This window comes from Molothrus aeneus, unplaced genomic scaffold (assembly GCF_037042795.1).
Source record: "Molothrus aeneus isolate 106 unplaced genomic scaffold, BPBGC_Maene_1.0 scaffold_63, whole genome shotgun sequence".
Classification (NCBI taxonomy): domain Eukaryota; kingdom Metazoa; phylum Chordata; class Aves; order Passeriformes; family Icteridae; genus Molothrus; species Molothrus aeneus.
The window spans coordinates 292434-363441 of NW_027099215.1; the positions used below are offsets into that span (position 1 = coordinate 292434).

Below are 71008 nucleotides of genomic sequence, written 5' to 3' on the forward strand. Positions count from 1 at the left end.
CACCCCGAGGTGCCCAGGAGAGGGAGCCCCACTGCGGTGCAGGAGCAGGTATGTTATCACGTACTAGAGAGCAAATTATAAATAGAAATAGGAAAATTATAAATATAAAAATATTTTTTAAACCGTTAAAGAAAGCGTTTTTTTTTACTTGTCAGTAGGCAGGGTTTTGATGATAAAAATGATAAATACAAAGAATATGAAGGTAGAAATCTAAGTCTAGAAATATATCATAAATACGTGCAGATAAAGTTTAAAACTAGAAGAAAAAATCAGTTGCAGCAGTAGATACGATACATAATATAAATAATACTTTAAATACATGTCTAGAATTTTATAGATATTATAGATAATTATTAATAGATTGCATCAAAAGAAACTATATATATAAATGTGAGTATAACTATACAAAGTATAAAAATATTTCGATACCGTTTAAAAGAAGGTGTTTTCGTGTATTTTTTTGGTTAGAGATGGGGTTTTTATTTGGATTAATAGAAGTATTCTAGAAATATAAATCTAACTATAGAAAGATACAATCGATAGAGAAAGATATTTCTAAAAACACAACCGAACGACGCCGCCTTCGGGGGAATCGCACGAGCTCGGCCGAAGCAAGGCGAGAGCGGCCGACCCTGACGGCCTCGAGCGAACCGAGGCGAGGCTTCCGAGGCTGCCTGGAGCGAAGCGAGCCGAGCTCAGGCGAAGCGAGCCTGCTGCTCTCGTGCGCGCTAATTAGCGCCAGTGCGGTCCCAGCCTAATGAGCTCCTGCCCGAGCCCGCGCTCCCGGTCGTGTCCGCGCCATGGCCGGGCCGCCCGCGGGACGCGGCAGCGGGAGAGCCCCAAGCCGGGCGAGCTGAACGTGAGGCGGCGGCGCTTGCCCGCCCGCTGTCAGCGAGCCGAGCCGAGGCGAGCCGAGCCGAGGCGCGCCCAAGGCACAGAGCGGCTGGGAGTTGGGCCGAAGCGAGGCGAGCTCTGCCGAAGAGGCGAATGCAGGCGCCAAGAGCCGAGTTGAGGCGACAAGAGCCGACTCGAGCCGAGCGTCTCCGGAGCGAGCCGAGCTCCGCCGAGCGCAGCATCCCGGGCAGGGCGAGGCGCCGGGCCGGGCTCGGGGTGCAGCCGGGGCTCTGGGAGGCTTCCCCGCCTGTCCCTCTCTCTAGCCCTCCTTCCTTCTCCCCGTATTCGCCTTCTCTCGCTCCCTTTCCCCCATTCCCTCTCCCCCCACAAACCCGGCTCCTTCCTGTCCTGTCCCTAGCCCGCTACTCCCTTCTATTCCCCCTCTCTCCTTCCTCTGCCCAGCCTCCCTGTACCCTCGTCCCGGGCTTTCCCTTCCCGTCCCGCTTTCCTGCGCAGCCCGAGCTCCCTCGCCGCCCTTTCTCATGCCCTGCTCTCGCTCCTCTCTTCCCGTGCCCCCTTACCTTCTTTGCCCCGCAGCCGCGGGGCTCGGGCTGCCGGAGAATAAAGGCCCGAGGGCCGGAGCCCGGCGGCCCTGGGCCCTTGCAGGAGTCCCCGCGCGGGGCCGGAGGCTCTCGGCGGATCCCCCCGTGCCGCTCAAGCAGCCCGGCCGACAGCGCCGGAGCTGCGGCTTTGCCGGCATCGCGCTGAGAGCGGCCCCCGCCCTGTGCCGGGCCGTCCCCGCCGTCTGTGCCGCTCCCTCTCTCGCTGCCCCCGGCCCGTGACAGCGAGGCTGGGCAGGAACCTCAAGCCTTCTGGGGGCTGCCCCCGCTTTCTTGTTGCAGCAGAATCCCTTGCTGGGGCCATGCACGTGTGGGAAGGGCTTGGGGGAAGCGCTGCGCTGCTGTCCAGGGCAGTCGGATTCGTTCTGAGCCTTCTTTGGGGGTCAGGAAAAGGGGGGGTGAAGACTCGGGGCTCTGATGCCGTTGGGGGCACCCCAAGGTGCCCAGGAGAGGGAGCCCCACTGCGGTGCAGGAGCAGGTGGGGGGCGGGCGAGGGGCGGGGGTCACGCTGGGTGCCGTCCCCCAGAGGGACCCAAAGCTGCCACCAAATGCACAGGGAGGGGTGAGTGGGTGTAGGATGCTAAAACCTGGCAAGGCGTTCGGTTTTCTAGGTATTGCTAAAGAATAGGAATTGGTCTCTAAACTCAGCTGGGGAGAAACCCTCTCTACGCACTCATTTGTTTCCAGGAATGTAGAAGGTTCCGACTGGAGATGGGTAGTAGTTCTGAAGATATTGCCGTGAGGTTTTGATCTAGGAACGGACCGAGCTGTGCCCTGGAACCCTCAGAACAGCTGCAGGGGCTGAAGGCGATAGAAGGGGCTCTCTGGCACCTTTTGCCTCCGTTCTCTGCCAGCGCCCAAATCGTGTCGCAGTCCCGGAAGAGGCGCTTGTCATCCCGAGAGCCAAAAGGAAGACGTGTAAAATCCCAGCTCTGCCTTGGGTTTCGTGTGGCTTTTGTACTTCGTATTGATGTCATTCCAGAGAGCAAGGAAAGAAGAAATGTGACCGGGTCCCACTATTGCTGTGTGAAGGCTTTCTTGAAAGGCTGCTGTATTTCTATTGTCTTTTTCCACTCCAAGCTTGACTTTTCCCTTTGTTTTTCGAGCTCTGCTGCATTGGGTGTCCCAAGGAGGGCGGGGTTCCTCAGCAGGGCTCTTAGGCGGTGGCGCTGATTCTGCTTTTTCTGAAGGCGTCTCAAAGCGTGCTACCAGAATGACAGTTTTGTGCACTGGAAAGCTTTCCCTCAGTGCCATCAGCGCACGTCCGTGTCTGAATTGTGGAAGCAGACGGACTAAGAACAGCCAGCACCCGGAGCAGATTTCTGTTGGCTCTGTGTCTGTGAGAAGCGGGCTGTGTGCTGGACGGGGAGAGGCGCTGTTGGAGAGTGGCATCAGCGCCAGGTGTGAGCTGTGAGGATGATGAGGGGCCGGCTCCTGCCGGGGGCGGGGGGGGCGGGGGCGAGGCTGTTTTAGGGGGAGGCTTTGCCTCAGCTCCCTTTTGCATGGAGCTGCTGAGAAGAGGGGTTCATGGGGAGCTCCCGGGGCTGTCTCATGGAAGGACTGCGAGAGCTTCTCGCAGCATCTGGGCGAACACCTGGATGCGCGCTTGGAGACGCGGAGCATCGCTTCAAGGAGGTGCCGAGGGACGAATCTTTGTGCCGGGAAGCAGCAGCCGAACGGGTGAGCGCGTGTGGATTTGGAGCGGGGACTTTGGTCCTTTCCCTTTTCGATTTGATCTTGGCAGTCCCCCCTCCCCGGTTCCCCAGGACCAAAAACGGAGCTTGTGAAGACAAAAGAAGGAGAGGCAAGCAACTACTCTCCTAATATTGTCTGTGTTCGAACTGGGAGGGATCCGCCTTCACCTGCCGTTCGAAGGGTGTTGATTGAAGGAAAACCTGCCTTTTCCCGGCTGTTAGGGGTATCCCAGGGGTGACAGGGAATCCCTGCGTTCCATTTGAACGGGAATGGGCCAAGTATTGTTGTCATCTGATGGGTTTGATTTGAAGGCAGCCAGCCCATTTTCATCATCCTAAGGTTTAAATGGAGGGGACAGCGCTGGTGTCCCTCCTTTGCGAGGGTTTGAATTGAGGTCCAAATCCCCCTTTCCACACGGCTTGAAGGATTTCATTGGAGGAAAGCCCCTTCTTTTCTGCTCTCCCAGGGGATGAACTTGAAGGGGAGAACCCATTTCTTTGCCCTTTTTGAAGCGAGGTGAGCGCCGCCCGCGGCGTCAGTTTCGGGGTTCAGTTGCGGGAAGCCGCAGCTCTGGCAGCGTTTGCAGGGCTGCAGTCGGGGCTGTGCCGCTGCATTTGAGGGCGCTTCTTGTGGCCGCGGCCCGGCCCGGAGCGTTGCCGCTCGGGAGCGCTGCCGGCCCGGGCCGGGCGGTTGCCGAGGCGCATGGGGAATTTGGCGCGGCAGCGGCGGAGCCGCTCTGCCGGTGCGAGCCGCCGTGCGGAGCCGAGGGCGGCTGGCGCCGGGCCGGCCGAGGGCGGCAGAGGCGGCGCGGGCGCTGCTGCGCCGGCCCGGCCGGTGCCGGCCGCTCTGTCCGCTCCGGGCGAGGGGCTCGGGCGCCGCCGGGGTCCCCCGGGCAGGGGGAGCGGGCGGGGGCGGGGGGGTCTCCGGGGCGGCGCCGCCCCTGCGCGCCGGAGGACCCGCTTTGCCGCCGGGAGCCACGCTCCGTCCGGGGCCGGCAGCGCGGGGTTCGGCTGCCGCAAGTTCTTGGGTGTCGTGGTTCAGAGGTGCTCTGTAGGGATCGATCGCACGGTTTTGTGTGGGTCGCAGTGGGTGTGCGCTAAGGGCTATGGCGTTCTTCCTGACCGGTACGGTTCTCGGTTCAGGTGGTGACGATAAAGGTTTGGTTTGAATCGAGTTCTGTAGTCGGATATTTTTTTTGCCGGGCTATTCTGTTTTTAAAGGCGTGCAATGGTTTCTACGGGTCGTTACGCGAAGCAGCGGCTCGGATTTTAATTCTGTCGCGGTGGCTTTTATTAGCGTGGGCGTGTAGCGTTTGTTTCGGTGGGTTCGAGGTGGCGTCGTGTCGTTAATAGCAGCAGGGTTTTTAAAATCTCTCTAATTGCGTTCGTGTTTATCGTCTTCCAGGGCTTTTATTGATTTGGTTTGTTTGATTGTAGTGTATGTTGTATTGTTACGGGATCATTTGGGAGATATTTTAATGGTTACGTTTCTCTTTAGGCTTTGTGTTTATTTCTGGGTGGTATTTTTATTTTGATCGAATGAGGCTCTATGCGTTTATTCTTCAGTTGGGAATATTTTTTTTGTCGTAAATTAAAGTTGATTTGGTTTGGGGAACTTTTGTTTTACAAATGTATTTTCTTTTTTTTCTTTTCGTTTTTTTGTTGTCCTTTGACGTATTTGGTGGTTGTTGATCAGTTTTATTTTTGGGAACGTGGGTATTTATATGGTGGGTCTTTTTAAGTAGTTTTTTTTTATTTGGATAGTTATTTTCTTATTTTTTAGTGGTTGAGGGTTTTTTTTTCTATTTCGTTAGTTAATTCGCTTTCTAAAGTTCTTTTGACAGAGTATTGGTTATTCTTTGAGTTAGTGTAGATGTAGAATTTTGGTTAGTTTTTAAAATGACGTTCAGGGTCAGTGGCACTGATTGGAGTTGAGCGAGTTGGTTTGGTTTTTTTTAGAGGTTTTTGTGATTTGCTGCGTGTGTTTCTCCAGGGTTTTCTTTTCGTTTGGTTCCATTTTTCTGATGTGATGAAAACTGTCAGTGAAAAGAGTGTTGTGTGTTTTTTTCGCTGGCAGTTGTTTGGCTGGTGGAGGTATCTTGATGGTTTTGGAAGACATTGGTGGGAATTCGATGCTGTTTGTTTTGTCCTTGTATTTAGGAATTGGATTTTAAATGTAAAATTCTAAGGATAGCTATCTTTAAACAAAACAAGTAGATGTGTAGAAATGGGAATAAACTTTTATTTTGATCTATTCGGTCTATATTTAAAATTTAACAGGTAACATAAGTCTTGATATATTCCAATAAGATATTGTATTTTTTAATAGAGCATTGTGTATGTTTATAGATATATCAATAGAGATGATAAATATAAACACAACTCAAACGAAATTTTAAATATAGAAATGTATTGGGAATCTATGCAGATATATATATAAAATTATTAAAGGATTGTAAATCTAAAGTGACATAAATCCATACAACACATAATACAAGTGATACTGTATATATCTTCTTTTATATTATAGGAAGTAGCTATAAAATAGTTATAGTACATCACTATGATATAATATCTAAAACATTAGAGATATGGTAAATATAAATACAACAATATTATTAAAAGTAGTTTAAAAGAAAGGATGGTTTTGTTTTTTATTTGGCAAAAGCAGGGGTTTTATTATAAAAACTACAAATACAAATGATAGAAAGGTAGAAATCTAATTGTAAAAATATCTCATGAATACATCAAGCTTGATATAAAAATTGAAAACATTAGAAAAAATAATTTGTAGCAGTAGATATGGTACATAATAAAAATAATAATTTATCTATATGATGTGAATAATATATATGTGATATGTAATTATGAATAGAATGCATCAGTATAAACTGTGACTATAAATGTGAATATAATTATGCAAGCTATAAATATAAAACTATTTCAATATAGTTTAAAAGAAGGGTTTTTTGGTATTTGTTTGGTTAGAGCAGGGATTTTTTTTGGAATAATAAAAGTATGATAGAAACCTAAATCGAAGTATAGAAATATACAATCAATATATAATGATATTGATAAAACCACAAAATATGAATAAATACAGATAATAGGAATAGGCATAATAGATTGTATAAACGACGTAACACATCAATGTCCGGTATAAATATGCGTGTGAATAGAACTAGGAAAACTAGAACTATAAAATTTATTTCAAGAAGGCTTGAAAGAAAGGGGGCTTATTTGGTTCTTGTTTGGTAAGAGGCAGGTTTTTGGCATTTATTTTTAGAGGAGTTTTTTGCGGGGGGGAATCGCCCCTGTTCTTTTTTGCCGCCTTGGCTGCCCGCAGCCCCAAGGCGCGCGGCGCCCCCGGCTGGGGTGGGCGGCAGTGCTGCCGCCTTGTGGGCAGAGCGCGGTACTGCAGCCCGCCGCCGCCAGGCAGCCCTCTTGGGCGTGGCGCGTGGCGGAGTTGGTTTGACCTTCTAAAAATGGCTGCCTAAAGGGCGGGAAACCGGAGGACCCCGGTGTGTCTATGCGGACTGCCTGCACGGAACACCGACGCCGGCGCGGTCCCGAGGGGATTTTCTCTTGCGTTTCAGGTGTAGCCGGCACGGGCTGTGGGGTCAGCGGCGCCGCGGGTGGGCGTATTTTAGCGGGTTTCTGACCGGCATCTGAGTAATCGCCTCTCTCGGCGGAGGGGGGGTGGGGGGGGGGGGGTCCTTTCTCGGCCGCCATCATGGGAGCGGCGCGTCGCCAATGTCGCGGAGCTTCATTGACCTTCTCAAAATGGCGGCCAAAAGCGCGGGAAAATCGCGGACCCGGGAGTCTGCCGCCCTGTGGCCAGAGAGCGGTACTGCAGCCCCCCGAGCCAGCGCCCTGCCCCTCGCCGCTGGCACGGGGCAAGGACGCGGCTGCCGAGCGAGGCAAGGGCGAGGGGCAGGAGCGAGCGGCGGGTGGGGCGGGCTCGGTAAATGGCCGGGAGGGGTGAAAGACGTTCAGGAGTGCAAAAGGGACACGATGGCTGAGAAGAATGGCCGGGCGGGGGGTGGCCCGGCGGGGCCGCTTTCGGCGGGCGGCGGAGGCGCGGTCGCAGCGCTCCGCGGGCCGGGGGCGGGCGAGCGCTGTCGGAACGGGGCTGCACCCCCCGAGCCCGCGCACGCCCCTCTCCAGGTGCTGGAAGCGACGGCGGGCCGGAAAATCCCGGCGTGGCGGCGGCGCTGCCCGCCCTTTGTGCCACCAGCTTTGCAAGGTAAGACCGCCCGCCCCGTCCCGCCCTGTGCCGCCGCCTCCCGGTGTCTGTAAACTTCCCTCTGGCTTCCCACTTCTCCGTGCTGGAGAGTGGGAGAAAGGTCCCTGCTGCTTGCCGTGTCCTCGGTGGGCAGAGAGCTCTGACCTTGGCCGGATGGGCTGCTGAGGATTGGATCCATGGGGATGGGCTTTGATGCATTTAGTGACCTTTACAGATTTCTTTCCCCGCTTTTTTCAGTTCACAGAATTGTGGAATAATTCAGGTTGCAAGGGGCTCTAAAGATCACCTCATTCCAAGGCTGCTGCCGCCGTGGGCAGGGACGTGCTTCCATAGAGCATGCCCTGTGCCAGCCAGGTGCCAGAGGAGGAAGGAAGCCCTTCCCACCTGGAGCAGAGGCTGCTGCAGCTTGGCGTAGCCTTGTGTCACCGAGCGTGTGAGACAGAAAGGCCCTTCCTTTCTGGAGGGGTAACAACACTCAAAGCTCTTTCTCGGGACAAGCAGAGCAATGGAAGGCCAAAGTAGCCTTCAGTTCTTCCAGCAGATTTGGGAACAACTTGAAGGAGGAGCAGAGCTGGCCTGGTGCCTGCCAGCTGTAGTTCCTTTTCAGGCATGACGTGCAAGTTGCCCCTAGAAGTCCAAAGGCAGCTGTTTTTGTAGCAGAAGGAAGTCAGGAGGAGGCAAAGCCACCAGCTAAGTCTGGATAAAAAACTTGGCTAACCTCTTTTCCCCCCCTCCTCCAAACAGGCAATTGTGAAGCACTCAGCAGAGATCTGCCCAGGAGGAAAAGCAGAGCCAATCTCTGAGAAGGGACGTGCGAGCTCTGGCGAGGACGGCTGCTCCCCCTGGCCTTGGTGTGGGACCTCCTGAGCTGCCATTCCTGGTGGTGGGAGTGTTTCTCCTCTCATCCAGCCAAGCCAGAGACCGCCTAGGGAAGGAGCAGGTAAGGTTGAAGTACCAAGATCTCCCAGGTAAGAAGTGACACGGCAAAAGGAAATGGCCTCGACTTGCAGCAGGGAAGGCTTAGATTGGATTGGAGGGACAATTTCTTCACTGAAAGGGTGGTCAGGCATAGGAGCAGGCTGCCCAGAGAAGTCCCCGTGCCTGGAGACATGTCAAGGATGTCAAGATGTGGTGTTTAGGGACCTGATTTGGGGGGGCAGCTTGGCAGTGCTGGGGCAGCAGCTGGGCTCGATGTCCTTAGAAGGCTTTTCCAACCGCAAGGATCCTATGGTTCTGGAAAGCCTTGACCCCTCTGGCTCTAGCACAGCACCTGGTTGCTGACAAAATGAGGCTGGTCATAGAGCCTGGAGGTCCCTGTGCCACAGGGAGAGGACAAGCCAGTGTCACCTGCAGGGAGGGTCTCGTCCCCAGAGAGCAGCCAGTGACTCCGTCCCTGCCCGGGGCTCTGGGTGCACCCTCGGGGGGTGGGGGACGCACCTGCCCTCCTTGCTGCTCTCGTCCTTATCCCATATGGATTTAGCAGCAATCTTCTGTCTTTTCTTTAAAACTGTCCTTGGGAGAGTTCAAAGAGAGGGTCATTAGTTATTTTAAAGCCTACATCTTTTACCTATTGGCACTGAAGAGAAAAGACACAAACCTGCTTTGCACCCTTCTGCCTGGAAGTCATTGTGACACAGGGAAGGGAGGAAGGGGCTGGCCGGGGTCAGCCTCTGCTGAGCCTCAGCTCTGGCTGCTCCTGCTCACAGGGTAAACCCAAAAGCTGTCGTGATCAAAAAACGCAGGCGCCCTTCTGACCTGAGTCACAGGGGCCCTTTCTTCTGAATGACTCAAGATGGGAAATCATTCTTGGAGCTTCAGAAGGAAAAAAACCCCAAAACCGTAGGTACATTTGTAAGAGTGTGTATGTACATACATTTCCTTGCAGGCAGCAGGGTGAGAAAGGGTGTTTATTTGAGGGCCCCCCACACAAGGCTTTTCAGAAGCATAGCAGAGGCATTCCCATGTCTTCCTCACACAAGGTCATCCAGTGCACTCACAGGAATGCCATTTAACTTTGCTTTTCTCTAACCCAGGTGTCACTAATAATAATGCCCACAGCCTTGGAATCAGGATGAAGGTGGAGCCTGAAGGAGCCAGGCACACTCAGGAGAGGGCAAGTAGCTGACTTGCTGGGATTTGGCCCACATAACTCTGAACTCATACGTTGGTTTTGGTTTTCTTTATTGTAGCTGACCGAGAGGCTAACAGGCGATCATGGGGCCCTCCGAGGCAGACTCATTTCAGGTGCAACGTGGATTCACATCACCGATCATCCAAAAGATAAGTCTGGGTCACGGCCTGGAGATGGGAGAGCAGCGGGTTGGGAGTTCCTGGGACAGATTGAAAAATTAACAGAGGGAAAAGCAATCTTCTCCAAGGGGCCTCTTAGGACAGCTCAAGGGAGAGACTCCACATTTGATGGCAGCGTGCAGGCGGGCAGGGCAGAGCAGTTCCAGTCCGCGTCATGTTGTCCGGTGTACCGTGTTACCTACTGTGTCTTTGGGGTCCCTTTTGCCTTTTCCCCTCGAGGCCCTCACCACAAGCATAATGTGTCGTGTTTAACGTCCCCCCGTTTGTCACGTTCTGTGTCACGGGTGTCTGCACATGTTTGTGCCGGAGCTGCTCTGCCCTGCCGCAGAGGCTGCTGCAATAGGACAAGGCTCAGGGACAGGCAGTTTGTGGGGTGTCGCCAGACTCTAGATGATATTCCTAGATAGACAGAAGATGTTTGGAGCTGTGAAGATATCTTGCAGCCCTTTGACGTTTGTCCTCGCTTTCTTTCAGATGCAGAAGGATAAAATCCAGGGCAAAATCCATCCACCCATCCTGAGTGAAGAGGTTTCCCCGAGCAGGTCAGTCACCGTTTGTCTCTGCAAGGGGAGTGTAAAGTGTGACTCTGTTACAGCTCTGTTCTTTTTCTTTTTAGGAAGTAAAGCTGGACATCAGCAGTCAAGGTGAGGTGGGCAAGGTGAGCATTGAGTAGCGTACAGAAGCAGTTGTTATTGCTCAAGTCTCACTTTCCGGTGCAGCTCTAAGCATCCCTTCCTGTTTCTGCGCTTTAGGCAATCCACTCGGAGTACGCCAAGCCCCAGTCACCAACCGGCCGACGCGCCGGGTTTGCCGCTCTCCCGAGCCCTGGGGAAGTATCACGGGACTCGGCGATGAAGCCTCTGCCTTTTCTGTTTAAAGGTGTCACCAGGGCAGCCTTCAGCAATGGCCGAGGAGTTGCGTTGAGTCAGGGAAGTAGGGAGGAGGAGCGAGGCTCCGCTCAGGTTTCAGCAGCGCCACATCACCTCGTCTCCTCTTAGCCCAGGCGTGCCCCACGACGATGGCGTCAGCCTCCGAGTGCGGCTGAAGCGTGCGGCCCCAGGAGCCGGGCATTCTTGGGAAAAGAGTGAGTGGCAGAATTGTTGGGTTTTGGCCAATGTTCTGCTGAGGTTATGCATTGATATTTCGTTTTCTTTATTGGAGCGGACAAAGAAACAACAGGAAGTTGTTTAACAAGAGTGCCAGCAGGACCTTCCCAGCTGTCGAGGCAGCCTTCCCTTGCACCTGACACAGACCGGCATCCCCAGATGCCTGAGAGATAAGTAGAGGGCTACGACCCACAGAGGGGATGAAACCAGGGCGCAGGGCAGGGACCCACCGGGAGGGGTTTCTGAGTCCGCTTTGGAGACGGGGGTGTCCACGAAGCGGCCCCTTAGGCCTGGGGGGGAAATAAAAGCAAAGTCTCACTTTTGATCACAGTGCTGAGGTGCGCAGGGCAGAGCAGTGCCGGTGTGTATCGTGTCCCTTGTCTTTTGTGTATTATGTGATATTTGGGTATCTCATGTCTTTTATCTTAGCCCTGTGAAGGGCCTGTCGGAAACCTTGGCGCCATTCTTAGAATCTGTGATCTCAGTGTTCCTCAGCCTGGTACCCAGGCCATTGAACTTTTGACTCAGGAGCTCCGACAGGCATCAGAATTGCATCTCTCTTTGGAAGCATCCAGTCAGGTGGCTTTTCTGGTCTTGTTCTGAGCTGCACGGACAGCCGTGCTCCTCAATGCTCCATTTCAATGGATTAGGCTTTGTAAGAATGCGAGGTTAGGGAGAGGATTCTGACCGTAGGATTCCTGGGTATCCATCTTTGCAGTTCTTGGAATAAATCCTTCAGCCAGCATCTTCCTCCAGGGTTCTCTGAGCCTCATCAGTTTGCCATCTGTCTCACCTCGGTCATCTCCTTTTGCATTCTCTCAGACCTTGCAGCCACTTTCCTTGCCAGGAGATTTCTGTTCCTGTTGTGTCCCCCCGTCTGTCACGTCCTGTCCCGTGTCACGGGTGTCAGCACACACATTTGTGCCAGAGCTGCTCTGCCCTGCCGCATAGCCTGGTGCAGTAGGAGAAGTCCCTGGGAGTTTGTAATGTGGGGTGTAGTTGGACTCTAGATGGGATTTGTAGATGGACACAAGATGTCTGGAGCTCCTAAGTTGTCTCTGTTTCTCTGCGAGCCTCTCAGTAGCCCTCGGCCGGTCCCAAGTCAGCAGACACCGGGGGGGCAGCCCCGACACGGCCGAGAGCGGGGAGACACCCTCTGTGCCCCGAGGGTGCTGAGGGCACCTGGGCTGGGGGGAGACACTCTCTGTGCCCCGAGGGTGCTGAGGGCACCTGGGCTGGGGGGAGACACTCTCTGTGTGTGCCCCGAGGGCATTGAGGGCACCTGGGCTGGCAGGGAGACACTCTCTGTGCCCCGAGGGTGCTGAGGGCACCTGGGCTGGGGGGAGACACTCTCTGTGCCCCGAGGGTACTGAGGGCACCTGGGCTGGGCCCCTGTGCAGCACAAGAGACACCAGAGACAGCAGTAGAAGAGAAAGGGCTGACTCTTAACAGGGGTTAATCCAAGGCTTTATTAGGATCCCAAAGGAGCTCCTGCACCTCAGGGGCCTCCTGCCGAGAGCCCCAGGGAGATGTGCCAAGGTCACCTTTAAAGGGAGGTGGAAACCGAAAGTAGATAACTTCTTACCAACCATTAAGTGACCCTAAGGGATGGATGCTGGGGGATCCAGACATACAGGACAGCGTATGGGGCAAGGCTTGGGGGGCTGACCCCTGGCCTCTGGCTCATCACTCGACGACTTGGACCGAAACTTCTGCATGGAGGGGATGGGAGGCTGAGTGATTGACAGAGAGGCAGGGTGGGCATTTGGGGATGATCTCATCCCGGGAAAGGGATAACACAGGTAGAAGGAGGGGGGTACAGTCTGGGATAAACCATTTGGGAAAAATATGGGGATACAAAACAAAACTACTTCAAAGTATTACAAAGTATAGAAATGCACTACAACAGCTATGAAATAGATTTTATGTTTACTCAAGCTTCTAAAGTCAGTCCACGTTAGGAAATGCGTAAGGCAGGAGTAAGAGTAGCCCACTTACTGAAATGCAGTGACTGAGAGAGCAATGACTCTGTCCAGGCTACTGATTTCCGAGTCCTCCATTAGAGCCTGCTTTCCTTTCGCAGTTCTGTCCTCCGTGGTGATGCTGCATTGTTGTGGCAAATAAAGCCTCTGGTATTGCAGAGCTGTGAGCAGCCACTTAGACCAAGAACAAAGCTTTAATCTTTTGATAGTCATCCTGCTGCATTTTGGGAATAGAGAACGGGTTTGTGCTATTTTTAGGTGCATGGAATTACAGTAACATAAATGTCTTCTTTTCAATTTAATGTGCTGTTAGCTAGTGGTTGGTTTGATAGTTCTGTGCTTGCTACAAATCTCTGTGTGTTAGGGGGTGAGCAGTAAGAACATGGAGTTTGGCACAAGCGTGAAGGAAATTAATGTGGGTTTTTTGACTTCATAAAGGAGAACAAGTGTATTGATCAATAAGCAGCAAGTCAAATCCGAAACAGAAGAGTGCTCTATGCTATGTAAGTGGCTCATATTGTTTATTCCAGGTGATGCAGTCGCAGACAAACAAATTGAATAGATATTGGCAATGTAATGTTGAAAATTTTGGGAGTATATCCAGTCAATTCCTAAAATATTGCTGCAGTTTAAATGTTGTGAGGGACATGATCAGCAGACTGTTTCTTTTTAATTCTTGTTTGTCTGAAAACCTGCAAGAATCAGGATTTTTCTGTGATATTCTCGGTTCATGCAGAGTTCATTGATTCAAAGGTACATGGCATGCAGAGTCCTGCAAGGCCTGAGAAACAGCTGCATCACACCTGGTGGATGTCCAAGAGTCTGCACAAACAGGGATGAACTTTAGGATGAACTTGTAATTGATGAGCTCTGTTGTTCTGTCAGCTCAAGAGAGCACGCACCCCCCTCCTTTCCAAGGATGAATATTTAATATGGCTCACAAAGTGTGCTTGCTTTTAATTTTCGGTGCCATTACCCATTCCAGCATGCTGCTTGTCCAGATCTGTTGGAGGTGAGCAGCTCCCAGAGTGAAAGGCTGATTTCTCAGATTCTCAAACTGCCTGGGGCTCAATGGCAGGACACCCCCAAATTCACTTGAGAATGTATCTCAGGTTGTCCAAATGCTTCCTGCACTCGGGCAGGTTTGGTGCTGTGACTGCTTCCCTGGGGAACCCGTTCCTCAGGAGAAGTTAAATGGCTTGCTAGGGTTTTCACAGTCAGCATTGAGCTTTAATGCAGATTTGATAATGCCCAGTACAGCATAATAGCCACAGGAGCATTATTCTGCATCAGAGCAAAGACATTCCTGGATTTGTGGAGAGATCCAGAATAAAGGGAATTTATTGTCCCAAAGGGAATTCTGAGCGATACCATAATGTAAATAGAACATAGGAATGCTAATAAAGAATGAAGTGAACATTGCTTTCAGTTAATAATAATTGTGAACACAATATTTATACTCCACATATTGTATTTTCTCATGCAGTGGTCTTCAAACCAGAGAGATAATAGCTGTTGATCTAAGAGTTATTATACTTTAATTAGGAATGATTCTTCTCTAGAGCTCTTACTTGTCTTTGTTCTAAGAGCGAAAGTTGTTGAACTTTTTAGTCAAGACAGAAACCAGTTGTCAAAGTTTAGAAAGAAAAATGGAAAGAGAAAAATAATGCCTTTTTACTCTTAGTTCTCTTTTTTTCTCGCAATATTGGTAGAGAATATTCATGGAAAATACTTAGGCTTTTTATTTTTTTTCCTGGAAATATAAGACAGGTGCCTTGTTTTTTGTTACAGTAAAATAATATACTCTTATGTAGCTATGAAACTTCATTTTGTGGCTTGTTACTGGTAAACAGTGCCAGGATTCTGATGGCAGTCATGTAGGCTAAATAGTTATGTCTGAAATTTTTTTATTGCTAAATACTTCATGGTCCTTCTCCTTTTTGTTTGCCTCCTTTTAAACTGACTATTTGAGAGTTCTGAGTAGCCGTGTGAAGGCTACTCCCGTTTTACTGAAAGTGTGGTATTGGCATTCTCTGAACAAAGAGAGATTTAATTCTCTCTCCCAGGATTTTTCCTGGGGAAGGCAGTGAGAAACCTCAGAGAAGAAGAGAAAACAATTCTTATCTCTACTTGCTGCTCCTGTTTGGAACATGTGGAATGTGTCATGGAGATGGTTTACCAGAAGTGATTTGTGAGCTGGACACCAGCGAGGGTTGTTTGGATTGATTGGCCAATTGGGGCAAAGCTGTGTTGTGACTGTCTCCAGAGAGTCATGTGTTTTTCTTTAGTAGTATTTGGTATCTCTTTAGTGTAGTTTTAATATGGTATTAGTGTAATATAATACAGCTTAATAAAGCTTAATAAAGCATTTGTTCAGCCTTCTGGAATCATGGAGTCAGAGCACATCATTCCCCGGATGGGGATTGCTCATCTACAACAGAAAGCGCGGATTTTTACACCTTGTCAAGCTGACATCTCTTGCTGACGCCCGATTCTTGCCCTTCTACAGAGGAGCTCAAGGAGAAGCTGCAGCAGTATGTTGATGAGGTGAATGCCCACAAGCCAGGTTTCATCGAGGTTGTCCGGCACAGCAGGCAGGAGGGGCTGATCCGCTCCCGAGTCAGCGGCTGGAGAGCAGCCACAGCACCAGTCGTCACTCTCTTCGATGCCCATGTGGAATTCAACGTGGGTTGGTATGTGCCCCTTCCATTCTCTCACCCAGGGACCTTTTCCAAGCACTGGTGGTAAATTACTGACGTGCATTTAGAGGGTGAGTTAGAATTTTGAGCTTTTTAATGAAAATTCAGACATAATCATGGACACAAGCAGGAAAAATGTGTTTGTGCTGTGTAATATGATCTAGATACATTTTTATGGTTTGAGTAATCTGCTGATCTAATTACAAGGTAGTTAAATCACATTAGAAAACTGCACATTAAAAATCTGCTCCAGTAATGTAGCCCTTTGCCCATGAGGGTGAATGTATCTTCATTAAAAAATATTATGTTTCTTTTACATTCTGCAATGTAAACAAAGAAGCGCTATTTTGGTTATTTTGGCCACTCTGCAAAAGTAAACATAACTAAAATAATGTATTTTAACATGTTCAGTCTGGATTTAATATCTCCCTTGCTCCTTAAGTAAAAGTGAGGTAAAAAGGCAAGAGCTTCTGTCTCTAGGATAGATCTATTATTAACTCTGCTCCTGATGTCCTTGGTAGTGTTGAGAGCCTGAAGTTATCATTACTTGGTAGCAAGGATATAAATGCTCTATGATATGCAGATACTCATTTCTTCCATCCACCAGCTCAAATCAAGGTTAACAACAGAGCGTCCTAGAGAATATGTTGCCGTGTATTATTTTGGGGCAGAAAGGGCTCTGAATGGGTAACAGCTTTAGACTTTGCTCCTTCTGAAAAATACAGCATTAGCTGCTATATTGTTTATTTGGTGGTGGACTAAATACTCTTTAAGGGCTCCTTCCAAACCAAACTACTCCATGATTTCCATCAGTGCTATGCTTGCATTGGTATAATCTTAACAGTGTATTTCTTTTTTTTTTAGGGCTGAACCAGTGCTCACCAGGATAAAAGAAAACAGAAAAAGAGTAATTTCTCCATCATTCGATAGCATTAAGTACGATAATTTTGAAATAGAGGAGTATCCCCTCTCAGCACAAGGCTTTGACTGGGAGCTGTGGTGCAGGTATCTGAACCCTCCTAAGTCCTGGTGGAAACTGGAGAACACAACTGCTCCAATAAGGTAATAAATAACTAAATTACAGTGTCTAAAAGCTCTCCTGGGTGTGACAGGGGGCAAGTGGGCTCAGCTGTGTGATAGGTTTTACTGACTGTAAACTTCAAATACTTAAATGTCCTTGATGCCTACACAGTCATCAAGAAAACTCCTGTTTTCAGTAGATGTTTTTAAAGGAAACTTTTGTTTTCAGTAGATCTTTTTAAACAGGTTTCCTGCCCAAGTGGAATGGTAGGCAGGGCTGCTCAGCAGCACTCCATTCTCCAAATGTCTTGCCTGCTAATTTAGTGCTTACAGGCCAGAAATGGAATTTTCTTTGCAGTTACATTGCATAAGCAGAGCTGGCCTGACAGCTGTATTCTCTATAGTGTTGTCACATAGGTGCACAGCTGTGCTGTGTGCCAGGAGTTAATGTCTGGTCACTGACACTGTGAGCAAAGGCTGTATTGGGTCCTTGCTTTGGGACAGTCTGGGTCTGTACTTTGTTCCCATGTCCAGAGTGTTGTCAGACTGGTACAGAACAATACCTTTGTCTCAGGGAGGGGAGTAGTACCCTCTGAACCCACTGAGCAGCTCTGCTGAGAGTACAGGCCTTGCTTGTAGACACACATTCATTCCAAGGAGGGCACTGGTACCTGTGCTCCAGCTCCCTGCAGAAAGAAAGTGTGAATGCTGTTCTTACCTCCTGAAAGCAGAACCTCAAACAGCACTGGCAGCTGTTTTTCATCCAGCAGCTATCTTTGCAGGCAGGCACTTTTCTCAGGTTCTGTCAGTTTAACACACTCTGAACTGCACTGACCTATGAACAGAACCTAGAATTGGAAAGCAGGAGATAAAAATTAACAGGTTTGCCAAAGACAAACGTAAAAAGGGGTTAATTTCCACAGCATTAGAAATAGTTATTGCTGTTAATGAACTCTGTTGACACGATAAAAATGTTCCTGTGAAGACAGGTTGAGAGAGTTTGGGTTGTCCAGCCTGGAGAAGAAAAGGCTCCAGGGAGATTTACAGCACCTTCCAGTACTTAAATGGTGATTCCAAGAAAACTGGTAAGGGACAAAAGTAGGTAGTGATAGGGCAAGAGGGAACAGCTCTAAAGTGACAGAAGGCAGGGTTATGTTAGATATTGAGATGAAATTCTCTCTGTGAGTGTGGTGAGGCACTGGAACAGGTTGCCAGGGAGGTTATGGATGTCCGTTCATGGAGGTGTTCAAAGCCAGGCTGAATGGGGCTCTGAGCAACCTCATCTGTTTGAAGATGTACCTGCTCATGGCTGGGGTTTGGAATGAGATGATCTTTAAAGTCCTTTCCAGCCCAAGCCATTCTATGATCCTGGGATTAATTATAGGGAGTAACCATTATGATTTTTAAAATTAAAAGTAGTGAAACACAAAGTAATGAGCGAATACACTTTTCCATTTTACCCCCAAACTCTGTTCCATATGAGGACTGGGCAGTGCGTGTACTTTATGAATTTCAGGTTTGTTCCCTAGCTCTTTCCCTGGCACATTTTTTAATTCAGTGCAATATGCTGCATGTGTGTGTTGGATAATTGAAACAAACACGCCAACAAACAAAGCCATGTGTCTTGATCGATGGTTTCTATCGTGCCTCCATTATTCTTTTAGAATTATAGCAAAGGGAAGCAGATGCACTGAGAAACACTTAAAAACAACAACAAAGGCAAAAGGACCTTATCATAAAAGAAGCATAAGTTTTGTATTGATGTTTTCTTCATGAATAAATACATCAAAGATGGTCTTTCATTGTTATAAAACGGGTACTATAGCACTTGGAGGCATTAATATATAGATTTCTGTAGAACTGTACAATTTGTGATTGACAGCCTATGATCTGTTTGAAAGCAGATGTGTCCACTAGCTGTAGCTTGAGTGTTCTCCATAAAAGCAGGGTGATTTCTCCTGTACTGCTAATTAATATCTTGTCATTACCAGAGTGCCAGCATAATAATCTGAAAACACATATTTATTTCTTGCAATTGTGGATTATAAGGTAGGAGAAAAATGAAAAGGCTAAATGACTCTGTATCCTTCTCTACTCATAAGGAGAAATTGTACCCTCTGTGGCTGAACTCTTACCTGACTAAAATTTGCTCTGTGTAGTAAAAACTGGTTGGTTCCCACCATGACATAAGTAGAGTTTACTGATCCAGTAAAGCGATGTGATTTGTTTAGGTTTGGCTCAGGATAATGGACTAATGTTATGCTGGTAAAGGCAGGCTTTGCTTGATTCTGTATTAAAAAAATTTATCTGGATGGTCCTATTCAAGAAATAATCTCTTTCTTTAGGTAAGCTTACAGACACAAGTTTTTAGCTCTAGCTGAACCTGGCTTCTGGCTAAACACACAGAACTGCACATCATTTGCAATTGTCACAGACAAGAGCCTTGAGGACTTAGCAAGGACAGAGACTACACTGGCTGGTGCCCCAGAAACAAAACTGGGGCACCTGGATCTCACACTACTAGCGCTGAAATCCTTACTGCTCTGGTGAATATTTATGTCCGATAATTTGTCTCTAATTTCTTTCAATGGTGCTCATTTCACTTTAGAATTAGGAATGTCAGAAGGCAAGGCTCAATAAAGCTCTTTGAGAAATACTTTCTTAAGAATCTGTTTTGCTGCATCATTTTACCTAGCAATGATAAATACAATCTGTGCCTGAAAAATAAAATTCTTCATAATTTATCTGCTAATTTTGGTTGCTGATGATTTATTCTTCCAGAAGTCCTGCACTGATTGGATGCTTCATAGTAGACAGAGAATACTTCCAAGAGATTGGATTGCTGGATGAAGGCATGGAAGTATATGGAGGAGAGAATGTGGAGCTTGGAATCAGGGTAAGTAAGGAAAACAATTAGCCCATACTGGTGGCTTACATTTAAAATATAGCTTACTTCTTATTGCAGAGGGGGAAAGCAGTCCAAACCATGGATGATGGCGTGAAAAGGAGATCCACAGCTCTGCAGACATGTACATTTATTTGAGGAGAGAGGAGGGAAAAAAGAGCAATAGCTCTCTTTACAGAACTTAATCTGGGACAAGAGTAGATGTGTAGAATTTAGGATTGTTCTTTCAACAGAGTTTTGCAGAGTTGATAGCTAAATTTCCCTGCTTACCTGTGGTCCCAGACTCAGTAAGAAAAGTTTCTCGCAGGTGTGATGAGAAAAACCTTTCTAGTTTATTTGGTTTATTTGAATTAGGAAAATCACTGTGGAGCAAAGTAGAATATAGGGGCATTTATGCTGCCTTCCAGACATAAGGGAATTAAGGTATTCATAATGTGAATATATTGTGAGTGCATATGTTTTATTTTCCATTGTACACTCTTCACCTGTTTACTATAATGCAGTATTGTGTGTGATTTGTGTACTTCTTTCTGTATCTCTTCACAGTTAAACACCTTTGTGTTCTCTTTGAGAATCTCTCAGGTTTTTGATAAGAGTGGAATTCCTAGGTAGATAATGGTAGTGAAAAATGGGGTGGTGTGTTATAAAACTAAATTCTGAGCCCTGCTAGGAAATGTAAGGGAGAGGTAACATTGTGTTTTGAGCCTTTTAGCTGCCAGAATATAAGCATACCGTTGTACAATAGCAAAAAAAGGGGAACTTACTGTAAGAATATATAATTATTTCCTGAGACAGCAAGATATAACAAAAAATACTCATTTTTTATTTTGGGTTACTTGAAATTCTTTTTCTTCTGCCTGTTAGAGATAAAGAGGTTTTTCAGCCAGAGTGAAGCACAGACCCTCTTTCAGCTTTCTCTCTCCCTGTTTCACTTTTTTAAGGAAAGGGAGAGAGAAATGCAAGACTGCTTCTTTTAATAACATTGTTCTTCTCACTGTAAGGGCCAGAGAGCTGCCTTCTGCTCCCAAAAACTTATTTTGCAGCTCAGTGTTGCAATGAGTTGAAAATTACCATCACTTTGATTTTTCTGTTCTTTTTCCAACTGACAAAACATTATTGTTTCCTCATGAGTGCAAGGAGTTGTCTCTTGGTTTGCATCATGAGATGTATCCTGTCTGGGCTGCAGCACTTAGCCTTGGAGGAGTTGATGTTGGTATGTTGGTAGACAAGGCCAGAGAGACACAATCTCTGCATAATTGAAATTTTGGAGTATGCTGGATCACTGAAATAAGGCCTGACACTGCTCTGATTTCCTTATGGCTTTTTCTCTGTCTCCAGGGAAGCAGTGCCTGACCTACATAAAATACTCTCATCTGTAACAGATTGTAGTGTGCAAGGTAACATAATACATGCTTCCTTATCTGAATTTATGCTGGCTTGGATCTGCCTGTATGAAAACAAATTACCGAGCTGTAATAAATTACAGATTGTTTAACAGTTTATTAATGCTCTTCTCACAATCCTCAGTGTGTCTGAGATCATACAAGGGTGAGACTCAGTGAGGGGAGACCTCAGTGTGGTCTTCAATATCCTCACCAAGGGAGGTAGAGGTGCAGGCACTGATCTCTTCACTCGGGTGGCCAGGGGCAGGACCCAAGGGAACGGCCTCCAGTTGTGTCACAGAAGGTTTAGGTTGGATATCAGGAAAAGGTTTTTCACTCACAGGGGTGGTTGGGCGCTGGAACATCTCTACAGTACTTGTGGTGCTTTCAGCTGTGGGGCTGCTGATGAACGCCTTAATCAAAATAGTCATTGTTCTACAAAAACGACATTGTAATTACAGTATTAGTGCAATGAATAATGTTTGCCTTTTAAAATGCTGCTCTCCAATCTGTGACTATGTAGGCTCACTGCACCTCCTCTTTCATTGTCATTTTCCTTTTTTTAAAGAAGTATCTAGATTTTTTTACTATTCTGCTGTGTGAAAAGCATTATCATTCAGGATAATGGACAAGCAGACACTGTCCAAAATGGCCTGCTAGGGAAATTTTATGCAAAAGCTTGTAAGAGCAAACATCTAGAGGAACTGGAGAGTTTATTTTTGACTGCAGAAATAGCACATGTTAGAATCATTTGAGCTACCTGTTTATCTTAAACACAGTGGGTAGAACATGGTCCCATGTCCATATATCACTGATTTTGTTCCAGAGGATGTAAAACTTCTGTGAGGAATTAGACCCTGACAAATGGAGACTTTTCCCACTATCCTCACCCAGGAGTTATGTTTGTCACCTCATCATCTGCACAAATATCTAGTTATTTATGATATAGGAGTGCAAGAAAATCACCAACTCTTGGAAACTGTATTTGAAGGATCCATTGCTGGCAAACCATTACAAGCCACAGAGAGCAGGACTTTGGAGGATTGTTCTCTTGATTCTGAATTTGCTTCAGAGCTGCTACTCAGCTCTGTTGGTCTCTGATTTGGAATACTGTTTTAACTACTAAGATTTTTACCCTTGTCTATGGATTTGTAACAGCATTTGTAAAATACTAAACATCTATTATTAAATAAATATTAATAGAAATCTTTTGCCTTGAGCTAGAAGCTGGCAGATGAGTTCAAAACACGAATGGATTTGATTCTTAGAAGAAACTCTTTACGCTTCAACCAAATGTTTTCTTGTAAATCTGTTTATTTGCCTCATAAGACAAAAAAGGCCGGCTGGTTGATGCAAGACTTAATAGAATCCTCTTTGAGCAGTTCAATCATTTTAACTGGGGTTTAGAAAGATTCATTTACTGTGAAGAAGCATCATATTTATAAAATCAAGTTAGAATGAGTGGTGCTTCTTTTTTGTTCAGTCATTCCCAATTGAATGGACTTAAGTGTGCTTTTAAATTACCAGGTTGCATTTAGAGGGCAGATTGGAATCACATTTTCATCCATGTGACCAAGCAGGAACTGTGTTGGTAACTGCCTTAAAAGAATGTGAGTGTAAGGCTGGTGTTTCTCAGTGTCATTTGGGCTCAGCTTCTGGCTTGGGCCTGCACAAGCAGTTCCTGTGGCCGTGGAAGACCCTACAAATCCTCTGCAATCAGTTGCATTCATTCAGCCAGATTCTGCTTTGCGTGGTTCAGGTCTGGTTTGCAGTAGGCTTCTTAAAGGCCTCTTCCAATTCCTACTGAAGTCAGAAGAAGATTTTCTATCAAAAGCAACCCTGTAGCAATTCTTTTGTCTTTTAAAGCAGCCTACATGCTTGATAAAGCTCTGGAATATCTGTTACAAGAAGTTATTTGTGCCACTTTTAGGGATGCCCTAACAAATACTCAGTGATCTGCCTCAGGTCCCAGACTAAGTCATCATCAGAGTCATGGGAATGCAAGCCCAGGCTTTGACTTAGAGTAATTCTGTGTGTCACAAAGACTTTGTGCTTGCAGATGAATTTGTGTTCACTAGGATATAATGGCCCTCTTAAGTGGGTAAGAGGAAAATTTATTAGAAGGTAAAAGCTCTTTAAGGGATTGGGTCTTGTTCCAACTAAATGCTATATCAGGACTTTACATCGGCTGACCCAGGAGGAAAATTGCATTTATAGTTAGACTGAGTGTGGCGCACTACTTTTGTGTAGTATATTTCTGTAGTGAAATTAATTGCTTCATTTCTTGCTAGTCTGGTGGTTTGTCTGCAGACCTTTTGTGAATCTCATGCTGTTTCTGATGGTGGAGAACTGGAGGAATGCAGTTAATGAATAGAGATGGAGAAATTAGTTACTTGAGCAAAATATAGTCCTAGGGTTCTTTGGGGTATTTTCCATACATGAGGGTCCCTCTGTGGCAAAGCAAGCAGATGTGAAGTCTGTCATGGCTCTCTCTGATCTATTGTTTTTGAATTCCAGAAGTTATTATTTGTTTGTTAGTTTTGGGCTGGGTCTTGGTTTGTTGTTTGTTTGGGGTTTATTAATGTGTTTTTGGGTCTTACCTATCTTGTCTTTTCTTTAACCTCCTCCCCACAACATGCTTCTGGGATCGTGATTTTTCACTGCTTCTTAGTTAAGTGAGTCTCTCCCATTTGGTACCTAGAAACTGATGGCTGCTTACATGTTCCAGCCATTTCCAGTCCACAGTGTGTGTGTATCCTGATTGTTTCTCACCTGAGATCTTTCTTACAATATTGCCCTTGGGATAGTGTTCTTTTTGTTAATCACAGGCAAGTGAAGGTACTTACACTTGGCCCCAAATCTCCATATTTATGGGGAAACATTTCACCCTTTTTCCTCTTTACCTGGAAGTTTCCAGCAATTTTACCTGTCGGTGTTCCTAACACAGGCCATAAATGACACGAAACTGGGACTATATTGCATGTAAATAGATGTCTGACTTAATTAAGGAAAGCCTTTGCACAGCTGTCCTGGCCATGGCTGGAGTGGAGATAATTTCGTTCCTAGAAGCTGGTACAGTGCTGTGTTTTGGGTTTAGGATGAGGATAATGTTAAACTGCACCAACAGTGTTCAAGCTCAAGTGAAGTTTCACAGCACATAGGCTACACTGGGTTACATTTTCTCCTTCTCCTTGCCATGCTCTTGTTCTAGTTCCTGCAGCAGCTCACCAGTGCTTTGGCCCTGCCAGCACAGTGGTCTGCCCCACACTGCTGCCTCTGAACACCTCTGCTTCAGTAAACTTTTATTGTCTTTCAAATACAGGGTTAATTTTAATGCTAATCAGTTAGTGATTTGCCCTGCTGCCTCACAAACTGTTTTGTTAGGCAGATTGACAGGCTGGCGTGCCAGTGTGATAAATATGGCCAGGAGACTCCTTTAAAAAGGCCTTTATTACCCGAGGGGTCGCGCACAGCGCCGCTGCTCCCACAGCACGATGCTGAGGAGGAGGAGGAGTGCAGCAGGAGGGTGCGTGCAGCTTTGTCTCTTGGCAGAGCTGGGGCTTCCACCCTCAAGAGAGTCCTTAGGAAGATGATGTTGGCTTGTAGTCCAGGGGTATCATCCAAGCTGAGCACTATTAAAATTATGGTGGCAGGACGGAATCCGGCTCTGGTCAAGGGTGGGTGATTTAGTGTGGTTCTGGTGGGTTAAAGTCAGAGTTCATGTTGGTTGTTTTGAGAGGGTTCATATAGTTCCCATGGCCTCTCATTTAAATTCAGTCCAGATGCAAGGCCTCCTGGGAGCAGGGGAAGTGGTTCCTGACAGGAATGGATACAAATCTAAGGTGAGATGGAAAGGGGCACAAATACAGAGTATGACAGAGAGAGATACAAATACAGGGTAAAATGGTAACATAGAACAACAGCAACTCAAGGCAAGTCCTAGAACTCTAACATTCAATGTTTAACAACAGACCGACACTTCAAATTAAGACCCTATCAACGTCATTAACATCAACTAGCAATTACTTCTCTGAAAAAGAGCTCTCATCTCCAGGGTTTCATTTCTCACACCAAGAGGTAGAAGAAATGTCAGCAAAGGAACAAAGAAGATGAAGGGATTTTTCACCAAACTGCTGTGTTGTGGGACTGTTTGCATGGAGAGGGAGTAGTGGGCTGTGCCATGTGTGCCTGGTGTCCCTTTCTGTCCTTGTTGCTGGGCTTACCTCCCTTGCACTCCACTGAGCAATGGAGATCTTCCCCAAATATGCCTCAGGAAAATTAATCAAGATGTTTCCCATTTTCGCACTTGCAGCTATCATCACTTCTTGTAGTCTTAAAGCCATGTTTTTAGCTTGTTTTCAGTAAGAAGGCCAATATCCTTTGCCACTAGGGAATGATTTGCTCTCCAGAAAACATCCTCAGTACGTGATCACAAGTGCTGCTCAACAGTACAAGGTTGGTGATGTGTAAAGGCAAAGGGCTGAGAAGTCCAAAAATAGAAATAGCCTTAGTTGTTACTCTGAGGTAACTTTTAAATACTGCTTTTTCATATAATGATTTCTCTTTAAATTTGCATTAAAGCTTTAAATAGAGAGAAGTTTATTTTGCTTTTATCCATTTTGTGAAATTAAGAGGAGACAATTTCTAGATTGAAGCCTGAAAGAAAAAGATTGTAAAGATTGACCAAATGTTGCTTCTTACAAGATGTAGCCAATGATTTTCATAGCTCACACTTTCACCAAGACGAAAATAATTCCTTAGCAGTGCAAGTGTGGCATAAGCACTTGCCTAGCACCCTGTGTAACCAGCAGTGGCTTATCTGTGTGCACAGGATTATTCCTGAGGTTAATTTTGTTTTGCAAAGTACCTCACTGTGTCAACAATTTGAATCCCAAGATGACACAGGCTAAAATTCTCTATTTACAGGATTGTAATTCCAACAGGTTAAAAAAAGAAAGGCTCTATTGAGAACAAAACAAGTAATTGCCATGCCTCCAAATTCTGCCAGTCATGACGCTACTGAGTTTTTTGGCTTGGTCTGGTTTCAGTCACTCCTACATTGGAATAATTGTTTTTCCCTCTGTTCTTATGAATGCCTCAGCAGGTAATCTGCAGCTACAGCGTGTGTAATTATACATTACTAGTGAATCAGTTTTGTGGTTTTGCTATTTCTGGGGAGAGAACATTTTATTAGCTGCTCCCACAGGAAAGAAAAGTATTACAGCAGCAGCTAACATGGGCCATCACTATACCCTACAAGGAAGGATGAGGAGGCACTTGGAGATTTCTCACAAGTGTTTTTTCACCAACTGTGCATGTGTAGTTGCACATTACCAACTGGGAAGTAATATAGATATATTTATGTTTTATGAGAGGAAAGTGTTATTTAGAGTGGTATGGGAAATAGTAAAACAGTTTAACTCAATATACACTTACACATCAATGGACTCAGGTGAGATGCAAGTTAATTAGTGCATTATTAGCCTCATGTTTAATGCTCTCCTGCACTTTCAAGTCATAGTGTAATTGCCATTGTACCTTCTTATATTCCAAGTCTTCACGGCCTAAGCTGGGAAGATTCCATATTTGTGGCTTTCCTCTAGTATTTAATTTCATTGAGATATTTTAATATTGCAAGACTGATTTAGTAATCTAACAAAGATTAGAGGAAGACCAGTGAGGGAGAGCAAGGGGTTGTTGTGGTAGTACAGAAGTGAGTAGATGACTGAGATGGGTTCACCAGGATGGATGCAGCATGTTCAGGTCACAGGTGTGAAGGCCAGACACCTTTATGTGTGTGACAGCACCTTATATTGTAAGGCAAGGCAGTGAGACAAAAGACCAGCCTGGCTGAACAGGGAATTCTTCAGGAGCTCTTGCCTCAGTCTCTAATAGTACTGATAGAATTTGGGCTACTGTGCTGTGGAAAGGGACCTGGGGGTCCTGCCAACAGCAAACTGAATGTGGGTCAGCAGTGCCCTGCAGCCAGGAGGGCCAGGCCTGTCCTGAGGCACAGCCAGGAGAGCCAGGCCTGTCCTGAGGCACAGCCAGGAGAGCCAGGCCTGTCCTGAGGGCATCAGGCACAGTCAGGAGGGCCAGGCCTGTCCTGAGGCACAGCCAGGAGGGCCAGGCCTGTCCTGAGGCACAGCCAGGAGGGCCAGGCCTGTCCTGAGGACATCAGGCACAGCCAGGAGAGCCAGGCCTGTCCTGAGGGCATCAGGCACAGGCAGGAGGGCCAGGCCTGTCCTGAGGCACAGGCAGGAGAGCCAGGCCTGTCCTGAGGACATCAGGCACAGGCAGGAGGGCCAGGCCTGTCCTGAGGCACAGCCAGGAGGGCCAGGCCTGTCCTGGGGACATCAGGCACAGCCAGGAGGGCCAGGCCTGTCCTGGGGATATCAGGCACAGCCAGGAGGGCCAGGCCTGTCCTGAGGCACAGGCACAGCCAGGAGGGCCAGGCCTGTCCTGGGGATATCAGGCACAGCCAGGAGGGCCAGGCCTGTCCTGAGGCACAGCCAGAAGGGCCAGGCCTGTCCTGAGGGCATCAGGCACAGCCAGGAGGGCCAGGCCTGTCCTGAGGGCATCAGGCACAGCCAGGAGGGCCAGGCCTGTCCTGAGGGCATCAGGCACAGCCAGGAGGGCCAGGCCTGTCCTGAGGCACAGCCAGGAGAGCCAGGCCTGTCCTGGGGATATCAGGCACAGCCAGGAGGGCCAGGCCTGTCCTGAGGACATGAGGCACAGCCAGGAGGGCCAGGCCTGTCCTGAAGGCATCAGGCACAGCCAGGAGGGCCAGGCCTGTCCTGAGGGCATCAGGTGTGAGGGTTTCCAGGATGAGGTGAGACATTAATCTGACTCTATATATTTTAGAAGGTTGATTTATTATATTATGATGTTATGTTATGTGATATGAGAATGATATATTAAAACTATACTAAAGAAAGAGAAAGACATCAGAAGGCTAGCAAAGAATGAATAATAAAAAACCATGACTGACTAGAGTCTTGACACAGCTGGCTGTGATTGGTCATTAATTAAAAACAATTCACATGGCACCAATCAAAGATGCACTTGTTGATAAGCAACCTCCAGACCACATTCCAAGCAATCAGATAATTATTGTTTGCATTTCTTTTCTGAGGCTTCTCAGCTTCTCAGGAGAAAATCCTGGTGAAGGGATGTTTCATAAAATATAACCGTGACAACAGAGGTGGCTGGGCACTGGAACAGGCTCCCCAGGGAAGTGGCCACCACACCGAGTCTGACAGAGTTGAGGAAGTGTTTGGGCAATGCTCTCAGACACGTGGTGTGACTCTTGTGGTGTCCTGTGCAGGGCCAGTGATTGAACTTTGATGATCCTTGTGGGTCCCTCCCACCCCAGCATGTTGTATTCTATGATCAGGCTTTAGGCACAGTGCAAGATTAACAAGACTGATCAGGCTAAGTGTAGCTGTGGTAAGGAGAGAAAGGTAAAGCCATAAAAGATGGCCAGCACAGTACATTGCTCCATGAATACTAAACCAGTGGCAATCCTGTTTTTCAGTCTCCTTTTGTGCTTTTTAAGACAAAAAGTGATTTCTTTTACTTCCTGTTGATAACATCAACTTGGCAACGCAGTGATTGATGTGTGGGTTATTATCTGTGCCTGGCAATGAGATGGACACACTTGGCAGAGAACTGGATGGGGCCATAAGTGACCCTTGCCATGTGTTACCTCCAAGTAACACAGGTGGAGAGTGGTTCCTGCAGTTCAAAGCAGCAGCACACCATGCATAGTTTAACAGTACACTCTAACAGTTTCACAGCTCATGAAGATACATGCAAAATTAATCCCTGCAGAACAAAACAATTTAAAAAGTACATAATGAAGCAATTAGCTAAAAGAGGAAGAAAAGTAATGACAATTTAATTTGTGAAGAATCTTTACATGTATTAGGTTTTCAATAAGAGTGTTCTATGAAGGCACAATTAATGTAAAATGAGGCCTGTGAGGCAATTAATGATGACTTCAAAAGTTAGATTTAAGGGATAATTTACATATTAAAACTGAAGAGCAGCTCTAGTTATGTTCAAGTCTTTTATTTTTCTTTAAAAAAGCCTTTTAGATTGTGAGGGGGTGTTTTTGTCGGTTACTTAGAGTTTCACATTAATCTATCAGCTTGGTTATGAAAAAGGCTGTTCTTCCATACAAATAAATAAGTTTACCGGTCATGAAAGTATGACCGGATTGTGTGATGATCAGACATATTTAGTAAAGGTTATCTGAATTCAGTGGAGATATTACCTAAATAAATATTAACATATTCCATCCAGTGGGTATAGTTTCTAGCTCTGCAGAGGCAGATACCCAACAAATGTGCACAACAATCCAAAAACTTCCAGGGTGTGATAGAAAAGCCACTGATAGCAACTAGAAATATGAACCTTGATTTCAGTGATCTTTGTGTCTGACACTCTGTCCTTTCTGCAGTCACCTGTCCAGATACCAAAATAAAAATGCAGATTCAAAATTATTATGGTATTAAATGCAAATAGCTTATTCATACTTGTCTGTAGAACATCAGGCTCATTACTTTTATCAGTAAACAATTAATGGTAATGACAAAGGATGACAAGATTTGCAAGTAGTTTTTACAATAAATTGTTCCCAAAAATATATTTCAAAGATACTGGTAACTAATTAGTTTGTATCCACAGTAGTAATTAATTTACACTGACTGTTTTTTTAACTTTGGGGCATCTTTAATGAGTACTTCTAATTTTGTAGTTTGCAACCTTCACAGAAGCTAGAAATTACTTCAGCTTTTTGAGAAATCACTTAATTATGAAGAGGTTTTTGTTTGCAGTCCAAATGAGGTGATGGTATCAAACAAGGTCACATCAGCTCTTGGAGGAGCTGCACGCTCTGTGTAAATTTAATGAATGCAGTGCATGCTAATCAACTGCTCCGTGACTTGTAGGTTTTTGGTTTTGTTATTAGATTAAGGTTCTAGAACATAAAAAGAACACTCAGTGATTAAAGAGATAAAAAGAAACTTCTAATGAAGAAGTGTTATATCATTTTATAATGAAGTATATATTAAATATTTGAGAAAGGGATCAACTTCTGAGTTGCAATTGTTTGGATTAAATATGCAAATTCAAATACATTTAAATGAAATTGGAGAGGATTTACTAAATAATGTAGTGCAAGATGTTTTCCAGATGTGAATGGAATTTGCTTAAAACACCTTGTTAGCAGATGGATGTGGGTATTTGTAAGGAAGTGTGAGTGACACGTGGCTCTGCAGTGCTGTGGGATGCCTGGTGGGAGCGAGTGAGGGCTGACAGGGGTTTCAGGACTTCACGAGTTGCTCTGAGCAGCCACTCGGTGTGCTCCTGCCCCTGTAGCTGCCTCCCCTGTGCCAGCCATCCCCCTGCACTGCCCCGTGCTCAGCTCCTGTCCCCCTCCAGCACAGGTGTGCCACCACCTGTGTCCTCTCCGTGGTTCTAAGTTGCTCTCCTGACTCTCCCAGTGTGGAGCCCCTGTTTTCTGTTGCTCTGAGGTGCTGCTCGAACCTTGGTAAACAGAAATACTCCCAGATTTAGGGCCACAGCTATAACGATGTGCCAATAAACATTCAGTACTTACCAGAATTAGGAGAACTATGGCAGTAAATACTGAGAGCATATATAAAACCCATGATTGACAGCTTTATTCAATTTAAAAAGCAGAGCTTAAGTTAATAGGATTTTTGTCTGCTTGTTTAAAATAAAACCAATGCAGAATACCAAAGTAGGCAAAACCAGAATTAAGTATTCCACTGCAATATGAGTTCATGAATTTAAATTCAAAAGAAAAGATCTGGCATTTAGTACCTGTCTATTTTCTATCAAAATGTTAACATATTTGTGATTTTAAGCATGTATTTCTAGCACCACAGTGTATTATTGAAGGTTTCTGAGCACCTTGGTTTTACTACTATCAAATATTGTTGCTTGGAGTTCAGGTCCTAATTAGTGCATGGACATGAAGAAGAGTAAGTAGGTCAAATAATCAGTATGCTGGTGCCTTAATTCAGTAGATTCAAATCTAAACACTGAAGTGAAATAGTGAATCTCACTTTATTACCATTAAAATCCAAGTTAAGGTGTGGCTACACTTGGTGTACCAGAGCTGTCTGTCAGCTCTTCACGAAGGCAAGATTCCAAGTTAATTGATCCTCAGCATGGGTACAGTATCATCATAATGGTTCTAAAGTTGAACCATCAGGCTGAAAACCTGCCTCCAAAAGCAGCATGAATCTTCTGAGGGTTGACCTGTGGCTTGGGAATAACTTTCTGTAATTCTCAGCCCATGTTCTCATGTATTTCCTTCCTCAGCAGTGTTTTAGGGCAGCACAGGACAGAGAGATGCTGTTGCTACAGGACAGCACAGCCTCTCTCCTCTGCCACTTCCTACATGAATAATAAATGGGAAAACACTTGATTTTCATCTTAGTGATGTATATGTTTGTGTTGTTCAGAATGACCTTGGATTCTGTTGGGCATTTTCTAATCAGGGTTGGAAAGCTCTTTCTTTCTGATGTATTTATGGAGCAAGAAGTGCCAGAATAGGAATTAGGAACAATACAAACAGCCAAATAAAGGCAATGGGAGCTAAGTCTGGATTTACTGGAATCCATCAGACTGCTCCTTGGCTGGAGTTACAGTCAAGTATGAATCTGCTTTGAGACTTTGGACCTAGTATGTTAATATATTAATCCTGACAATAAATGACTTCATGGATTCATTTGGAAAAAAATATGGTTCAAAGATGGAATAAAGCAGTGGTGAATCAGGCTTCTTATCCCTCAGTTACTATGCCAAAGGCAAAGTAGCAAATAAATACTGCTGGTGGTGAGCATTAAGTTTGCTCATTATAAATGCAGAGACGTGTCCCAGTCTCCAGCGTGATTTCATCTGGGAACGTTGCCACAAGGATTACAAATGGCTTTCAGCCTGAAAATTGGTATGTATTGCTCTAAGCTTACAGTGGGGAGTTGGCAATTTATCCTTCAGATAATCATCTTGTGTTAAGTTGAACATCTAAGTGTAATTTTTTGCAACATGATAAACCAGCTCCCATGAATAATTTACTGCAACTGGCAACCCACTTCAGCTCTGAAGTCTTTATGAAGTCTGGTGGCTTTTCAAAGTTTAATAACAAACTTGGATCCAAGACTCCCATCACACTCAAAGTCAGTGGAATTTCAGTGTTAATTGCAACGGGAATCACAATTTGACCTTTCAGGGCAAACTTCTCAAGGACAGAAGTTCTGCATGACAGCATTGAAAAGGCCAAAGCTGTGCATTTGTGTCCAAGTAAGCAGAGCTCATTTACCCTTCCCTGTACTCTACAGCATCATGGGGGGTTGTGCAGATTTTATCTTGGGTAAGTGTTTGAAATATTTTCACTGGGCAAAAAAATGTTGGCTGGATTACCTTGGGTGTAATTTCTGCCATGGCAGGCTTAGGTGTGTTCTGCACTGTGCCACTGCAACGCAGCTACACGAAATGTGAGTGTTGCACCAAGATTATCCTTCCAGCCCTCAGGAAGCCTGCCAAGGTGATTGAGTTGGTGATTTTCAGAAAGAGCAGCAGCACCTTTCACTTTGGCAGGCCCTGACTGAGTGGCTGATCTGTACAGTGAGGTCTGGCCCAGCCTTCTGGTCTGGCTCTGTCTGACCAGGCTGGGCCAGAGCTGAAGTACAGGAGGACGTTCTGTGGATGGTGCTTAGCATCATCCCCCTGTGTGAAACAGAGGCAACCAAACCTTGTCACAGATCTTTAATATCAGCAAGGAAGTACTCTACATGCATGTGTAGTTCCATTTACATTGTCTCAGCTCTAAACCTTTCTACATCCCTAACTGTTATTTGCTGATTTTGGGCCTCCTTGCTCAGCTCTGCTCTGTGCTGTGCTCCTTCCCTGCCCCCTGGCACCTGTGGGTGCACTCTGCAGGGCTTTTCAGGGAGCAGCAGCTGAGCAGAGGATGAGCTCTTTGGCAGTGAGAGGGCTGTGCAAGTGATAGTTCAAGATTACAGCTGAAAGCAGAATTTGTCTCGGAGGAGATGGGTGGGAAAGAAGGATCAAAAGACCCTTTGTTCTGAATTTAACTACTGAGATTTAGAGGAGACTGTGACTCCAAGCATGAACTCTCAATTTTCCCTCTTCCCTGCTGATTTGCTACATGAGATTGCATCAGGAGAGAGGGGAGTCCTGGCATTCCCCAAAAATGAGCAAGGGTGTGTCTTGGTGCAATGACAAATAAAGAGTGAAGCTGCTTCTCCTTACTTCTGGAGTTGGTCGGAGTAGCAGTACTGAATACAGCTCTTGGCAATATTGTAAGCTTTCTTGATAGTGCAGCAAACTCTTAGAAAATGTTAAGCTTAGAATATTAAATAGAAAAAAATAACATTTAGCAAAAGTTCATCTGAAATGCATGTCTGAAGAACATTTAAAACACCCAATTTTCTCTAATAGTTCCTAGTCATTATGATGATTTCCTGAGAATCCTGTGCAGTTCTCAACTACCACTCATTCATGTTCTCATGAATCCTTTCAATATCCTTTAGCTATCTTTTTTCAGGACAAATAAATGTTTTTCTTAAGAAAAAAAGATAAATTGTTTAACGAAAACAAGTATGCCTTGACTAAACCACACATTGTCACCTCATATGAGGATTTGGGGAACCATTTAATTAGTTTTAATTATGTGATACCAATCTCACTTTGCTTGTCCTAATGTGAATAGACAGATTATTGGGTAGAGCAAACGGAAGTTAAGTGATGGCTTTGGATAGGACACTTCTAGTAAAATAAATTCAAGAAAGCTGCAGACTGATTGTTCCTTCGGTTGGATAAAAGGGTATTTGCAAGCCAAGTTTCTCAGCAGATATTAAAAATACTGGCAACAGTTTACAAGAAACCCCCACGTTTTACAGTCTGGGGGAAGATTATCTATGAAGAGTTTAGTTATGAGGCTGGTCTTTGAGAACACAAGAGAGACTGGAGCAGAAGCCTTGTGGCAGACACCTCTGTCCTGCTTTGAGGCAGCCAGTGTGCTTCTCTTCACACCCAGGGAGGAAACCTCTGTTATTTATTTGTTTGCTTGCTGCAAACCTTTAGGTTGATAACCCAGGGTTTTGTTTTGAAGAATTCCTTTCCCATCCCTTCAGTCTGCTGCGAGCCCCAGGCCTGCAGGGAGCGTTTCCTGAGGTCCCTGAATGCAGCTGGACCTGCAGGGAAGGGAGGCAGCCTCCAGTCATCCTGTGTGCGGGGCACTCACCCACCTGCTGGGACAGTGCTGGGAGGAGAGGGGCAGTGCCAAAGGCTCAGGGCACACATTGACACTTTGTGGGTCACAAATCCTACCCAAGGTTTCACAGAGTTTCTCACTGACAGCAATGCTGAGTCCTTGCACCTTCACTTGTTGAGAAGGTGAGTGCCTTTTGTCAAACCTAAGTGATTTCCTGAACAGAAGTGCTCCCTGCCAGGTGCCCAGGAGACACAGTTGTACGTCAATGCTGCTGTAGTGAGAAAACAAGATGGTAAAATGCTGTGGGCTAGAACAGACTAATGAAATGTAAGGAGGCTTATTTTGTTACAGACAAAGAGAGTTGTTACCTGGTGCTTTGGTACCAATATTCAAGCAGGATTCTTCCTGTGGAAATTCAGTAGCTCCTCCGGGAGTATGTGTTTGATGGTGATGTGAAAATCTGTGCTTGTTTTGCTAAGGAACTTGGAATGAATGCTTTAAATCAGCATACAGCAAGTGTCTTGACTGCAGTGGATCAAAATAAATTTTTGTCTAAGGCTTAGTCCCTTGAACAAACACTGCTGTGACATTTGCTGTTGTAGCTCAAATGAAAACTCCAAGTTCCAAGTAAAAATTTCACAGTTAACGCAACAATTCAGAAGCTCATATTTAGTGTTCAGTCATTTGGACTTCTAGGGCAGTTCTGGAGTGGTTGTTCAACAAATCACTGCCCTGAATTACTGCAGAATTTCTGTCCTGTTGTGTTGGTTGATGGCGATGTTTGCAGTATTGTAGAACAAATGTGCCAGTGAAATGCATTTCACCTGTATCTTTTCAAGTGTTTTAAACGAGAGTGTCTCAATTGTCCATTTTGTGCTGAAGTGCACTGCAAAACAGCTTGTGTGCTTGTTGATGCTTCTTAAAAGCATCCTCCTAAGGAAGGAGGATGTATGTAACAGCTTGTTTAAATGACAAGTGCAAGCTGTGTGTTTATACAGCTGCAGGATCTTAAAGCATGAGCATGGTTTTAATCTGTAAGGCCAAACTTTACCTGAAGGTCAAGTTAAAATATGTTAAAAAAAAAGGCAGAGTGTGCATGGCTGACATGTACATTTTGAGAGGGTAATTCAGTTCATGTAACTCAGGTCATCTCCTATGGCCTGCTCCAGACAACTAATTTGTGTACCATCCTTAAACAAAAAAACCTCAAACAAAACAAAACAAACCCCAAAAAACCAAACAAAACCCCAAAACAAAACAAGCCTTCAAAAAGTATTTTGGAAAATGTAAATAAGCAAATAGAAACAGGAAGGTCTTGTATGAAAGCAATTAAAGTATTCTGAATATATGAAACTGTTTAAAGGGATGCTTTACCATGGTTTCATGTTTAGTAGCTTTAGGTTTCAGACTGGAACAGTAATCAGTGATAGTGAACTCTCTTTTACCAAATGGATCTCCTCCCTTCATCCCAACAGGGTTATTACTGTGTTCTCTCTGTGCAGGCGCTGTTCAAGTCTCAGAGTGGGGGACAGGAACCAGGGGCTGTTGGTAGGTTTTAAGAAAAGTTTTCTGGCTAAGTGCAACATAAACCAATGCCTTCCTATTGGCTAACATGCTGCTCAAATTGAATTTTTAGAAGTTGTGTGGTTTTAATTTGATTGCTCCAGTAGAAAAGGACAGCAGTCAAGCTGCGGGGTTGTGCAACGTGTTAAATTCTGAAGTGAAATAAGAAATGGATTTATTGTATAAGAGACTAAAATGTTTGTAATGATACATAGAACAGTTAAATATTGTCCACGTTACTGGATAAGCAAAGCAACATCTTGGAAGAGCCTTGCTGGACAGGCTGCCCCCCTCCCACGTTCTGTTTTAGTTTGAGCTTGTGCCACTTACCAAGCTGAAAGGTGCCTTTCCAACACTGGGTGAGAATTCAGGATTTCTCACCTCTGTTTCCACCTGGCCCACAATGAAAAACGCAGTTATATTAGCAGGTAGGCTCTCTCAATTAGCAGCCTGCTAATTAACTCTGTGTTTGATTGTTCTGCTTCTGTACAGTGTTGCCAACAAGCAATTGAGCAGTTCCTCCAGCCAGAGCCATGGTTCTGCTCCTGCCCAGAAGGAGGCTCGGGCTGAGCCATGGCTGCATTGACACCAGAAGCAGCTGGCAGAGCTGTAGTGTGAACTGGGTTGGTTCTGTCCCTCCAGAAGGTGAAATGATTACCTGCAGCCTTTGCTGCCAAAGGCTGAGGTGTGTGAGCTGATAAAAACAGCTCAGCCACGAGGGTTTGCAGGCACACTGCCTTCTCTGTGCAGACCTCAGGCCACAGAATGCACTTCTCAGAGTTACAGCCAAGCCTGCTCATCGGTTTCCAGCCACTGATACGTGTAAATAAGAAAAAAATGCAACCCCCCTTTATGTTCTTACATCATGTTTTCTGTAGTGACAACATGCTGAAATGGAATATCCCTTCATGTTAGTTAAAAATTTAAATAACCAACAATTTCCCTTTATGTTTTCTAGTCGTAATTTCAGGTAAGAGGTAAACGAGCTGTGACAAAAAGTTCATCTGTAGGGTGTCCTAACAATCCCTTTGTAAGATCATCTTGATCTTTTAGCCTTGCTTGGTCACTACCTCAGTTTCTCCAAAAAAAATGTCTAAATAGATCATATACATGTCTAAAATAGTTGCTCTGGGCCTGTCTAGAAAGTGCATTCTTCATGTTTAACAGTTTTCTAAGGCATCAGTTTTGTTTGCTGGAATGTTAATAACCTGACTTGTGGATGCAGAGTGATCTTGTTATAGTTCTTAGAGTTTACTTCAGTCATAACCATCCATTCTGGAAATGTGCTCTGCCAGTTCCTTTATTACCCTGCTCTCCTCCTGTAGGGCATAACTAAACTATTGAGCTTTTCTCTGTTCAACCTCTTAAAACTTCCACTCACCTCACTTCAGCCAGCTCAAGCTTGTTACTGTTTCTGTGGGGTGAAAACAATGAAACTTCATTAAGGGGGCAAAACCTTGGCTTAGTCTAAACCATTAATGGTAACGTAATTAACTTTAGTGCAGCTCTGGCAGGTTACATCTGCCCTGGCAGTGCTACAGGAGGGTAAACTGGGGACACAGTCTTGCCCAGAACACCACCATTTGTTGTGGTTGTATTCAATCCCTGAATTGACTACTTACAGCATTCCATTTTTTTTTAAATTTTATTTATTACATGAAGCTCCAAAATCTTTCATCAGACCTGGCTTGTTCTGCTTTTCTGCTTTCTCTCTTATTTTACCAGAGTGTTCACAAAGGAGAACACTCACACATAAAACAGTTCACAACACCAACAATGAACAAATACCAGGAAAATCTGGGCACCAAAAAGATTCCCAAATACACCCAGCAGAATTTCCAGTTTCCCTTTTGTTACAGACGAATAGAATAGCTACAGTAAATGGCAGGGGCATTAATTTGGTGCTTCTGTCCACTCTTGTCTGTTGTGACTCTGCCACCACTGAGTTACCACAGACTTAAAACCTGGAGCACGATGTTTCCCTTTAATCTTTCTCATGGTCCTTCCAAGAAAAAGGTCTGATTGTAGCAAAATAAATTCTATTTGTGATTAGCAATCAGGCAATCCTGGTATAATCCTGTGTTACCTTCCTGGGCTTACACGTAACCTGCCAATCTGAAAGGGGACATATCCCCTCCATCCTTCCCCTTCTTTCCTTTCTTCCAGAGAAACCTTCCACATATCTCTGTAGTCAAACAGAGTAGAAAGAATTTGTATAACATAATAAACTCATGTCTTTGGTCCCAGGTGTAATCCCTGAGGCCTTTGAGGGCCCTTCTCTGCTAGAAATACAGAGCAGCCAGTGTCTGTCCCTCTTCTTTGTCTCTTGTATCTGTGTGTATTGACTTAGGAAATGTAAAATGAGAACAAATGCCTTGCAATGTGGCCATTCTGTTCTCTCTCATGCCTGTATCTGTCACCAGTTGCTAACAACTTTTTCTTTCTATATAGCATCTGCTTCAAGTGTGGATTTTAGCATTTGTTTGCAGAAAACCTTAATTTATCTTTCTATCTGTCCTATAAAAGACTGAGATGCTCTGAACTCCTGTGCTGCTGTTCTCTTTTTTTAGCTCTCCAGTGAGGTGTTATCCACAGATGAAACAGTCTAATCAGAGCTGATGGCCATATTCAAGCCAATCCCAGGGTGTCTATCTTCCTCTTTGAAGACCCTCAGAAACAGAAGGAAAAACAGAAGGAAAAAGTCACATGATGAGACAATAATCAGTTGTATTTGCATATTTCCTCTTCAATACTTAACCAATATTTAAGCAATTAATTGTTAATTTAGACCAACTTTTAAAATGTTGTGTTGCTTCCTGCATGAAAGGAGATCCTTTCAAAGCCACCATGGGGTCAGCCTATTCAGCATATTTCTCTTTGCCATTAGCTTTTGGGTGAAAGTGCTGCTTCTGTGTAGAGGCCACAAATCCTGTTTGTGCTTCCTGTTGCAGAATGTTCATTACACAAGCAGTCAGCAGCTCCACGTGGGTGTTCTGAGCCCCACCATCGGCGACGATGACAACAGATGCCTGGTGGATGTCAACAGCAGGCCCAGGCTCATTGAATGCAATTATGCCAAAGCCAAGAGAATGAAGCTTTACTGGCAATTTACTCAGGTAATTTTTGCCCAGCAGCCATTTCAGAAAGTTTTAAAGCTCTGTTTCTGTGTTGAAGTGTGAGTAATCTGTTTATTAGCAGAACAGAACCAGATTTATCCTCGCTTGCTTTGCACAGAGCCAGGAAGCTCTGTGCAGGTTTAGTTTTGATCCCAATGTCAGCTACCTCAGTAGGGTACAAAACTTGTATTATATTTTCTGAGTTCACCATGAATAACTCCTAAGGCACAGCACTGTTATGGGGAGTGGGAAAAAAAGGTTATTTCAGTGGAGTCAAATGCAAAATAACCTATTTCGGAAAGAGGAACAGAAATCTGTATGGTTTTCTTTTAGAAGTAGCTGTCACAAATGGTGGTAGTGGATCATTGGTGCTAACAGCCTCATAATGAGCTAGTTCTGCAGTTTCTTTTGTAAAAAGGCTCAGGCTTTTACACATGAGTGTGAGAGAGGCAGAAAGAGGCTCGAGGAAAGGCTGAGAGGTGCTTTCACAGGGATGAGAATGCTGATAGGACACTAAGGCCGGGCCTGGTGTCTGCATTCCTAACTGATTTAGAAACATGAGGGAGAATAAACAAGCCCCAGAAGTTCTGGGGCTGGAAAAGGTGCTCCAACACTTAGGGAGATCACTCTGGTTTAGCTAAGAGGAAACAGCAGGGTGACTCAAGGCATCTCAGTGCTTCCACAGTGGAACACTTCCAACCACTGGAACCTGTTTTGGCTTCAGGCTAACCTATACCCTGAGGACAAAACAGGTTCCAATGGTTGGAAGCCAAAGACAGTCAAATTCTGTTTTTCAAAGAAAGATGAGTTTTTCCTAAGGTAAGTTTAACACAGTGGAACTTTGCCATGTCAGGTGCTGGCATGCTGGTGACTCAATGAAATGAAATGACATTACTAAGTCATTACATGTCTAGTGTGAGTTTGCTGGTATCATAGTTGCTCCTCTGCAGTTTTGAGTCAACAAATCTAGTTGGGTACTCCAGCCCACAGGCTGAGGCTCACCATTAAAAGCAATTTTTTTCCTACGTTTAATTTTTCTGTAACATCCATGTGGATTTGCAAATATCTTTTCTGTCAACTCAATAATTTCTTTAATAGCCATTATCCATATCCTTTAGGACATTTGTAATACAGTTAGTATCAATCTTGGTGCAGAAAGCATCTGGACATTAATCATTAAAGCATAGTATTAGCTTATTTTGTATTTATACTTGAAAGTTGTCTAGGTCTGTAGGAGGTAACTCTCAAGCAATAGATCTTAAATCCCTAAGTTGGCCACTCAAGGGCAAAGTTTCAATTATATTTTGTCACAAATTTTAACACTAGTCTTTTCATGAGGGGAGCCTCACTGTATCCATCTCTGATTTTTTTATACCAATTCTAAAAAGTATAATTAAAATTGAAGAGTATTTCAGTAACATTTTAGCATGGTTCACCTCTCCAGTGATTGCACTGTATACCCCAAGGTTTTGGTGACAATTAATGGTTTCTACGCCAGGATACTACTGCTATTTCATAATACTGATTATGTTAGATCTTACTGTGGGGGCAGGGGACAGCAGCAGAAGGCCTTGATAATTTAGCTGTTAAAATCTTTAAAAATGGGATTCAGCAGTATCAGGACTGTTGCAATTCCCTGTTCCAGCTACAATCTCTCAAGGAAGGTGCAGCACTGGTAAACTCAACTCTGTGGCCTCCCTCTTCCTTCTGCAAAGGAACATCTCCCTGAGAGAAGTGAAAGCTAGTTAGTTGTTTGTTCATGATAAATTAAGAGACAAATGAAAGAATTAAAAGTTTTCTGTTCAGAAAGGATTTTGCTAAGCCCAATGCAATTAAAATGTCATTATTGCTCAATGGGGTACCTTCTGTAAGTTAGAAGAAAGTTAATGAATGTAATCAGGGCTTGCCAAGATCACTGATGAACTCCATTTGCAGTGCACCCATTTAGCCTGGTGAACAGATGTATTTGTGTGGCCATCTTGGAAGTTCTCTCTAAAAAGACTTTTCATTACATCTTTAAAGCTCTGGTTTTTCTTTTCCATATGTGCAGTGAGCAGGACTACTGTGAGTATCATACTGATGCTTATATTGCCTTGAAATTTGTGAACCATTAATTAAAATGTAGATGCTGGTTGTAGCCTTTTGTAGCACTTTGTTTTAGCTGGAGCTGTGCTTTGACTTCTCTGGGCTCTTGGGCCATTCCATGGGAATGTCTGATGGTGTAGGTATGTAAAAATACAGCAGGGCAAGTGGGGAACTGTGTGAGAAGGGGAACAGGAAACAGACTGAGCACCCAAAGTAGGATAAACCAGCTGAACTAGATTTCCCTGACCAGCACAAAAAACTACATTTTTCCTGACAGACATTTATGGTAAATTAGTTTGAATGAGGAAGCACTACAGTCTGAGAGGCCCCACAACAATCTGTGATGGGACATGTACAGCAGTCTGGTTGATAGAAAACTGCACAGCTTTTAAAAAAAAATATCCTTCAGGTAACACTTTGATCCTCCTTTGTACTATGTTATGATGAGTGAATTCCATATGGCAAAAGTAGAAGATGGGTTACCCTCAGTTAGGGGACTCCTTGCTTCTGTAGATCTATTACAGAACTATTTAATTAATTATTAAGTCACATCTTTTAGATCAGAAATATGTGTATACACACCTACATATATATATGTTGTGCATATATATCAAATTTTTTTTTTTTTTTATTTTATCTTTTACTTTGGTTTTAAAATTTTAAATTCCCTGGCTATCTTCAGTTGCAGGCAGTTGGAGTCAGGCAGCCAGGTGTCCACTGCTACTTTGTGGACAAAACTGTGGTTTGATGGGCAAGCACTTGGAGGGAATCACTGCCTCTGGTGTCTTTGTCCTGTACAGAAACGTGCATTGAGCATTCAAAGCTTGTAGTGTGTGTTTGTATAATCAGGATCTCTCTGAGCACATTTCCATGCTCCACAGTTTTGTACAGCTGCCAAATGCAATGAGACCCAATAAAATGCAGGCTTTGGTGGCATTCTTGCTTGCAAAGCATCTTCAAGTGTTTACAACAGTAATTATGTCAAATTATGTAAATTAGCCCAGAAAAGAGTCCCATCAACTGGGTGGTGTTCAAGAATTTGATTGTTCAGGCTGTTTGTCAAGTCTTCTCTTAGAGAAATGTTTGTTTTGGAAATACTTTTATGCTGGAATGTTTTCTAGGTGTTTGATAGCTCACCTAGTTCAGTCTGTCTCATCACTTTTTCATTTAATCAGAACCAAGCCAGAGCTTCCAGCAAAAAGCCCAGTAAGTGATCAGAAATTACATAAGGCAGAGGAGATAGAGGCAAGAATTATTTGGTAGAAAAAGGTCAGAATTTTAGTAAAATAAGATTTGAAACATGGTCTCAAGGAAGCTGCTTTGTCATCATGAAGCATGAGGAAAGCAAAACCTCAGGCTGTCAGCAGGTTTTGGCCAGGAGCAGGTGCAGCCACTGCTGGCAGCAGCAGCAGCTCCCATGGAACCAAGGGCTGGGACAAAGCACCAGCTCAGCAGCATTTCTCACTGTGCCCAGTGCCCAGTGCTCAGTGTCGCTGTCCCCAGTGCCCAGTGCTCAGTGTCACTGTCCCCAGTGCTCAGTGTCACTGTCCCCAGAGCTCAGTGAAGCTGTATCCATTGTACAGTGTCTCTGTACCCATTGCTCAGTGTCACTGTCCCCAGTGCTCAGTGTCACTGTCCCCAGTGCCCAGTGCTCAGTGTCACTGTCCCCAGTGCCCAGAGCTCAGTGTCACTGTGCCCAGTGCCCAGTGCTCAGTGTCACTGTCCCCAGTGCCCAGTGCTCAGTGTCGCTGTCCCCAGTGCTCAGTGTCACTGTCCCCAGAGCTCAGTGTCACTGTCCCCAGTGCTCAGTGTCACTGTGCCCAGTGCCCAGTGCTCAGTGTCACTGTCCCCAGAGCTCAGTGTCGCTGTCCCCAGTGCCCAGTGCTCAGTGTCACTGTCCCCATTGTGCAGTGTCACTGTCCCCAGTGCTCAGTGTCACTGTCCCCAGTGCTCAGTGTCACTGTCCCCAGAGCTCAGTGTCACTGTGCCCAGTGCTCAGTGTCTCTGTCCCCAGAGCTCAGTGTCACTGTCCCCAGAGCTCAGTGTCACTGTCCCCAGAGCTCAGTGAAGCTGCTGGGACTGCTGCAGTGATGGTGCTACAGGGTCTGGTCGGTGGCAGAGAAGGGGCTGTGGGAAATGAAGGCCAGAGCACCTGGGCAGGTGAGGCCTCAGGACATCTGTTGGTAGAAACTGCTTGTGGCCATCATATCAGTCCTCTGATAGGATTAGGTTTGTTGATGTTCTGGAGAAGCAGTACATTCTCAGTGCTGCAGCCAGGTTTTTCAGAGAACAAATCCCAAATTTGCAGGATTTTAAGAAGTCTCTCAGTCTCCAATCTGATTTTCCAGCTTTGTTGCTGATGCAGAGTCAGTTGCCTGCCCTACAAGTGAAATTTGTCTCTATGTACCTCACCTGGGTGGCAGTAGATTAGTTGGAAAGTTCATTTACCTCGTTAGGGCTCCTCCAGAGGCATAGCAAAGGCAAAAGGGGAAGTTTTTCTTTAATTACTCTTTATCATGAGCTGTCCTGTTTCTGTTCAGTTGGACAGGGATGTGACCATTCCATTCTAACCAGACAAGCCACGCTCTCAATTTCTGCTGTTGTGAGAAATGCAACAGGGGAGAGCTCTGTGTAAAAAGAGGCAAAAGAAAGGACACCAGGCTGAGCTACAAACTTGGGGTCAATCCTATACAGCTGTTTCATACTTAGTTAATTTCAGTAATTCCACTTCCAGTGTGGTTGCCATAGAAAGGTAGGAAGAATCTGCATCTCTAGGGATGGGCACTCACCACATCCCTCCTGGGAGGGAGAAGATGTGCAGGGCCTGCTCTCAGCACCCTCCTGTTCCCATATCTTCTGATAACATTGCTTGTGCATGGTGTGGAGGACTGTGATTCTAGTCACTGCTGAAGGTTTCCACAGGATGTCTTCCCATTCATAAATGCCTGGAGGGAGTGGTTTATGCTATGGCCAGAAATTGTAAATGAAATTTGTTGCTGATGGCTGTAGTTACAAAATGTATTTCCTAAATGTCATAGTAGGAACTGCTTGGGAAGGAAAAGGGAAGACAGACAAGCATATTAATTACTGAGTTGTTACAGGTATTCCTCAGATAAATATGATGATTTAGATCTTACTTAAATAGGTGTTAGATAAGGAGGTCTGTTTAGCTGTATAAAGAAACAATAGACCTTAAAATGACTGAATTTACGTCTCGTTCCTCCTAAAGGCTTTTGCCTTTAAATTTCTCTTACCCACCTTTATCTAATGAAAATAAAGGTAGTGCAGTGCTAGGTTACCCAGTGCCACAGCCCAGAGAAGCAGAGGAATGCAGCTGCACAGCCAGATGAATCTGGTGGGCTGGGGAGCAAGCAGAGGATCTCTGTACCAATTTCAGATGCCCCCTTGCTGAGCACACAGCATGCAGAAGCAGAGCCCAACACCATTACAGAGCAGCCAAATTGTGATGTCCACTCCTGTTTGCATCCCATCCATTAGCCAAGGACACCAGCATACAAGAGGGATTCATCTCAGCAGAGCTCTGTGTGTCTAAGGGAACAGTGGCCCCCATCCCCTTCATCAGATTCTTCCACTATGAGAGCCACAGGCTGGCAAAGCAGCATCATTGATTTACAAGGAATCTGTATTAATGTGGTATTTCTAATACTCTCAGTATGTCTCTGTAGCTTAAGCCATGCTGTACTGCTACAGAGCTGTGTGATTAGGCAGTGCTGTTTGCCTGGCAGCTCAGAACAGAAAGGGATGGTGATCCTGTTAAAAGAAATTCAGACTTGGATCCTGCAGGAGAAATATAAAGAAAAACAGAACCTAATTATTCCATTCAATGAGCCAACAGACCAGGTTAAGCCCTGTATTTTAGTGAGGCAATCTGATTTTTAAGTAACCAGTGTTGCCAAGTGTGGAGTTTTGAACCTCAGACATAAAAGAGCACTTCCACAAACCCCATGGCTCAGTGTTGGTGTAGAGGTCCCGTGCATCAGCAGCATTTCTAAATTTAGGTCTTCTTTGCTGATTTTTTTTCTCAAATACTACCCCAGCTTGCCTGTACTTCATATTTGAACTAACTGGATAACAGCAGAAGGAATGATGGCTGGAGGATGAGGAAGCTGAACCATTGTTCTGCTTAGACATGACAAAACTGTAGTTCATATTTCAATTTGCATTTTTCTCTCATAAATTGGTCCCTAAATGTGTAACTTAATATTCTTGTCATATTTCAATATGACAATATGAATTTTAAAAAAGGTGCATTAAAATATTTCTTTTTTATTCATCATGGACTAACTAAAAACCTATAAACATTTTTAGTACCATTTATGCAGAATGGAATGGAGAAGTACAAAAATTTAAATGCATACAGGCTTTCTCCATTTTGACTGCAACTTGACCAGTACTTGACTGCAAATGTAAATGCTAAAAACATGCAAAAATATGGAATAGAAATATTACTATACAATATTGTGTTTTAAAAACTGATGTTAGATTTGCTTGGCAGTTACCAACTGATGCTTACCAACTGATGCTAAATTTACTTGTTAATTATTGCCATAGCTAGTGGTAACCCAAATTTCATTGTATCAGTTCAGTTTTCTATTTGGAGTAATTTTCTAGCAGAAAGTTTGAATCTTTGCAAGTAGTTCAGTTTCTGGGTTAAAATGCATTAAGCCTCCTTCTTATGAAGCATTCAGATTAGAAAACTTAGATTAATTAAATACAACACCCACACAAAGGAGATAAAATCATCATTCAGTATTTTTGTTTTCCAAGGGAGTTATTTCTCACAAATAATCTCATCTAAACCCCATAAACCTTTGCAAGTCCATTAACATGTCTGGGAAAAATATAAAAATCTTGGGTTTCCTAGTTGTGCTGAAAGGAGTTTCTCATTTATCTGGCTGAAGAAGAGTAACTAGGTATAACCTATGCTAAGGCTGGTAAATAGCAATGTGAAGTTGTGTTCTTCACATCACTTGTGCTATATTAGAACAATATTTTCATCCATGGAGAGAAAAAGAGAAAGAACAAGGCAGTGAGGTGCTCCTAGGCATGAGCTGCAGCTGCAAGATGTGAATGTGAATAGGTTTGGACCCCTCACTGTCAGCAGGACACTGAGATGCTGGGAGGTGTCCAGAGAAGGGCAGCAGAGCTGGTGACAGGTCTGGAGCACGAGGCTGAGGGAGATGGGGATGTGGTGTTTGTGAGGGTCCCCAGGACGAGGTGAGAGATGAAAATCTGACTCCATGTTCTCAGAGGGCTGATTTATTATGATATGCTATGCTGTTACTCTATTCTACTCTATTCTATTCTAGAATGCTATACTAAAACTATACTAAAGAAAGAGAAAGGATATATCAGAAGGCTTCACAAGAATGAATAATAATAAAATCTTGAGACTCCTCAGAGCCTCAACACAGCTGGACCATGATTGGTCATTAAATTAAAACAATTCACATGGAACCAATCAAACATTCACCTGTTGGTAAACAATGCCCAAGCCACATTCCAAAGCAGCAAACACAGGAGCAGCCATCAGATAATTATTGTTTTCATTCCTCCCTGAGGCTTCTCAGCTTCCCAGGAGAAAATCCTGGGCAAAGAGGATTTTTCAAAAAATGCCATGGTGGCATGAGGGTGTATAGTCAGAAGAAAAGGAGGCTCCTGGGGCCCTCATTGCTCTTTGTGAGGGGAGGCTGTAGCCAGGTGGGTGTTGGTATCTTTTCTCAGTGCTAGGAGGAGAGGAAATGGCCTCGAGCTGTGCCAGAGGAGGTTTAGATTGGATATCAGGGAAGGGTTGTCAGGCAGGGGAATAGGCTGCCCAGGGAAGTGGTGCAGTCCCCATTCCTGGATATTGAAAAGACACCTAAAAGTGGCACTTAGGGACATGGCTTGGTTTGGTTATGAAATTGATAGTGTTGAATTAATAGTTGAACTCAGTGATCTAAAAGGACACTTCTGTAATTCTAGGTACCACAGTGATACTACTTTTATTAAAACCAAATAGGAAGGCAAAACCTAGGAATATACAATTTGCTGCATCACAGATCACAAAATTAATTAAGTGGATTATTTACCTACTCCAGAAGACTGTCCCAGGCAATGGGCAGTGCTTGCTGTTTCACAGAAATGAGCTGTTGTGAGCCAGCAAGTCACTGTAAGTCCAAGAGGAGGATTTCCTTCTTGACCCCTGATTTGCTCTCTTCGAGAAGATTGAGGCTTGGTTTGTCTGAATGATCATCTCAGCATGCCTAAAAAGAGTTATCAGCACTCTTAAAATTAACTCAGCCATCAAAAACATCTAGTCAGTCACTGAGCACTGATGTCTGAGACAGGGAATTCAACAGGTTTCCTGTACTCTGATAAATCACCATAGCTGTAGCAAATTTTTAACCTAACATTTATTTTTTCCTTAGAAGCTTTGTTCACCAGTTCCTCACTGCTATTCACAGGTATGCATACTTTGGAACACTAAAGGCAGGTCCCACTAATGTCCATTCCCCTACTAAGCAAAGTCCTGGTTTTATTTCACGTTACTGTATTTTGTAATTCCCCACCATCTGAACAGTCCATCACACTTCAAAACAGCTTTGTTGCCTTCCTCTGGCTTACACTTTGAACATCTTGAAGCCAGCCTAGATCACAGCAGATAAATCAAGCCTGAGTTGTTTGCAGAAATAATTTGTGTAATCTCAGAATGAAAAAGGTAACTTTTCTGAGAGTTTCACAAAATGCAGTACTAAAACAAATAAAGCAAATGTCTCCAGCACTCCTGTTTTTTTCTTGGTTGTATCAAGGTATTGTTTCACTACAAAAGCAGCTGTTGCATGGCACAATAAATGAAAAGATAGGAAAGAATTCTGGATTTAGTTAGAGAAGAATTACCCTGCAGAAAACATTGGGCAAAGCATTAACTTTGGATATTTTCCATAGGTTAAGTCTCAGATATGACTCCAGAAGTGTTTAAAATGCAGGATTTGCCTATATCCAACTCTTGTACTAGAGGGAGTATAAAATGTAGCAGTTGTTGCTGTGAGCTGACATGGTTTAGAAACACATCTTAAGTTCTCGTTTAGTGCTTGAGTGTCAGAGCTGGAGCACGAAGTAGCCAGTGAGCACTGAATGTGGTGGGTTCTGCATATGGAGGTTTCTGAGTGCTGCCCAGTAGCATAAGCAGGCAGATTAGGGCAAGGGAAGACACAAAAGACAAGTGTGAACATCATCCCCTTTAGTGATGAGGAAAATAAAATCAGAAATACCCATCTGTGAATCATCCCTCATCAGCATGCATCTCTGCAGCTTACTCCTTCAAGTTCCCAAACAGGCAGTTCTTCCTGAGTGCTGGTAGGGGTTACTCAGGACAGCTGTGGTCAGAAAAGCCCAGCACAGCATCCTCAGCTGCAGGGCATCAAGCCAGTCCTTCCTTTTCAGAAATGGCTTGCCAGGTAACCCTGGCTCTCAGAACATCAACACAACACAGCATCATCTGGGTTTGCTGCCACATAAAAACCAAACAATGCATGCAGCTCTAAGTTCTGCATTTCCCATCGTTATCAGGGCCATGTAGGGATAAAGGATTCCCTTTTTAATCTGCTTTCCACTCTGCCACAGCCACCCCCCAGCCCTGAGACAGTGTTCAATAATTAATTACAAAAATCTCATCATAGACCTAGAATAGCTGTTTCTGCGTGTTTTTCTAGCATGTCAGGAAGATTTCCTGGCCACTGCTGATAGAATAATAATTCATGTTTACTTTCTGTAAAATATCTTAGTCTGGCTAATGTATTCTTCTCCAAAACTTCTGGTTTTGTAGTCTTATCCCAATTTTCTGTAGTGAAACACATTTCCAGCTGTGATATCCTGAAGAGCTTCTTGGTATTTCAGTAAAGGCTTGAATTTAATTATTTCCAAGTTATTATTTTCCTAATCTTGCTATTACCAGGACTGCAACCTGTTAGAAATCTGTGATATTTTTTTTTATATGTGGAGAAATGTTAGTGATAGGTATAGATCCACGTGTTCCATTTCTGATTTTTATGCCGCATCTCTCTAATTTTTTTTCTATTCCAATTACATTCTCTGATTGAAGCTGCATTTCCTTGTACCAGGTTTAATTGCTTTTATTTTAATACCTCAATTAACAGTATAGTGTATTTCTACATCCTGGAGAGAGTAAGCAAATCAGACCATCCAATCTAGAGTAAAGAAAACAGAAAATGATTGCACAGATGTCTAGTTATTAAATCCTGCTCTGGACATGCAGATGAGGCTGCTTCATTTGATTTGTCACAGCTGCAGTATTAAAAATTTAGTGCAGCATTAGGAAAATGTAGCATTTATGATCATGTAAAACCTGAACACTCAGATGTCTTGGGAAAGGAATGAGACAAAATTGTGATGTAGACATTGAAGCTGTGTAACTGTTGAATGGTGTGCCTGATCCCTCTGTCAGAGGATGTTTCACAGTATTTACACACTGAGTACCAGCAAGTGGATGTCAGTGCTTGGGTGGCTACCTGACAACAGAACTTGAGTGCAGGAGGAGGGAAAGAGTTTACATTTCCCTTAAGAAATGGTTTGGCTGATCCCTACTATAACACTACTTAAGTTTTCATTGTACATCATAATTAGTTTTGTTTAGTACTGGAAAAATGAATTCAGATTTTAAGTGAGTCTTGTAAAAATTCTCATGTGCTTAGCTACCCTTTAAATAAAGATCCAAATAGCTGAACAGATAACAATATATTTTTAATATATGAACCTGCTGTATATGATACTTCATATACATAAAAGCAGTTAAATGCACCTCATTTTCACAGTACTCATCTAAAATATATTAGGAAGCATGTGTTTGAGTAAGGGCAGCTATCAATATACTTCAGTGAGAAATATTTGAATTAAAATAGTTCAAGTTAATTGATGAAACATTTGAACAGGAAAAGATATGTTAAAGAGCCTGCTTTACTTCCAGCACACCTGTTAGACAAAGAGTTGGAAAATTTGTCATATTTCTTTGCATTCAAGAAGAAGTTAATTCATTTCCTCTATGTTATATATATCTGTGTCCTTTATACAGCTAAAAAGCAGAAAATCTAAACTGAATAACATCAGCCAATATTTCTAAGAAATGGGCAATACTGAAAATGCATAAATTACTGGATGGGATAAATTATTCCCTTCTTCCTGTGAACATTTTCTTATTGCTTCCACATCCATACAGAGGTGAATCACACGGAGGAAAAAAAATATATATATATTTTTTGTATAATTTGAGTAATTTTCTTTAGGTTTAAATTTGGTGTACTAAGAGTCACTGAAAATGTAGCCCAGTATTCCTGGGAAATGCACAAGGAGATCAAGTGTTCTGTTTGAAGTGGAGATTGTCTCATACACCTCACCATAATTCTTTGATTCAAATGTATCAAAGCAACAGCAAAGATTAGAGTTTCTGCCTCAAAGGCAGAGTGAACATGTAAATATTTGAGGTCACTGGTTGAGGTCCACATAGAAAATTAATAGACTAGAGAATGCAGTGATCTATACAGTGTATGTGATAGGAGGCTGGATATACTTATTAACCTTTAAGGACCTTTTTCTGAAAAACCCATGTTTAGGCAAGCATGTTTTTTCTCTTTCAGGCAGAATAACAGGAGCTTTAATATGATGAGCAAAAAGCAGGTGTAAACTCTGAAAGGAAAAGTGTTCGCTTTAGAGTAAGTCCTTAAAAACAGCCTCAGTCTGATTTGCAGTAGTGCTGACAACCTCCAGCCCTCATCCTTCTTCTCTGCAAGTGACCGGGTCTGACAGAGTGATCAGGTTTGGTAACTGTGCATCCACCACCCCCAGTAAACCAAAAAAGATCCCATAGAACAGTTCAGCAAAAACTAGCATGTCTAAACTGTCTGATTGCTTTGCACAACTTTGTACTGCAAGGGTTTGCAGGCACAGCAGATGGTGTCCTTAAATGCCATGGTACTGGATAAATTCTGCTTTAGTGAAGGACTGGGAAGGAAACCCCTTCCATCCAGTAGAAATGCAGAAAGTGCAGTAACTCTGAAGGAAGTCAGAAGCGTTGCTTTCCACTCTGTGTACCAGGATGTTGACTTGGGACAGTGTTGGCATTAACAGTACACTTACAAATCACCCAGTCAGCCTTCTGTGTGTCTGGGTACCAGCAGGAGCTGAGAGCATTTGTGTTTCTCACAGGAATTGCTTCAATTTGCTTTGCAAAAACCATGCAGTTCCCAGTCAAACCTGTTAGTGCTGACACGTTCAGTCCATTTTTTACAGAAGAGTTGACCTGGATGCTTATTTATCCTCTTGAGACTCCTACTGCCATTGAGCTGTCTCTCATCATCAGTGATCTTAATCCTAATTCTGTTCAATTGCCCACAATGCCTCTTGAAACTTCTTTCAGTCTACAGAATTGTGTTTAATGTTTCATGATTAAAGACATTACTCTAGGCTATCAATTTTTGCCTTTAAATTGGAAAGTAGAGATCTTGCCTAGAATGGGGGAAGGAACCCAGATGGGCATCTCTCCTTTCAGTGAGCATGAAGTGTAGTAACACAATAAACCCTTTTGCCAAGCATGCAGTAAATCCAATTATGAGAGTTTTATACAAGTTTGGATAACTGCTTACTATAAAAAAAGGCAAAAAAATAATTAACTTAAAGGGCACCTTTGCCTGCATTTGGCTTTAGGGTTCCAAATGCTAATGATGACAACAGACTGCAGAAACCATTCAGGAATGCTGGAATTTGGAGGCCAGGCCAGTTAGAGGAGCACAAGACAGTGTTAGCTTTTGATGCCTCAGTCCTGCCTGCTCATTTTTTTCCTGGACTTACTCAGTTTGTGTGCTTTAATCCTTACACAGCTCACTAGTTCAGGCTTTGCAACCTGTATTAGGTGCACTGTCAGCAGTCCAGAGCTGACAGGACAGTACCACTGTCCCAGGCTTGGATTGGGCATATGAAGGGGTGAAAACAAACACAGTAAGTAGAAAAATAACAGGAAATTTTAAGTAATGTGTGTGAATTGAGTATAGAAACCTTCCTCCCTGTACTTCAGAGCAGTTCTAAAGCCAAAGCAGAGGCAGAGCTGAACCAGGCTCTGCTCTTGTTCCTCCCTGTCTCTGTGGATCTGAGAGCCAGCAGTGCTCATCCTGCCTTTCTTCCTTGCTGCACCCCAGGCCATTGCTGTAGGACACATTCAAGGCCCCGTGCAGAGGAGAACAAGTGGCTCTGTGGGGGTTTAAATGATCTGCCCAGTTCCCTGAAGAGCTGCGGTGCAGGTGAGCTGGGAGTGCTCATCCAGCTGTGCTGCAGCCCCGTCCTCACACGTTCACCACAGCTGGATTTCACCAGAGCCCCCGGGGCAGAGTGCAGCCACTGGCTTTCAAAACACTTGCAGAATGTTTGGGCCTAACTCTTTGGGGAGGATTGAATTTTCTTAATGACTCTGAGTAAAGTGTGCACTGCACCCACTCTGAAGGCTGAGGCAGTGGCTCTGCACAGGCCTCTCATCTCTTGGAAACAGAACAGCTTAGCTCCTCACAGGGCTTGAGCCTTCACATTTCCCTTTTGTGGTTAAAAAAGGCACATCTTGCTAGAAGCATCTGTGCTCCCTGCAATACTCAATTCACACACATGAACCACTACTTAATTTTGGTGTCTCTGTGTATTCCATACAGCAGCTCCAATGTACTCAGCAGGCTGGTTTTCAGTAGCCAATGCAGAGCACTTTCCCCACATCAAAAAGAGCTTCCTTGGCTTTTTATCTCCCACCTCACTTGTTTCTGTTAAATAAAAGCCAGATTTTACATGAGGGCACTTCAGAGAGAGTGAAGGAGTGTGAGGGGGCTTTTAATATGGTTTTTTGGTTGCTTGTTTGTTTTGTTTTTCCTTAGGAATGGTTTACACTTAGTTTGTGTAGCTGCCTGTATTAGTGTTTCTCATGAACACATTTACTATAACACCTAGGTCTGCTCTACAAAATTTAGAAAAAAGGAAAAAACGTTGTCTCCACAGTGAACATCCTCCTTCCTCCACCCCCAAATCCACATGGCATTTCAGCCCATTCAAGTGAAAGAAACCCTTAACCACTGACACAAATGGGAATTAAGCAGAAAAATTCCAACTCCTCATGGCAGTCTTTAAGTTTTAACCCTGTGCCTTCCTCTACCTAACAGAGCTCCAAGTGCTGTACTTCACAAAAACATGGAGAGAGGGAATTCTGTTCCTGTTCTTACGCCAGTAAATTAGAAATGACAGGAGAAGCCTAAGAGTGCCATGCACAGAGTCATATCCCAAGTCCAGAAATCAGGCAAATAATGGACCCCAACTAAGGTAGTTTTCTAACAAGACAAACTGGGACAACTTTCCTCAGCTTCCAGTGCAGGTTCCGAGCTGAGAATGTCTCAAGCACCAGAAGTCGGATGAGAGACAACCAATAAATGGAAGATGCAAAACTGCTTTACATAGCTAACAGCGACACAAGCACCTCCAGCATCAGCTGAGAACACAGGGAAGTTCATCTTGATTTTGGCTTTAGGCAGAAACACTTGTAAGGTGTAATTCCCAACTGCCAGTTTAAGCCAAGAGAGCTGAGCCTGGGTGCCATGCAACACTGAGTCTCCCCAGTGGAAAACCACACTCTACAGCTTTCATCAAGGATGGAAATGTTATTCTGGAAGAAAACAGGATAACTGTTCCTTTCACAGTGAGAAAATATCCATTACCTCAGAGTTTCACATGTGAATAATCTGGTTCAGAGCTCATTAAATTAACTTGGAGAAAAAAAAATCAACCTCACTACAGTCATCTCCAGAAGGCCAAAGTAACAAAGGGAATGGGGGAATGAGATGAGTGGAGGGGCAGGGATAAAGTGTGAGTGTCTAGGATAAGACAAGAAATGGCATCTAATACAGAACTGAAAAAATTTTCATCCTAGTTTCTTCAAATTTCTTGTATGTCATGCAGTGTTATTACTTTTGGATAGTTTGGAGTTTATTTTCCCACCAGGAAGCCAAATTTAACTACTGTTATTAATACAAATGTCAATAACAGTTACACAGCAGTGGGAAAATACAGTTCATTCAGCATTTCATTATGGAGGCGTATTAAAATGCCTCTGCAAGCCTGTCTGTCTGGTAAAGTAATCAGTGGGAGTTTTATCAAGGCTGTACATAGGCCTACCAGGAGGATTTATGGGAGCCACATGTTTCAAATTTTTGTGGATTATTCTAGAAATTTCCCTCTTGTCCAAAGCTATATTTAAAATGTGGAGCTTTCAAACCTAATTCTGTATTTCATTAACCAGGTCCAAAATGCTATTTTAGAAGTCCCATCTCAGAGAAGGTTCTCGCTAAGCATTACTGGTGGGATAGGAGGGGACCCTCAGCCACCTGTGTGCATGAAGCAGAACCTGCCCTGAGTGGCACAAGCTGCCCCTGGCTGGGGAACAGCACACAGCCTTTCTGTGGGGTTTGTGCCAATGTCCTTCCACTTTGTAATGACTTTATAATACAAGGTACAACACAGACTTGAACAGAGCTATGAGGTGGTGGGCTTTTGTATGGAATTGGGTATTCAGTTTGGGTTTTTTACAGAAACTCTTTTTTCCCATCGTACCTATAAGCGATTTGAATGCTTCTGCTCCTTCCATACTTCAGGTGTACTAATCTGCACCAAATCCTTTCTTTGATTTACAGATTCAGCCAGTGATTCTCTACACAAGCCCAAGGTCCTTTTTAGAGAAAGCCACTTTCAGACCTGTGTGCAATTTACTCTACTCTATCTCCATGTATCTTGGAAGAAACCTCCCAGACACTGATGTGTACGCATTATCTGTTGCCTTCCTTAGACAGGAGAGAGGAGGAGAGAACCAACTGAAAATAGATTTAAAGAGGGGGAAATGTAATTTATGTCACCTGCATGACAATTTAATTGTAATTGAGGTCTATAGGTTTTTGTGTGATAGCAGAGATTTAAAGCTTGATGCAACTCAAAAATGAAGGCAAGGCTTTAATAAGGCAGCATTAAGCTGGGAATTGAACAGAATCAATACTGAGAATTAGCAAGAAAAGATTATAAAAGACATTTCAGTATTCAAGGAAAAAAGAGTTTTTGCATTTTATCATTTACGCAGCCTACCATGGCTGTGTTTTGCCTTATTTTGGTGTTCAGAAGTGCAGCAGAACCACAAAATCAGGGAACTCAAGCAAACAGGAAAGCTTTTGGCTTTTTTATGGTTAAAATGCATGGGTAGAAACACAGCTCAATTCCAGAAATCCCATTTGCTGAAATGGAAACCAGGCAATTGAGACTATTGCAAACTGCATCAGAGATTAAAGCAGCCTCCAACAAAGGAACCCTCATTCCAAATCCAGCAAATCCTTACCTTGTCTCTAACTGTAAAGGTTTTCACAGTAGATGGACACTGGAACGTTCTATAACTTCTGTTACCCCGCAGGAGCAATGCAACAAGGTCAGTGTTTAACACAAACCCCTCTTTTTCTTCTTCTTTTTCTTTTTGCCCCAATCTCTACAGGGAGGTCCTATCCAGAACCGAAAATCCAAGCGCTGCCTGGAATTGCAGGAGAACAATGAAAATGAATTTGGATTTCAAGTGGTCCTTCAGAAGTGCACGGGACAACGCTGGTCCATAACAAATGTCCTGAGAAGCTTGTCATTATAGCAGACTAAATTTTGTACCCATTTCTTTTGCTACTGTGTAGCAAGTACTGCATTGTCGCCTGCTGTACTGTATCCCTCCCGCTCCCCGTCCCCCCAGCTCCTTCTCTCCCCTTTTTGTCTCTGATTTGATTTTGTGAGTGTGTGGAAATAGGGTTTGTGGGCTGGAAATAAGAAGTTTTTATTTCACAATGATGTTTTCACGACATTTATAGAGATGCTGAATGACAGGTGACGGGTAGGCTATCCTAAAATATTTTACAACTGTAAACATTAAGCAAATGGAGAATATTTATATCTCAAACTTTTATTGAATAAAAAAGCCCAAACACTGTTACTGGGTAGGTGTCTCCATGGAAATCAATTTGGAAGCTAAGTGCTGGTTTCATTGCTTCATTAACCCAAGCCTGATCCTGGCATGTTGCTGCAGAGCATCAGAATTCTGCAGACTTTGGATAAAGAGTTCTACCTGCACACCAACAGCTACAGCAAGGGAGGATTTTCTCCATTCTCCCTCCAGAGATCTGTCTAGGCCACGGTAGGTACCGGTGTGCAAATACAGGGGAAAGGTCTGGGGTGTGGAGGTGTTATGTCCCCAAGTATTTTTCCTCTCCAGTACCACTTAATAAAACCCCAGAGAAAGCTCCAGGGCTCAAGTGAGGCAGGGAAGAGAATTTATTAAAAAGAAGGGAAAAAATATCCCAAGAGAAAAGCAGCAGCTACTGGAAGAAAAGTAAAATATAAACCCTGACATTTCACAGTGGGCTGGTCTCCATTTCAGTGGCTGAACCTTCCTTCCAATTCTTCATTGTTCTTACAAGTCTTTTTTTTTTTAATGCAGTTGTTCCCTGGGTGCTGCAGACTTGGGCAAAAGTGGCTCCATCCAAGAGAAAAAGGGATGAATTCACTCTGCTTTTCTTCCTGCCTTGAAGGAGGTGTGAATGCAATTCCATATCACTTCATCTCTTCTCAGACTGGTGAGGAGAGGAAATTTGATGAGGTAAACCAGAGCACTGGGATTACTAGAGTTCATTTCCAGCAGCTTTTATTTGTATGTAAATTCCCCCATATTTTGATCAGTTTTTCTTGACAATAACAGTACACCTACCACATCTACCAGCTGATAAGGAGATACTGACAATTAAAGGAAATAGAACATGGCAAGACACCCCAAGCCGCCTTCCTACAGTACTTGCTTAAATATTTATGGACAGCAAATATCTTGTCAGGTATCATCCCTTGTGCCAGGATATCACCTAGGGTGCTTTCCCAAGGTCTCCCTCCCACTGTGTGTTCTCTCACCACATTTGCACTTGGGGCAAGCCACCAGCACCAAGGAGGAAAAAGTTGTGCTGGTGATGTGAGGAGAGCCTGCAGAGCATCTCCACATCCTCAGGGAAAAGCTGTTAGGGCTTGGTTGCTATCAGAGACCCTGGGTAATACTTTTGAAGATGGGCTGTTCAGAAGGGATCCAGGTTCCGGGAATTTATTCATTGATATGTTTATATACTTATTTTTACAAAGCTACAGGTTTCAGGAGCACAGATTACTGACACCATACCCAGTCATTCCCAGCTGGAACTCTGACAGGAGAATTCCTGATTATCCTTGCCTGCCTGATCTTTCCAGGCTGGCCAACATCTGCTGGGAGTGACTGTGCAGGGCATGGTTTAGGATTGTCCTCTTTTGCTGGGGAAGGTTCTTTGGCTTCATCTTTCTGAAGGACCAGAATTTCATCCTCCAACACCATGTGTCTTTTTCTGTGTCTTTTATAAACAGAAGTTAATCAGTCAAAACTAATCACTGAGCCTTTTTGTGTATGGTAATCAAGAGGTAGTTGCAAAAATTATAATTAAGCAAGTAGCTGTCATATGTCATTTTATACTGGGTAGCACTGAATACTTATTTAGCTGGAGATATAAAGGGAAACAGATTTTAGGTCATACTTACATTTTACAATCAATGTAAAAATGTGTCTGTAAGCATCATTTTGCTTGCACAATTTTGCTTGCAGACCTAAATTATGTGTATTTGTGTGTGTATATCTCTACATCATCAAATACATGTAAATTTATATTTAAAACATCAGCATGCATGTACACAGACAGCTCACTGGCCAACCACAACAGAAGCAGAATTACATTAAAGTGCACTTTCTCCAACTACAGCCTTTTGAGACGTGCAGATAAGAGACCAAAATGTCAGCTTTGGTTCACAAGTACATCACTGCTACACAGATCACCTTCTGCACTGCAGCTATTTTTAATGCTGACAAAAAATGCAGAACACGTGATCCTTTTTCAACATTTTTTCAACTGAATGTTAGAAGTTTTCCACAATAACTTCTCCAACCAGAATACAAAATATGTGTTCACACAGAGGCTCTGGAGGCAATTAGCAAGGCTTTTATCTAACAGTGCATTTTCTACTGATTTTCTAAATTTTCCCCCTGCTGCACACCTTGCTTTAAAAATACTTAAAAGTGCAAAAGTTGAGTCTCAGGTCTGTCCTTCATGGCTACATTTTAACAGCAAAGCAATGTATTGTTGTTTACTGGCTAACATGAGCTTTGCATTGTCACATGAAATGACAGTTTTACCTGAATTCAGTCTTGTTCTGAACAGTCTGAGGGGATTTTTGTGATAAACCAGCTGAAAACTGTTTAGCACTACAAAAACATACTTTTCATGATAATATATTGTTTCCAGTGAAGTAGTCTCATTTGAGGTGCATATATGATAGGATAGTTTTTCAATTGAAGAATATAATCTTAGGATATGAAAACAACAAATATATATTAGTTCAAAAGGCCAAAGGTGCATGAAATTTTAATTCAAATTTTAAAAGGAAAGAAACTGAGTAGTCTAAATAAACTAGACCACAGTTTAGAAGGTAGTGACTGCTCAGGCCTAAAAGTATGAAGAGTTCAGCCTTTAAACTCTGCTGACATTCTTGATCAGAAGTCTGTGTGGGTGGCAGTTTTGGGGTTTCTTTAACGAACAATAGCAGGCAAACATTTTAACGTAGAGACTCTTTCTTACTCCTAGAGAACCAAAGCTCCTGTAAGCACACACAAAGAATGTTGTGAGCTCCAGCTTGTCATTTGGACTGATAGTCCCTTACCTTCTCTCATTGCTAAAATCACTTGATTTCAGTGTTTTATTTCCCCATCTGCTCCAGAAGTGGCATACCAACAGGTAACCTCAGGAAGATCTGCCCATTTTCTGCAAACACAGATAGTAAATAACCATATTTAAGTGCCCATAAATGCCAGTTATTCTCATACCAGTTAGGAATATTTTGCTGCAGATGACAAGAGCACTCGTTCAAATTCAAAACAAGCCACCAAAGGTTACATTCTTATTTTCAGCATCTGTTAATAAGGGTTTTCTGTGCATCATATTTTTGTGATTTACCATTATTTTATAGTTTTCTGTATTCTCATAGACATTGTTCAGCTGTTAACACAAGAAGTATCACTTGAGTTAAATGCTCTGGAAATACTCACAATTAAAGAGGAGATTCTAAAAATATGTCCCAAACTTGTGGACAGATCACCTTGAAGAAGCACTGACAACCACAAAAAGCATCCTGTTGCACAAAAAGGACCTTGCCACCAATATTGGATGCTGAGACCTTTCTAAACAGTAGAAAAAGTACAACACAAGCAGTGCAAAGACAAGAATCAAAAGCTGTGCATGGGCAGCACTTTCCAAAACAGGTCTCGTGCTTTAGGCATTTTTGCTGACCATATCTCATCAGATCTGGCAGCCATTCAGAGAGAGCTTCTTTTATTAAGAGATGAAGAAAGATCATCACACTAAAGAAGTGAATTGCCTTGACTTTTAGTGTGCCTCACATGCTTTGCTATTGAACACCTTTTACCTGGGCATGCATTGCAGGAGGGAAAAAAACACCACAAAACCACCAAACCTGTATCAAAGCTAGCTTTACATTTCTGGCAGGCATCACTTTCCTAATCTGCCTCACTTTCCTGTTCTTAGAAATCAGAGTCCAAAGTTCAGTTGAATATCTTGGAAGGCACATTGGGTATGTGTGAGATAGCTAATCCTTCTGCCTGCAGCTGAATGTAATGTGTACCACCTCCATTTTTCTAACCTGTGTGTATTGTGCCTAGGCACTTCAATGTTAGATTTCTGTGTATTTAGCAATGAACAAAGTTAAAGAAAAACCCCTCTCTTACACCCAGTTTTTTTAGCAGAGAGACAGAAGCGTTCAAAGTGTCAGTTCAGGCTTGAACCAGTTCATATTTAAATCATTTTATTGTTCCGTAGCATGACTTCCTCTACTTGGTCTCACAATCACAACTCCTGTCAAGGATGGCAAATTTAAATAATTCTTCTTGAGAGTAAAGCTTTCAGATATTAAACCCTTGACTGAATTTTCCTAGGAGAGATTGAATCACATGGAGATTTCATCATCTGGGAAAGGGCTTGGGGGAAGCGCTGCGCTGCTGTCCAGGGCAGTCGGACTCGTTCTGAGCCTTCTTTGGGGGTCAGGAAAAGGGGGGGGGGGGGGTGAAGACTCGGGGCTCTGATGCCGTTGGGGGCACCCCAAGGTGCCCAGGAGAGGGAGCCCCACTGCGGTGCAGGAGCCGGTGGGGGGCGGGCGAGGGGCGGGGGTCACGCTGGGTGCCGTCCCCCAGAGGGACCCAAAGCTGCCACCAAATGCGCAGGGAAATTGCATTCCAATGTCTTGGGACAGAGGCTCATGGGAAGTTTTCTCAGCTATCCAAGGCACGGAGCCCTGGAGCCCTGGAGCCTGAGCTGCTGTGTGCTTGCTGTGAGCCTTGAGGTGAGCGCGCATCATTGCGGGCTTGGGATCGATTGAAATGCACTAAGGAAACCAGCTCTGGGGAGGGAGGGAGGGAGGGAAATGCTCTCTTAACATGTGCCAATGCTTCTGTCAAACTCATCAGGGCAGGACAGCGTTCAGACTGAAAGTGTGAGAAGCTGTGGAATGAGACAGAGAATCTGACAGGAGCACCGGACTCACAAGTGCACGTATTTTGCTTTTGGCTTGGATTTAAACTCAGAAGTTGTAAGGAATTTGGGAAGGAGAAGGGACATTTCAGAAGGAGAAGAAGAAAAAGAAGTTGTTGTTTTTTTTGACAGCCCTGGCAAAATCTTTGGTTCTAGCTAATAAAGGAAGTTAGTTGAAATAAAAAAAAAGAAAAAAACATGGGTTTTTTTCCTTCACTGTTGTATTCGTTGGTGGTAGATGGTGTGTTGTTTTATTTCTTGGTCTTATTAACTCTGTGTAAATAGTTTTTTTGAATGAAGCTAACTTTCTGGACGGGTTGGTTTGTATTTGAGGTAGGATTAATTTCAAGAGGTTTCTTTCCTAGACTTCTGATAGGTATTCCTGGGATTTTGGTTTTGTTTACTGTATGTATCAACAGAGAGATTTGGTAGGGCCAGCTGGGCTGCTGGAGTTTTGGGTGTTAATTTATTAGATGGCTTTTGTTAAACACAGAATAATTATGTAAGTTAACAGCAAATTACCCAATTTATCTAGGTATGCTACCTAAACACAATGCTTTATGTGTTACCATTTTTCTGTTGTTCTGCTCCAAGTAGTTGTGTCAAAAAAGAAAGCGCTGTTATTTTTCTGAAGAGCTTTCTTCTTTAACAAGGCCATTACTCCCTTTGAATTTGAGTCAGAGGAGCCAAACAGCTGCAGCTGCTCTGAGGGCTTTTATATTCAGTGGGATTAGCCCCCTCCCTTTTCCCAGGCATCATGGGAATGGGAGGCGGGCACCATCAGGGGTATATTAACCCCAGCCTTTGCTGAGGGCTTTCATTCCTTCTCTGGGATGTGCTGGGGTGAGGGCTCTCTTGTCATTTCAGTGAAGAGGCTCTTTCAGCTTATCTCAGCTTGCTTTCAGCAGGTGTCTCTGAGCATTTAAAGCAATAGAGGCTTGGAAGATACTGTGAAGAAAATGGCATGGAATACAGGGAGTATTTAAGGTGACGATTTCAGATTTTGTGTTTAGGGGTGATAAAGCGCATTTGCAACTTCTGGTTTTGTTCTTGTTTTGTGTTTTTATTGTTTTTAGGAGGTGCACAGCTTCCAGAGATCCCAGGTTGTGTCAAGCACAGCACTTCTTTCAGCAGATTCATCATGTCACAGGAGGCATCTGCCCAGTGTCAAAAATGATGTTTGAGATTGAGGCTTCAGGTGAGTTGAGGTTTGTGACTGGGAGAGGGAGGGTGAGCAGGTATCCAGTTAGGAGTTATTGGGGGGCAGGGGGGTTTGCAGGCAGCAGGGTGAGAAAGGGTGTTTATCTGAGGGCCCCCGCACACAAGGCTTTTCAGAAGCATAGCAGAGGCATTCCCATGTCTTCCTCACACAAGGTCATCCAGTGCACTCACAGGAATGCCATTTAACTTTGCTTTTCTCTAACCCAGGTGCCACTCATAATAAAGGTCACACCTTTGGAATCAGGATGAAGGTGGAGCCTGAAGGAGCCAGGCACACTCAGGAGAGGGCAAGTAGCTGACTTGCTGGGATTTGGCCCACATAACTCTGAACTCATACGTTGGTTTTGGTTTTCTTTATTGTAGCTGACCGAGAGGCTAACAGGCGATCACGGGGCCCTCCGAGGCAGACTCATTTCAGGTGCAACGTGGATTCACATCACCGATCATCCAAAAGATAAGTCTGGGTCACGGCCTGGAGATGGGAGAGCAGCAGGTTGGGAGTTCTTGGGACAGATTGAAAAATTAGCAGAGGGAAAAGCAATCTTCTCCAAGGGGCCTCTTAGGACAGCTCAAGGGAGAAACTCCACATTTGATGGCAGCGTGCAGGCGGGCAGGGCAGAGCAGTTCCGGTCCACGTCGTGTTGTCCGGCGTACCGTGTTACCTACTGTGTCTTTGGGGTCCCTTTTGCCTTTTCCCCTCGAGGCCCTCACCACAAGCATAATGTGTCGTGTTTAACGTCCCCCCGTTTGTCACGTTCTGTGTCACGGGTGTCTGCACATGTTTGTGCCGGAGCTGCTCTGCCCTGCCGCAGAGGCTGCTGCAATAGGACAAGGCTCAGGGACACGCAGTTTGTGGGGTGTCGCCGGACTCTAGATGATATTCCTAGATAGACACAAGATGTTTGGAGCTGTGAAGATATCTTGCAGCCCTTTGACGTTTGTCCTCGCTTTCTTTCAGACGCAGAAGGATAAAATCCAGGGCAAAATCCATCCACCCATCCCAGGTGAGGAGGTTCCCCCGAGCAGGTCAGTCACCGTTTGTCTCTGCAGGGGCAGTGTAAAGTGTGACTCTGTTACAGCTCTGTTCTTTTTCTTTTTAGGAAGTAAAGCTGGACATCAGCAGTCAAGGTGAGGTGGGCAAGGTGAGCACTGAGTAGCGTACAGAAGCAGTTGTTATTGCTCCAGTCTCACTTTCCGGTGCAGCTCTAAGCATCTGTTCCTGTTTCTGCGCTTTAGGCAATCCACTCGGAGTACGCCGAGCCCCAGTCACCAACCGGCCGACGCGCCGGGTTTGCCGCTCTCCCGAGCCCTGGGGAAGTATCACGGGACTCGGCGATGAAGCCTCTGCCTTTTCTATTTAAAGGTGTCACCAGGGCAGCCTTCAGCAATGGCCGAGGAGTTGCGTTGAGTCAGGGAAGTAGGGAGGAGGAGCGAGGCTCCGCTCAGGTTTCAGCAGCGCCACATCACCTCGTCTCCTCTTAGCCCAGGCGTGCCCCACGACGATGGCGTCAGCCTCCGAGTGCGGCTGAAGCGTGCGGCCCCAGGAGCCGGGCATTCTTGGGAAAAGAGTGAGTGGCAGAATTGTTGGGTTTTGGCCAATGTTCTGCTGAGGTTATGCATTGATATTTCGTTTTCTTTATTGGAGCGGACAAAGAAACAACAGGAAGTTGTTTAACAAGAGTGCCAGCAGGACCTTCCCAGCTGTCGAGGCAGCCTTCCCTTGCACCTGACACAGACCGGCATCCCCAGATGCCTGAGAGATAAGTAGAGGGCTACGACCCACAGAGGGGATGAAACCAGGGCGCAGGGCAGGGACCCACCGGGAGGGGTTTCTGAGTCCGCTTTGGAGACGGGGGTGTCCACGAAGCGGCCCCTTAGGCCTGGGGGGGAAATAAAAGCAAAGTCTCACTTTTGATCACAGTGCTGAGGTGCGCAGGGCAGAGCAGTGCCGGTGTGTATCGTGTCCCTTGTCTTTTGTGTATTATGTGATATTTGGGTATCTCATGTCTTTTATCTTAGCCCTGTGAAGGGCCTGTCGGAAACCTTGGCGCCATTCTTAGAATCTGTGATCTCAGTGTTCCTCAGCCTGGTACCCAGGCCATTGAACTTTTGACTCGGGAGCTCCGACAGGCATCAGAATTGCATCTCTCTTTGGAAGCATCCAGTCAGGTGGCTTTTCTGGTCTTGTTCTGAGCTGCACGGACAGCCGTGCTCCTCAATGCTCCATTTCAACGGATTAGGCTTTGTAAGAATGCGAGGTTAGGGAGAGGATTCTGACCGTAGGATTCCTGGGTATCCATCTTTGCAGTTCTTGGAATAAATCCTTCAGCCAGCATCTTCCTCCAGGGTTCTCTGAGCCTCATCAGTTTGCCATCTGTCTCACCTCGGTCATCTCCTTTTGCATTCTCTCAGTCCTTGCAGCCACTTTCCTTGCCAGGAGCTTTCTGTCCCTGTTGTGTCCCCCCTGTCTGTCACGTCCTGTCCCGTGTCACGGGTGTCAGCGCACACATTTGTGCCAGAGCTGCTCTGCCCTGCCGCATAGCCTGGTGCAGTAGGAGAAGTCCCTGGGAGTTTGTAATGTGGGGTGTAGTGGGACTCTAGATGGGATTTGTAGATGGACACAAGATGTCTGGAGCTCCTAAGTTATCCTGCAACAGTTTGAGTCTTGTCCTAACTTTTTTTTCAGATTCAGATGGATTAAATGTGTGCCAGAGGGCCCCATCCCAGGTGAGGGGTTTCCCCCTTGCAGGTGAGGCCCCGTTTGTCTCTGCGGCAGAAGTGTAAATGATGCCTCTGTTTCAGCACTGTTCTTTGTCTTTCTTTTTAGGAAGCAAATGTGGATACCAGCAGTCAAGGTGAGCAGTGGAGAGAAGTAGTTGTTATTGCTCAGGTCTCAATTTCTGGTGCAGCTCTAAGCTTCCATTCTCGTTTGTGCGCTTTAGGCAATCCACTCGGAGTATGCCCAGCCCCCGTCACCAGCCGGCCGATGCACCAGGTTTCCTGCAAATGTGAGCCCTGTGGATGCATTACAGGACTTGGTGATGAAGCCCTGAACTTTTCTATTTAAAGGTGCCATCCAGGTGGCCTCCGGCAAGTGCTGAGGAGTTGTGGTGAGTCAGGGAAGTAGGGGGGAGGAGCGAGGGTCCACTCAGGTTTCAGCCATGCCAAATCACCTCATCTCCTCTTAACCCAGGCATCCCCTGTGGCGACGGCCTCGGTCTCCGAGCGTGCCCGAAGCGTGCGGCCCGAGCAGCTGAGCGTTCTTAGGAGCACGGTGAGTAGCAGGCTTGTGGGGTTTTGGCCGATGTGGTGCCACGATCCGGCACTGATGTTTGGTTTTCTTTAATATAGCTGTCTAAGAGACACCAGCCCGGTGCCAGCAGGACCTTCCCAGCTGACGAGGTTTCCTTTCTTCGCACCTGAGACCGGCATTCCCGGATGTCTGAGAGAGAAGTAGAGGGCCATGACCCCCAGGGGGGATGAAAGCAGGGTGCTGGTTTGGGAATTACTGGGAGGGGGGGGTTGAGTCCGCTTTGGAGGTGAGTAGGTTTGGAGGTGAGGAGTGTCCATGAAGTGGCCCCTTAGGCCCCATAAAAGCAAAATCTCACTTTTGATCCCAGTGCTGAGGTGAGCGGGGCAGAGCAGTCCCGGTGTGTATTGTGTCACTTGTCTTTTGTATATTATGTGTTGTTGGATATCTCATGTCTTTTATCATAGCCCTTTGAGGGGCCTGTCAGAAACCTTGGCACCAGTCTTAGCATCTGTACTCTCAGCGTTCCTTGCCCTGGCACCGATGCCATGGAACTTTTAACTTGGTAGCTCAGACAGGTATCAGAATAGCAACTCTTTTTCGAAGCATCCGGTCAGATGTCTTTTCAGGTCTTGTTCTGAGCTGTACGGACAGCTATGCCCTGCCAGGATCCATTATGGCAGATTAGGACTTGAAAGAATGTGGGGACAGGTAGAGGCTTCTGACCGTAGGATTCTCGGGCATCCATCTTTGCAGTTCTTGGAATAAATCATTCAGTTAGCATCTTCTTCCTCCAGGGTTCTCTGAACTTCATCAGCCTGCCATCAGTTTCACCTTGGTCTTCTAATTTTGCGTCCTCTCGGTGCTCGCTGTCATTTTCCTTACCCTGAGATTTCTGTTCCTGTTGTGTCCCCGTTGTTTGTCCTGTCCTGTGTCACGGGTATCTGCGCACACATTTGTGCTGGAGCTGCTCTGCCCTGCCGCATAGCCTGGTGCAATAGGCGAAGTCCTGGGGACTCGATGTTTGTAATGTGGGGTGTAATTGGACTCTAGGTGGGATTTGTAGATGGGCACAAGATGTCTGGAGCTCTTAAGTTATTCTGCAGCTCTTTGATTTTTGTCCTTTCTTTCAGGTGCAGAAGGATAAAATCCAGGGCAGAGCCCCCCATCTCGGGTGAGGGGATTCCCCCGAGCAGGTCAGTCACTGTTTGTCTCTGCAGAGGGAGCATAAATGATGGCTGTTAGAGCAGTCTTCTTTGTCTCACTTTTTAGGAAGTCAAAGCAGAGAGCAGCAGTCAAGGCCGAGTGAGCGAGGTGAGCATTGAGTAGTGTACAGAAGCAGTTGTTTTTGCTGATGTCTCAGTTTCTGGTGCAGCTCTAAGCATCTCCACTTTTTTTTTTATTTTAGGTGGTCCGCTTGCCATCTATCCTGGCCGAGCATGCCCATTCCAGGTGTGTGCAGCTTAAGGTATCAGTGTGGCATGCTTGTCAGATTTGGGAGGTTGTGTTTTCACAGTGTCTCAGCATGCTTTTCTGCTTTGTTTCTTTGCAGGTGCTGTCACTGCCCTAGGCATGCCAAGGAACGGAGGAGGGCAGGTGAGTCGGGGTTTAGGCAGGCTGACTCATAGGTGAGCGTTACACAGCAGCATGCTAAGGGTGTACCTTTTCTTTTTGCAGGTATCTTCTGGGCACCCTCTGGAGTCAAATCAAGATTTGAGGTGAGCCGGGGCAGGGGTGCGGAGGAGCCCTGGGGATTACTGGTTTTGAGGGCAATAGTCACCTTTTCTGTTTTGTCTTAGGTACCCTGAGGAGCCTCGTAGCCAAAGGTTGGAAAGGACAGCACCGAGGCACACACGGAGCACGTTTCAACATCCACGTCCGACCGAGGATGGATTTTGTCTGCTCCTTTTCCAAAAGCTAAGTGTCGGGGCCAGTGGTTGGGAGAAGGGGAAAAACCTTTACTATCGCAGAGGGCAATTTGATGTCAGCTTGGTGGAGAGGTCTGTAGTGGGACAGGCTCTCTGGAAGTAAAGGGAGAGGGTTTCTCCTCAGCCTGACCAGAGCCTTTGCCGGGCAGGGCAGTTCTGACCCATCTCAGGATTCTCGTGAACTTTGTGTCGTCCGCCTTCCTCAACTCAACATCGTCACGGATCTTTCCCCTGAGGAGCTCGCCTTCAGGTCCGGAGCTATCGCCACGGTCACCCGGCAGTCCGCTTCCTTCTCTAGGCTCGCTGAGCCTCTCGAGCATCCTCTTAACTGCTTTGGCACTAACTTCTTTTAACGAGTTACATTTCATCATCGCGTGCCATCGTCATAGGGCTTCCTTTCCTTTGGCATCATCAGCCTCTGGCTCATCTTGCACTAGGAATCTCGGGTCCCTAAGGGGACAGTGCCAGGCAGTTGCCACTTGTCTCTGTGTTATGTCACCCATGTCTATGTTATGTTGTCCGTGTCTGTGTCCGTTGTCTTCCATGTCATAGGCCTTTGTTACGTCTCGATGCTTTATTGGCACTATTCTGTGCCATATAGGCCGTGTTCTACTCACGTTCCTTTCTGGATATCCCTTCTTCTGGCATCTTTTCATTTTTACTCTTTGAGACAGTAATGTCTCAAACGGACAAGATGTTCTCATCCATCTTCCTTCTCACTACCAGCTTTGGTAGTGCCTTTTTTTCCATGCCATTCTCTTGGACTGCTAGAGGGAGTGTCTTGCACACTCCTCATGTGACTGCAGTACTTCTATAAGTTCCATCTTCTCAAGGGTATAGGACTCAAGAATTGATCTTCCAGCGAGTTATCTCAAGTCCTGGCTTTTATATTGTGTGTACCTGTGCTGGCTTATACTGTATGTACCTACACTCTATGTACACTTGCACTGTATGCATCGACTTACATTGTTGTGTGTATTTATATTGTACCACTTATGGTTGGAGCTGCCCTGCCAGGGCACGTAGTCACAGTTAGGTAGAAGAGTTATAAAAACTTTACTGTTCATCTGTCTTTTATGGGATTTTGGGTAGAAAACTTATTGGTCCAGAGTGGAGACAAGTCCTAGCTGTCAGATAGCCACTCGTTGACCGCTTCCTGTCGTCTCACAGGTCCCTGAGGCTGCCGATTTCCCCAGAATCTACCATTTGACGTCAAGGAGCGCAGCCAGAAGATGTGTCGCAGCACGTTCTTCAGCGTCTCGAGTAAGGGCCGCAGCGAGCATGTAAGTGGGAAGAGCGTGTGAGCGTGTGTGAGAGCACGTGTCTGTGTCTGTCTGCGTCTGCTCGTCTCCGCGTGTGTCAGCGCATGCTGACTGGATTACTGGATTTAACCTTGTGTGTGTGACTTTTGCTTTTCAAGTTTTTCAACTCATTTTTAAATTGAGAATAAAAAATCCCCAGCTGGGTTCCCCCCCCCCCCGGCTGGTTTTTTTTTTTTCCTTGGTCCCGGTCAGTCTGTGAGGCGACGTTCATCACCAAAGTTTGGGCACAGACTGTCCAGGGACCGGGGTTTTTTTGTCAAGCAGAAGGATTTTTTTGAGGCTCCCGGGAACCATGTTCCCGAGGACCAATGATTGCTGGGGTGTAATTTAGCAGTTGTGATGAGAGGGATGGTGACTTCGTGTGTCATCTGAAGGGGGTGTTAATGGTAGATGAGTGTTGTTTTTTGTGTGCTTTTGTTGGTTTGGGTTTCCTATAACAATAAATCCACATGTAATGAAAATAGAAAAAGGTTATCATCTTGTGTTAATATGTGTGTTGTGTTGTATTGCTCTGTATTGCAGGGTGAGCACAGGGTGAACCCTCTCCTCCTTGCTGTGACACCTGGGCTGGCAGGAATGACACAGTGACCTCGGCCGGCCGATGCTGCCTGTGCCATCACCTGGCACTGACGTGTTTGATGAAAATCCTTTCGCTGGGATTTTTCTCCTGAGAAGCCTCAGAACAGAAATGGAACCAGTAACAATCTGCTGGCTGTGGAGTGTGGCCTGGAGATGGTTTAGCAACAGGGGCATCTTGGATTAGTCTCCTGTGCATTATTTCTACTTGATGACCAATCATGGTCCAGCTGCGTCGGGGCTGTGAGCAGTCCCAGGTTTTTATTATTCATTCCTTTCCAACTTTCTGATGTCTCCTTGCTCTTTTAGTATAGTTCTACTATCTCATTTTCTTTTAATATAATAGAGATCATAAAATAATATTTCAGCCTTCTGAAAGGTGGAGTCAAGATTCTCGTCTCTTCCCTCGTCTTGGGGACCCTCATCACCACAATCAGCGGCCGAGCGCGTTTGTGCGAGCCCCTTAGTAACCCTCGGCCGGTCCCGAGTCAGCAGACACCGGGGGGGCAGCCCCGACACGGCCGAGAGCGGGGAGACACCCTCTGTGCCCCGAGGGTACTGAGGGCACCTGGGCTGGGGGGAGACACTCTCTGTGTGTGCCCCGAGGGTGCTGAGGGCACCTGGGCTGGGGGGAGACACTCTCTGTGTGTGCCCCGCGGGTGCTGAGGGCACCTGGGCTGGGGGGAGACACTCTCTGTGTGTGCCCCGAGGGTGCTGAGGGCACCTGGGCTGGGCCCCTGTGCAGCACAAGAGACACCAGAGACAGCAGTAGAAGATAAAGGGCTGACTCTTAGCAGGGGTTAATCCAAGGTTTTATTAAGAGTCCCAAAGGAGCTCCTGCACCTCAGGGGCCTCCTGCCGAGAGCCCCGGGAGATGTGCCAAGGTCACCTTTAAAGGGAGGTGGAAACCCAAAGTAGATAACATCCTACCAACCATTAAGTGACCCTAAGGGATGGATGCTGGGGGATCCAGACATACAGGACAGCGTATGGGGCAAGGCTTGGGGGGCTGACCCCTGGCCTCTGGCTGATCACTCGACGACTTGGACCGAAACTTCTGCATGGAGGGGATGGGAGGCTGAGTGATTGACAGAGAGGCAGGGTGGGCATTTGGGGATGATCTCATCCTGGGAGAGGGATAACACAGGTAAAGGGAGGGGGGTACAGTTTGGGATAAACCCTTTGGGAAAAATATGGGGATACAAAACAAAATGACTTCAAAGTATTACAAAGTATAAAAATGCACTACAGCAGGTTTGGGCAGCACCAAATAAAATGTAATAAAATGCTTTAAAAATAAAAAAATTAAAAATAAAAATTAAATAAAATTTAAAAAAACAAAATTAATTTAAAATAAATGAAAAACAAAAACTGTAAAGTGCTGTAAAGTGCTGTAAGAGTTCCCGAAAAGGTAGTGCCATAATACAAGACCCTCAAACACCACCACAATCACCAGCTTGAGTTGGTCTGGGCAGCACTAAATAAAAAAAACTAAAAACCTTTAAAAATAGAAAAATAAAAAATAAAATTAAAAAATAAAATTAAAGCTTTTAAAATAGAAAAAATAAAAATAAAATTTAAATAAAAAATAAAAATAAAAAATAAATGCTTTAAAAATAGAAAAATTAAAAATAAAAAATAAATAAAAAATAAAATTAGAATAATAAAATAAAAGCTATAAAAATAGAAAAATAAGAAATAAAATTAAAAAATAAAATTAAAGCTCTAAAAATAAAAAAATTAAAAATAAAAATTAAATAAAAAATAAAAATAAAAAATAAATGCTTTAAAAATAGAAAAATTAAAACTAAAATAAAAAATAAGATTAAAAATTAAAATAAAAAGCTTTAGAAATAGAAAAATTAAAAATAGTAAGTATATAAAAAATAAAACTAAAAAAATAAAATAAAAACCTTTAAATATAGAAAAATTAAAACTAAGTAAATAAAAAATAGAAAAATAAAATAAAAGCTTTAAAAATAGAAAAATTAAAAATAAAAATTAAAAAAATAAAATAAAAGCTTTAAAAATAGAAAAAGTAAAAATAAAAATTAAATAAAAAATAAAATTAAAAAAAGCTTTAAAAATAGAAAAATTAAAAATAAAAAATAAAATTAGAAAAATACAGAAAGCTTTAAAAATAGAAAAATAAAAAATAAAATTA

General features: G+C 44.5%; 1 protein-coding gene and 1 long non-coding RNA gene across 2 annotated transcripts; both read left to right on the forward strand.

Moving 5' to 3' along the window:
- Positions 1–6901: 6901 nt before the first annotated feature.
- Positions 6902–55881, forward strand: LOC136571103 (polypeptide N-acetylgalactosaminyltransferase 12-like). Its single transcript, XM_066571466.1, has 10 exons — positions 6902–7394; positions 9428–9507; positions 10179–10246; positions 10634–10788; positions 15302–15485; positions 16356–16553; positions 19293–19407; positions 38586–38750; positions 54563–54687; positions 55402–55881. Exons 1-10 carry the CDS (start codon positions 6902–6904, stop codon positions 55517–55519), a joined length of 1701 nt encoding a protein of 566 aa, XP_066427563.1. The 3' UTR covers positions 55520–55881.
- A 6984-nt stretch (positions 55882–62865) lies between these two features.
- On the forward strand, positions 62866–63874 carry LOC136571106 (uncharacterized). The gene is made up of 3 exons (XR_010785639.1): positions 62866–62896; positions 63132–63336; positions 63414–63874. It is a non-coding gene; the product is annotated as an uncharacterized lncRNA (long non-coding RNA).
- The last annotated feature ends 7134 nt before the right edge of the window (positions 63875–71008 follow it).

What these genes read in the sequence shown, in the direction of transcription:
- LOC136571103 (XM_066571466.1), top strand. Translation starts at nt 6,902, where the DNA reads ATGTCGCGGAGCTTCATTGACCTTCTCAAAATGGCGGCCAAAAGCGCG. An exon ending in GTGGAATTCAACGTGGGTTG is followed by an intron (nt 15,486 to 16,355) that starts GTATGTGCCCCT and finishes TTTTTTTTTTAG; the next exon opens with GGCTGAACCAGTGCTCACCA. An exon ending in TTTACTGGCAATTTACTCAG is followed by an intron (nt 38,751 to 54,562) that starts GTAATTTTTGCC and finishes TTTGATTTACAG; the next exon opens with ATTCAGCCAGTGATTCTCTA.